Source organism: Trachypithecus francoisi, unplaced genomic scaffold, assembly GCF_009764315.1.
Source record: "Trachypithecus francoisi isolate TF-2019V2 unplaced genomic scaffold, Tfra_2.0 Lachesis_group9, whole genome shotgun sequence".
NCBI lineage: Eukaryota > Metazoa > Chordata > Mammalia > Primates > Cercopithecidae > Trachypithecus > Trachypithecus francoisi.
In genome coordinates, this window is record NW_022681474.1 from 32,104,562 (window position 1) to 32,176,650 (window position 72,089).

Below are 72,089 nucleotides of genomic sequence, written 5' to 3' on the forward strand. Positions count from 1 at the left end.
AATTTACTCGTTTCAAAATAATCAACACTTGACTTTTGCAGTGCTCATTCTAAGAGCTAGCCAGAGTCACAATGATCACCTAAATTTTGATAAATATATGCTAAAATAAACTTATTTTCATAATTTTAATTAATATTTTTCATGATAAAGTCCCAAAACTTTCTTTCATTGTGTTATTAAATGTTGGTCCCCATTTAAGTGGATTGACCTTAAATGGCCTTTTTTTCTGGTGCTCATTATCCTCGGAAAACAAGGACCTGCTGTTGAATCTTCAGAAAGAAGTTTTAGAAGTATAAATCAGTAATACGGAGGCTAGTTACATCATTTAGAACCAAGCATACATTTTAGAAGCAGAATTTCAGATGCAGAATATGCAATACTAGAAGGTGCTATGTTTTTCTTTCACCTCTGTCATCAGAAATAATGCATTTTATATTTTAATTTATACAAAATAAAAACAAAGATTACAAAATCACAAATGACTACATTTGTCTCAATTCTTTTAAAAAATGTGAAAGCATAATAATGTATTTTTCATCCTGAATTACATAAGTTTCTAGTTTTAATATCCTATTTCATTTGAACACAACCATGAGAAAACCTGCATATGGTTGTTAATTATTGCTGATTTGCATATTGTGATTAGTTCCATCATCTGCAATTATCTGTGGTTCTGTATAATTCATGGTCTCAACTTTACCTGAGAACAATCAAGTTGGCTGATTTTTCTTACGCTCAAATGTTTTTTATATGAAAATAGTTAATATTCAGGGCTAACATTCATTCATTCAGATAATGAAAGCTATTCTAGTATCATAAAATGCAAAGCTTCATTTCAGAAGCATCAATTATTCAGTGGAACATTTTCTTCTAGAAGAGTAAAAAGAATAAAAGAATATTTTCTCCATTAAATAAAATTGCAATGTTCTATAGTAGAAAGATATTTTTTCTTTTACTTTTCAATCTGTAACAGTATTCGGAGTCTAAATGACCAATAATGAACAATTTAAAGGGTGTGGGATAATAAATAATTTTTAAAGATTCCTTTATTGACGATGTTCCAGTTTCTCTGACCAAAATAATAAATAATTTATGATTTAGTTTGTCCACTAATCCTGTCTCAGAGATCAAGACAAAGATTTTTGACTCAGTCTTTCTGCCAAATTTGCTTATCTCTCAAATGAGTGTAAATTTATGGCTCAGGATTAAGACATGACTAATAGTTCCTTCCAGGTTTCCAAGGACAACAAACCCCTCATCTACCCCTGGCCACCAGATGCTGGATAGAAAAGATTACGGAATCGCTGTCACACTCTGTTATAAGTAGACACTCGAATTATCTCACCACTGTTGTCTACAAACAAGAAGAAAAATAAGCTCAAAATCACCCTTTCAAAAAACTGAGGAGCATGCTAAGGAAAATAGATGAGCTGCTCAGCTCTGGTCCCCTTCCTGGAATGAAATTAGCACCCAGCCCCAAGTTGGATCAGCCAATAAGCAACTGGAAACACAAGAAATAGGGGAATCCCTGCCGCAGCTCACTTAGCTAAGACACTGTCAATCTCAGGGAAGAACCTCAGTTGCTTTACAGCTACAAAAAGAAGGTTCTCATGCCAGAAACCTTCATCAAATTGTAGAAAACAAAGAATCGAGAACTTGGTTTCTTGTTTTTGGCGTTCTGGCTTACAAGTAGAGGCAAGTAGAGGTTCGTCAACATGAAAACTGCTTTTTAAAGGAAATGCATTACTAGATTCACTAACAATCATAAGAGATGATGTGATTATCATGACAAAGCTGAAGAACTCTCTCCCTGGTTCTGCTCAGCAGAAGGATGGAGGCAGAACATTCCACCCCATATGAGCAGGTGAGCTCAGGAATCCCATTGCATTCAGCCACTTCCTAACTTGGGCAAGTTTAATCTCTCCAAACCTCTTTCCTCTTCTGTAAAACAAGTACAGGAATAAACTCATAAGAGCCTGAAATGAGATCATCAGTGTCAAGCACTCAGTATAGTGTTTGACATAAACCAAATGTTCAGGAGAGATCTGTGATGATTATTTTTCCTACTAGACACAGAATACAATAACATTCTACTTTCTCTGAACCTTGAGGGAGGCTGCTTTAGGTGTTTTCTTAAATTAGAGCTGATCCTTTTCACCCAAAATGGTGACTAGGACTTTGGGGTTTTTTTGTTATGTATATATATAACAATACATATAAATATTTATATTTATATATGATATATCTATAAATATTTTTTTAATATAAGGGCAGTATCTCCCTATGTTGCCCAGATTGGTTTCAAACTCCTGGGCTCAAGGAATCCTCCTGCCTCAGCCTCCCAAGGTGTTGGAATTACAGGCATGAGCTGCTGTGCCCAGCAGGGCCTTTGTTCCTATTACTGTAAAAATATGGAAACACTAGTATTCCAGAATGCTCCATTCTAAAATTCTTTTTCCTAACAATTACTCCCAAATAGCTATGACCCATATGGTTTTTGTCTCATGGTCAGTGACACTGACATAGTCCTTAACCACATATGCCTAGTGTTCCATTATTGGAACGCTAAGCTTGTGGGAGTTATTTATATCCCACTGCTCAAGGTCATCACCAAGGTCTGATTTTTCACACAAAAATATTGCAACTTCAGGCATAAATGGGTTAATGGCAGGCACTCCGAGTGTTTTCCATATGTTAACTCACCTAACCCTCATCAGAATCCTGCAAGGTAAGAACTCTCTTCATCCCCATTTTACAGATCAGGAAACTGAGACTCAGAACAGTTAACCAACTTGCCCAGGTGTTAGAGTCAAGTCAGGATTCAAACCAGGCAGGGTGGCCTGAATCCATATGCTCAAGCATGACACCAGAGGACCTCTGTTTTGTGTATTTATTTGGCGGTGGGGGGTGGGGGAGAGGAGCAAAGGTAAGGAGGGAAGAGAAAGGAAAAAAGAAAACAATCTAGAAGATTTATCCCTCCTACCCCTTAACAGGCACACATACATAGCAAAGATTTCAGCTGTGAAGACATCACCAAATACATTCTCATTGGCTGGTTCTTCAAATAAAAAATGTAAGCTTCGTGTTGAAAGGGCAGTAAGTTCCTAGAGATACCTGGAAAAGTGGGAGAGAAGAGACACGTGAGTGCCCAGCAGGACTAAGCTGCCCCTGGAGAGCCGGGGGGGTGCCAGACCTCACTGCGCTCCAGAGCCAAGCTGCTATGTGCATCACAACCGCACACACACAAGACACCTGCATGTGCCAGCCCTTTCTTTCTCCCGAAAAAAGGTCTTTCAAAGCACCTTCTTAAATAGGAATGCCTTATTCAAATGTGGGAAAAGCCAGCATACTAATAGTTACTACCAAAAGGGTGGAAAAATAATACGTGCTTGGCCTATGAAAGTTCCTTACCAACATCAACCAAATCTTCTTTCTTCACTAGATCATTATCCTCATTTTAGAGGCAAGCCTAAAAGATGGAGTGTTTTGGCCTAAGACATAGTTATTGAGATAGATAGATAGATAGATAGATAAAATTGCAATTCCAGCTTCTAGATCCTATGATGGGCTAAGGAGCCCAGTGTCCTCTCACATTCCATAGACAGCCCGCCCAACCAGAGTTGTGATGAACCAACCAAGTAAGAAGATGTAAACAAAGAGAGGAATAACAAAAATTAATATTGGTAGGGTAGTGCTTCGGGAAGCTGAGGCCGGAGGATTGCTTGAGGTTAGTTAGGACTTTGAAACAGCCTGGAAACAGAGCAAGACACTGTCTACCAAAAAAAAAAAAGTCTTTTCTCAAATTAGCCAGGCCTGGTGGCACATGCCTATAGTCCAAGCTGAAGCAGGAGGATGGCTTGAGCTCAGGTGCTGGAGGCTGCAATGAGCTAGGATCACACCACTGCATTCCAACCTGGATGACTGAGTGCAACTCTGTCTCTTAAAAAAATCAATTGATGCAGTTATTGTGAGCACAGTTACATTACAAGCATTTCCCAAAATACAATTTTTCTTTTTTTCTGAGATCGAATTTACTCTGTCACCCAGGCTGGAGTTCAGTGGCATGATCTCGGCTCACTGCAACCTCCACCTCCCGGGTTCAAGCGATTCTCCTGCCTCAGCCTCCCCAGTAGCTGGGATTACAGGTGTGTGCCATCATATCCCGCTAATTTTTGTATTTTTAGTAGAGATAGGGTGTTGCTATATTGGCCAGGCTGGTCCCCAACTCCTAACCTCAAGCAATCCTTCCACCTCGGCCTCCCAAAGTGTGTGAGCCACCATGCCTGGCCCCAAAATACAATTTAATGTTCTCTTAATATAACCAAAGTGGAAAAGGAAAACTAAGGAAGAACTTGGAATTTTTAGGAAAGCTCAAGGGAGAGATTCATACGCTTTAAGCCATTGGACCTAAATAGCCCGAGGGACAGAATTATAAGGAAACTGTGAATTCCAAAGGAAAGGCATCTAGAGGAAGGGAGGGGCCTGTGTTATCTCTCTCTGCAGTGTTGAGCACTCCTCTGTTCTGCATGCCTGGCAAAATGCACAGTACTCCTGAGGTTAGAAATTCGGCAATTCTAGTGAACTGGGGTTCCAGGGCCTTGGAGAACAATTTCTGCTAGAGGTCAAGAGAGACCCCTGGGTCCCAAAGCAATAACAACAAACTAGGAAGGAAGATGTGGCACTACTAACACTAGGGCTTCAGCAGCTGAAAGCAGCAGCCACTCCAGAAAGTATCAAATGTACCAGCTGCTTACTTAAAACACTAATTAGTAATTTTGAAAGCTGACTCACCTTGATGTCTCCTATGAGAAGGGGTAGTGGGAATGAGGGATGAAAAATTACCTATTGGGTACAATGTACACTATTCAGATGGCAGGTACACTAAAAGGGGTACACTAGGAGCCCGGACTTCACCACTATAAAATTCATCCATGTAACCAAAAACCATTTGTACCCCTAAAGCTGTTGAAATTTTACAAAATTTAAAAAATAGGTCGGGCGTGGTGGCTTACGCCTGTAATCCCAGCACTTTGGGAGGCTGAGGTGGGTGGATCACCTGAGGTCAGGAGTTTTGAGACCAGCCTGACCAACACGGTGAAATCCCGTCTCTACTAAAATACAAAAATTCGCCAGGCGTGGTGGCGGGTACCTGTAATCTCAGCTACTCAGGAGACTGAGGTGGGAGAATTGCTTGAACCCAGAAGGCAGAGGTTGTAGTGAGCTAAGATCACACCACTGCACTTCAGCCTGGGCAACAGAGCGAGACTCCCTCTCAAAAAAATAAATAAAATAAAAAATAAAACCCCGCTGCATGAGTCATATGACTCCAGGGGAAAAAAAAGAAGCAAATTTTTAAGGAAAATAAATCACACATTTTGTATATAAAAAGAAGTCTAGGCGCTAGGTATAGACCTTAGGAAGGAGACACATACAAAGAAAGTAACAATTGCTTAACACTGTTTTCAAGCTCTTTTCAGAATCAAGATGAATGGAAAAACTCTATACAACTGGTGAATCTCCCTCCAGCTGTGACTACACCTGTTTCCAGCAAAAAGGAGCCAGCCGGGCTGCATAAAGCACACTCATCGAATGACGCTATAAAGCTGTATTTCAGTGTGCTCAGAGACAAATCTGAACAACTGGTCCACAGGCTGGATCTAACTCGGTCCTTGTCTTTGTCTAATAGCTGAATACATGAATAGATTTTAATAACTGAACTGCTGTTTGGTTGCTCTATTTTATTTTTTATTTTTTTAGAGACAGGGTCTTGCTCTGTTGCCCAGGCTAGAGTGCAGCGTGTGATCATAGCTCACTGAAGCCTCCAACTCCTGGGCTCAAGCAGTCCTCTTGGCTCAGCCTCCCAAGTAGCTGGAACTACTGGTATGCATCACCATGAGCATCTCTTTTTGTCTGTTTGTATTTTGTTTTTTGAGACAGAGTCTCGCTCTGTCACTCAGGCTGGAATGCAGTGGCGCAGTCTTGGCTCACTGCAACCTCTGCCTCCCCGGGTTCAAGCAATTCTCCCCCTGAGTAGCTGGGATTACAGGTGCTGCCACCACACCTAGATAATTTTTGTATTTTTAGTAGAGACAGGGTTTCGCCATGTTGGCCAGGCTGGTCTTCAACTCCTGACCTCAGATGATCCACCTGCCTCAGCCTCCCAAAGTGCTGGGATTACAGGTGTGAGCCACCATGTCCGACCCAAGTTGCTCTACTTTTAAAGACAGCTCAGGACACGCTGAAGCCATAAAAACAAAGAGGTTTTGTTTTCTCAGTAAGTTTTGCTCAATTCTTTACTGAGTATTATTCATGGGTTAGGAGGCACTGAAGGTGAAGCCAGATGGAGCCACATCTCCAGCCAAGAGGGTAGAAGGCCAGTTCAGGCCCAGGCCTCAGAGCACCTGAAGGCACCGGTGGGAGAATGTCTGCCATGCAGTGCCCTCAGGGCATTGATGGGCTGGTAATATAGTTGGCTACTGAACAGTGATTTGTATTCTAAACTCTCCCTTTGTGGAAGGAACTGTAAAGTGATTTGAAAAGCTTACTATATGCACATGGGCCCTGGCTTATCAAGGAAAGGTTTCCAAACTCAGGACAGAATTGTTTTTTTTTTTTTTTTTTTGAGACAGAGTCTCGCTCTGCCGCCCAGGCTGGAGTGCTGTGGCCGGATCTCAGCTCACTGCAAGCTCCGCCTCCCAGGTTCACGCCATTCTCCTGCCTCAGCCTCCCAAGTAGCTGGGACTACAGGCGCCTGCCACCTCGCCCGGCTAATTTTTTTGTATTTTTTAGTAGAGACGGGGTTTCACCGTGTTAGCCAGGATGGTCTCGATCTCCTGACCTCGTGATCCGCCCGTCTCGGCCTCCCAAAGTGCTGGGATTACAGGCTTGAGCCACCGCGCCCGGCCAGAATTGGTTTTTATCTTCAAGAAGTGAAAAAGTAAGAGATGACACACTAGAGAGTAAAAACATAGATGAAATAAATGATTTCACCTAAAATAAGGATGGGCTCAAAGTGCAGGCTTCTACAGCGAACGCTTTGCCAAGACAGAAGCTTGAGAGTTGGAAGAATAAGGTGCTGGTGGGAATGTTGAGACCCTAACTTTGCTTACATATGATGGAAATGCATGTAAAATAAAGATCATCCTAAGTCACGTTCTTCATGGAGCAAGCCCTTCGATGAATATTTCCCTGCAAACACTCCAACCTACCAGCAGATACAGAGGACACCCTCTCACCAAGAAGACACATTCACAAAATCTTTCCACCCACTAGAGCCTGAAAATGTCACACAGGAAAAATTCTGGGCACACTGCTCAGTGCTCCCCTCCAAAAGATCATAACAGAGAGAAGAAATTCTTACTATTTCCTTTTTTTTTTTTTTTTTTGAGACAGAGACTCGCTCGGTCGCACAGGCTGGAGTGCAATGGCGCGATCTCGGTTCACTGCAAGCTCCGCCTCCTGGGTTCACACCATCCTCCTGCCTCAGCCTCCCGAGTAGCTGGGACTGCAGGTGCCTGCCACCACGCCCCGGTAATTTTTTGTATTTTTAGCAGAGACGGGGTTTCACCACTGTGTTAGCCAGGATGGTCTCGATCTCTTGACCTCATGATCCGCCCGCCTTGGCCTCCCAAAGTGCTGGGATTACAGGCGTGAATCACCATGCCTGGCCACTATTTCCATTCTTTACGTGAGCCAGGAGTTACCTGTGGCACCCCTATCTCCACCTGCAATCACGATTTCAGTCCTCTTGGTTATTTGGGTATTAACAAAAACAAGTTTGAGAAGCAGTGCACCTTAGCCCATCACTTCAAGGCTCACCTGACTGTTCTCAGGAGGAAGCAGACAAGCTGTAGACCCAGCTGGTCAGGCCACCTCCCTCTTCACGCTCCAGCCCTGCTGCCTGTGTTCCAGCTGATGCAGGGCTGAAGTGTGCGCACAGATGTTGATCATATTTGTGTGTTACAGTGGACATACATGGCTTTTGCCTGCATTATACTCCTCTGTTCATCTGGAAATTCTTCCTCTCTCCTTAAAACCATACCCTACCCACCCCTCACTGCAAAAACAGACCATGCACAGACCCACTCCTCTGTCCACAGCCAAAGAGATTCCTTCCACAAGACTTGATTTAGTACCACTAGAAGAAAGACGGTCTCTCTTGTTTCTTTTTGGGTTGAAGCTGGAAAAGCTTCCAGGGGCCACCTCTCAGGCCCCTGTACTCCAAGAGAGAATAAGACCAATACCCAAAAAACTCTTGAGTTCCATCTACAGCCAGCTTCATCCTTGGATTTTCCTATTATTCATGTCAACAAATTCCATGTTTTGCTTCAGCTAGTTTGAGTTTGGGAGAAGAGAGAGTTGTATAATGCCCAAGTTTCCTCAAGAGACTTAGAGTTGCTTATAATTGAATGATTTCATTCATTGAAATAGGGAAATAAAATAAGGAAATAACAGGGAAAATTAAAATTTTCCCTATTGAAACTGAAAATAGGGAAATAAAAAAATTGTATTTAATAATGTATCCAGTTACCATTTTCTATTAAAACAGATTTTTCATTTGTGTAGGAAATCATTCATCACAAATACATATTCATAAAATAGTTACTTACGTTTTGCAGAAAATTATTCCAACTTGACACTTGAAATCTTATAAGTAAATGGCTCAGTTATAAGGCCCTAAGCTATCTTTTGTGGCTGACATTCTAATGTATTTGGAAGATCAAATAAAATGTTTCTAAATGAATAATCTCAGGTCAGACAAGATACGGTGGCATGTTAAAAAGTAAAGAGGTGTAAGCTGGGTAGGGTGGCTCATGCCTGCAATCCCAGCACTGTGGGAGGCCGAGGTGGGTGGGACCAGCCTGGCCAACATGGTGAAACCCCGTTTCTATTAAAAAAAACAAAAATTAGCCAGGCGTGGTGGTGGGCGCCTGTAATCCCAGCTACTCGGGAGGCTGAGGCAGGAGAATCACTTGAACCCGGGAGGTGGAGATTGCAGTGAACTGAGGTCACACCACTGCACTCCAGCTTGGGTAATAGAGCAAGACTCCATCTCCAAAAAAAAAAAAAAAAGTAAAGAGCTTTAAAAGTGTGTCGTAATGACCTGTCCCATACTATAACTTCATAAAGGACAGAGGAGGTGCTACATTTTGAATAAATGTTCCATCAAAATAAGAAAAATTACTCAAAGAAAGAAAACCCACATTCAACAGTGCAACCAGAGCCTTCTTATAGCATTTACCTGTCTCACTGGATCTAAGACAAAAACCATCCACACCGACCTCCCCGCTGGGTTCTGCATGAGATTAACAACCGCATGGACCCACTAAGCAGCACGGGCTCTGTGTTTCTGAGCTCACTCAAATACTCCCTAGATACTGAGCAAAGCTGCAGCCAACATCAGGAAGTTAGCTCAGATCACACATTCATGAGGTTTATCAGATATGGTAGAAATTATCAATAAAATTATTACATTTCATAAAGAAGGTAAGGTTGTCTTTTGGCAACCCTAACAGCCATCAGTTCAAAACTTATTATAGACACACTGAAAATGAATCCCTAAACGAGCACAGACCTTTGACCTCTGATGACTCTGAATTACCTGTGGACAATCTGCTCACCCAGATAGGTCCTGTCCCCATGCAGCAGTTCTCTGAGCTGTCCCTGGTGCAAACTCTCAACACTCAGGCCATCACTGACACCTTCATTTATCTTGAAGTTGCCTCCTTTGACTTCAAACTTTAGGAGAAAAAGGGTAGTATCTTACTGATCTCACTACCTGGGCCAGATTCTAATGCAACTTGACAGGCTGCCTCACAAATATTTGTTAAATGAATGAGTCTTCTTTCCTTTCACTTTGCTGTAAAAAAAAGAACCCATCTTGGATCTTAGGCTGTCGTCCAAGACAGTCCAAAAATGTGAGGGGGGCTCCATGTAGGCAAAGGTGCAGTGTGAAAGGATCTAGGTGTTTGTTTTTAATACAGAAAAAAGAGAGAGCTTAGTTTTGGTAAAAACAAAAACAAAATTCTAACCTTGAAACAGATTCAGGATTATTCCTCCATTTTCATAGTTTTTCACTGCTATTTTTAAAGTTTCTCTGGGTTCATTATTTAACGTTCCCTCTTAACACTGGATTTGAGGGTAACCTGGATCACCGTGGGGGTCAAATGCCAGATGCTGAGCACTTCTGCGCTTCCCCTTCCCCGGACCAGCCCCTCCCTGCTCCAGAGATGTCTGGCCTTTCTCCTTCTCCACCACCTGGTGCCAGAAACCCTGCTCTTGACAATGGCATCTTCCACCCCAAATGCATGACTCTTTTCCACTCATGTTCTGTTCATTCATGGCAAGTGAAGCAGAGAAGGGGAGGGGAATAGAACACAGGCCCTCTGTCAGCTGGTTCTCCAAGTGCACGCCAGCAGCCCCTGTGGCTGGGGCTCCAACAAACAGCCTGGCCTGGGGCCAGCAGACTCGTGGAATCAGCAGGCAGACATCAGAAGGATCAGACACCAGTGTGCAGGGGGATTCCCAGGATGGCCTGCAGGTAGCCGTGCCCGCAATGTGGGGTGTTTCTTATCCCAAATGGGATTCCTCAGTGGCCCTGACAAACAGTCGGGGAAAGTTAATAGCAAAAGCCAAGTCTCTCCTCCGAAGTCACTGTCAGGTGGGCTCTTGTTTTTTGTGATCAGTCGCCCAGGCTGGAGTGCACTGGCATGATCACAGCTCACTGCAGCCTCAAACTCCTGGGCTCAAGCGATCCTCCCACTCCAGCCTCCTGAGTAGCTAGGACCACAGCCACATGACACCACCCCCAGCTAATTTTTTTTATTTTTTGTAGAGATGGGGTCTCCCCCTATGTTGGCCAAGCTGGTCTCGAATTCCTGGTATCAAATAATTCCCCCGCCTCGGCCTCTCAAAGTACTAGGATTACAGGCGTGAGCCACTGTGCCCAGCCTCAGGTAGGTTCTTGAACTGTTCATTAATATCCTAGTTCACTGGTACTTCCTGCTCCATTGAGCTGGGCGCCTCAGCCTACCATGCTCAAAACCGCAACCACTCCTCCCCCTCAGCCAAGTCTGTGCCTTCTCATAAGTTTTCCAAGCTTGTAGAGCTCATGCCACTCCCTAAACTTGCAGTGTGTCGTGTGTGTGTGTGTGTGTGTGTGTGTGTTCACCGAGGAACTGAGCATGCACCAAACTGTGCCACAAAATATGTTGCCTTACAAATAATTTTGAAACATTTATACCATGTCTCTCTCACTAGCAGAAATGACTTTCTCATGCTTTCTCTCTCTCTCTCCTTTTTTTTCTGTAGAGATAGGCTCTCACTGTGTTGCCCAGGCTGGTCTGGAACTCCCGGCCTCAAGTGGTCCTCCCACTTCAGCCTCCCAAAGTGCTGGTCTCTTCTTTTTTAATCCTCCAAAGCATCTAACATAGGTTCTCATGTAGAGTAGGTCTCAATAATTTCTTCACCAAATTCCACTTAAAATTTAATTTCTCAGTGTATTGATCATTATCCCCTCCCCGCCCCCGGCAATTGTTCTCATCATTCACAACCAAGATAATCATTTATTGGTGAAACTGAATTCTACACTTGACCCCTCACTGGCCATTCAGGTACCTGTTCAATGTCACTGCCCCCTCCATCCTAGAGGATAACCCAGAGTGACTCAAATCCTAATCACCCAAACCAAAAGACATGATCAGATACCTCTCAAGAGTCCTGGGGATTTTCAGGGGATTGGGGAAGGAAATGGGGAATTCCTTTAACTCTTACTACATTTAAAGAAGCAATTTAAAAAATTACTTCTCGCTTAGGTAACAACAGATTGAGATGTATGCAATGGATCTGTTTAAACCATGTACATTTGGTGCTGATTTCTAAAGTGGGGTGTTAATGCCTTTGAAATGTAAAGAGACTAGGAATGAGAGCCTCACAATTTTTTAAAATATAGTAATATAAACCTTGAAGTAGCATTGGAAGTTCTTTATCCCTGGATAATGGAAATTAAAAGAAAAATGTACGGGGTCATTTTCTCCTCCAATTTGCAACTTTCCCAAAGAGATTTTTGGTATGGCCAAAGCTAGTATAAATATTAACTTTATTCACAGACAAAAGGAAAAAAGGTATGTATGGTTGGCTGAATAATGGACCCCCAAAAGATATCCACATTCCACTTCCTGGAACCTGTGAATATTACCTGACATGGCAAAGATTTTGTAGATGTGATAAATTTAAGTATCTTGAGACGAGGAAATGATCCTAGATTTTCTGGAGGTACCCCAATGTAACCATCAGGGTTCATACAGAAAGGAGGTGGAGGGAGGATAGAGACTGTTCTTCCTACTTTTCTGTAGCTATCCTATCACATTTTCAAAATTTAAAAAGTTGTAAGAAAAATTCCAAGGAAGGAAAATTTAAATGTCTCCAAATCTTTTTTTTTTTTTTTTTTTACTTTAAGTTCGGGATACAAGTGCAGAAGGTGCAGGTTTGTTACATAGGTAAACGTGTGCCATGGTGGTTTGCTGCACCCATCAACCCATCACCTAGATTTTAAGCCCTGCATGCATTAGCTATTTGTCCTAATGCTCTCCCTCCCCTTGCCCTGCAACCCCCCAACAGGCCCCAGTGTGTGATGTTCCCCTCCCTATGTCCATGTGTTCTCATTGTTCAACTCCCACTTACGAGTGAGAACATGTGGTGTCTGGTTTTCTGTTCCTGTGTAAGTTTGCTGAGGACAATGGCTTCTGGCTTCATCCATGTCCCTGCAAAGGACATGATCTCATTCCTTTTTTTGGCTGCATAGTATTCCATAGTGTATATGTACTACATTTTCTTTATCCAGTCTATCATTGGTGGGCATTTAGGCTGATTTCATGACTTTGCTATTGTAAATAGTGCTGCAATGAAAAAATATGTGCATGTTTCTTTATAATAGAACGACTGATTTATATTCCTTTGGGTATACACTGAGCTACTTTTAATAAACGACTTGGCTAGGCATGGCGGCTCAATGAGCCTGTCTATCATTTATGGTCATTTGGGTGGTTCCATGTCTTTGCTATTGTAAATAGTGCTGCAATAAACATATGTGTGCATGTGTCTTTATAGTAGAATGATTTATATTCCTTGGGGTATATATTCAGTAATGGGATTGCTGGGTTAAATAGTATTTCTGGTTCTAGATCCTTGAGGAGTCACCACACTGTCTTCCACAATGGTTGAAGTAATTTACATTCCCACCAACAGTGTAAAAGCATTCCTATTTCTCCACATCCTCTCCAGCATCTGTTGTTTCTTGACTTTTTCATAATCGCCATTCTGACTGGTGTGAGATGGTATCTCATTGTGGTTTTAATTTGCATTTCTCAGATCAGTAATGTTGAGCTTTTTTTCACGTTTGTTGACTGTATAAATGTTTTCTTTTGAGAAGTGTCTGTTCATATCCTTTGCCCACATGTTGATGGGGTTGTTTTATTTCTTGTAAATTTGTGTACGTTCCTTGTCGATTTTGGATATTAGACCTTTGTCAGATGAGTAGATTGCAAAAATTCTCTCCCATTCTGTAGGTTGCCTGTTCACTCTGATGGTAGTTTCTTTTGCTGTGCAGAAGCTCTTTCGTTGAATTAGATCCCACTTGTCAATTTTCGTTTTTGTTGCAATTGCTTTTGGTGTTTTTGTCATAAAGTTCTTTGCCTATGCCTATGTCCTGCATGGTATTGCCTAGGTTTTCTTCTGGGGTTTTTATGGTTTTGGGTTTTATATTTAAGTCTTTAATCCATATTGAATTAATTTTTGTGTAAGGTGTGACAAAGAGGTCCAGCTTCTGTTTTCTGCATGTGGCTAGGCAGTTTTCCCAATACCATTTAATAAATAGGGAATCCTTCCCCATTGCTTTTTTGTTGCTTGGTTTGTCAAAGATCAGATGGTTGTAGATGTGTGGTGTTATTTCTGAGGTCTCTGTTCTGTTCCATTGGTCTATATGTCTGCTTTGGTACCAGTACCATGCTGTTTTGGTTACTGTTACACTGTAATATATTTTGATGTCAGGTAGGTGATGCCTCCAGCTTTATTCTTTTTGCTTAGGATTGTCTTGCCTATACAGGCTCTTTTTGGTTCCATGTGAAATTTAAAGTAGTTTTCTTCTAATTCTGTGAAGAATGTCAGTGGTAGTTTGATGGGAATAACATTAAATCTATAAATTACTTTGGGCAGTATGGCCATTTTCACGATATTGATTCTTCTTATCCATGAGGATGGAATGTTTTTCCATTTGTTTGTGTCCTCTCTTATTTCCTTGAGCAGTGGTTTGTAGTTCTCCTTGAAGAGGTCCTTCACATCCCTTGTTAGCTGTATTCCTAGGTATTTTATTGTTTTTGTAGCAATTGTGAATGGGATTTGGCTCTCTGCTTGTCAATTGTTGGTTTATAGGAATGCTTGTGTTTTTTGCATATTGATTTTGTATCCTGAGTAAATGTCTGCAAATCTTACGCCATTAATTTGCCCTTAAACCAAATTTCTATTAATTCCTACATCTGCTTGCTTGAAGATATCTGTGGAAGCAGTGGTAATGGTGATAGCAGTAGTAGTGGTAATTAATAAGACCAAAGAAATTATATTTTACAGACTAGAAGTACTTTTAAAATAATGATTAAATGGATTATAATCAGTATAATGTGGTATATTTACAAATAATCATAGCTAAAGCTATCTTTAAAGCAGTGAGTACATGCCAGGCACTGTGCTAAGGACTTTTCATGTATTAGTTCATTTATACTCTAATGATTTATAACCTAGGTCACTATTATTATCCCCATTTCCCACGAAATGAAGGCTTAGAACAGTCACATGGCTAGTAGATACCAGGGCTGTGATTTAAGCTCAGGCAGTCTGGCCCGCTAAAATGATGGTAAAAATAACTTTTTAAAAAATGTACAAACTTACATCAGCAATGAGAAAAGAATCAGTCATCAGAAAACAAAAGATTTTGGCCTCGTGCAGTAGCTCACGCCTGTAATCCCAACACTTTCGGAGGCTGAGGAGGGCGGATCACCTGAGGTCAGGAGTTCAAGAGCAACCTGGCCAACATGGTGAAACCCTATCTTTACTAAAAATACAAATTAGCCAGGTGTGGTGGTGGGGGCCTGTAATCCCAGCTACTCGGTGGGGTGGCTAAGGCAGGAGAATGGTGTGAACCCAGGAGGCGGAGCTTGCAGTGAGCTGAGATGGCACCGCTGCACTCCAGCCTGGGTGAGAGAGCAAGACTCTGTCTCAAAAAAAAAAAAAAAAAAAAAACGAAAAAAAAAGCCAGAGAGGGAACTGAAGAAGCCTAATGTTTGACTAATCAGAGTTCTAAAAACCACAAAATGTAGGGCGGGGGAAAGAGGAAGAAATTATCAAAGAAATAATGCAGTTTGAGTATCCCTTATCCAAAATGCTTGAGATCAGAAGTGTTTCGGATTTCCGACATTTTTGGATTCTGGAATATTTACATCGTACTTACCAGCCTAGCATCTCTAATCCAAAACTCTGACAGCCTACGTGCTCCAATGAACATAACCTTTGAGTGTCATGTCATGTTGGCACTAGAAAAGTTTCGGATTTCAGAGCATTTCAAATGTTTGAATTAGGGATGCTTAACCTGTACAAGCAAACTCCCCAGAGCTAAGGAGACAAGTAAGTTTTTAGACTTCAAGATGTTTGCTGTTTATCCGCATGTTACCTCTCAGCTGCAAAGACACCCTTCTTTGCCTTCTTTTGAATTATGGGAGCTTGGTGTGGTCAATGTCTTCCCTTTGCCAGCGGACATCAGCTTTGCTGGTTGAGGGTGCTGGAGGAGTCATGCAGGAGGAAGGGGCTTTTCTCCTATGGGGTATGCTCTCACCAGCTTGTGACTGCAGCAGCTAGCAGCCTGTGGAATACCCAGGGGTGTCACCCCAGTGAGTTTCGGCAGCACCCTGCAGGTGGTTCCCGGTAAGTCTGGCAGATACTCCAGTAGTGAGTACTCCCAGAACCCAGCAAGCTCCCAGCAAAGCTTGCAGGCACCCAGTGGGTGGGTGGTTTCCTAGCAGTGTTTTAAACACCTGAGCCAGCGGTATTCCACATGGGCTAGCATGCAGCATCTCCCCAAACTGTGCTGCCTCAATGGGCCATGAAGCCATGCCCTGAGATCTGAATTTCAGATTTGGGGGTGCACAAGAGGCAGACGCTTCTGAACTCGATCTTGTCTCAGCCCTAGAGGGAGGGGCTGCTCAATGTATGTGTCACTCTTATATTCTTTGTAACTTTTTTTTTTTTTTTTTTGAGGTAGGGTCTCACTCTGTTACCTAGGCTGGAGTGTGATCATGGCCTCAAACTCCTGAGCTCAAGCAATCCTTCCACCTCAGCTTCCCGAGTATGTGGGACTACAGGTGCATGCCACCATGCCCAGCTAATTTTTTAATTTTTGGTAGAGACAGGGTTTCACCATATTGCCCAGGCTGGTCTCAAATACCTGGGCTCAAGCAATCTGCCCGCCTTGGCCTCCTCCCAAAGTGTTGGGATTATAGGTGTGAGCCACCGCACCCAGCCAACCATTCCTGTATTCTTTACAGTTCTCTTTTCCTCTGAGTAGTTAATCCCCTGCTACAAATTAATGATTGTTTAGTGTCCCTGTTCAAATTTCTGTGTGATTTTTGTGTGACGAGAACCTGACTGATACACCCACTGACTACCAAAGTCAATAAATGAGCAAAGACTCACATTCAGACATTCACTGTCAAATTACTATATAATTGTATTAATAAATATTGCAGAATATTGAGGAATAAAGAGAAAGAAAGAAATCCTAGTAGCTTTCAAAAAGGAAAAAAGAGTCAGTTAATAACAAACAGACCAGCATGTGCCTTTTCAAATCCACAACAATATGGCAAGATTTTTGAAGGTTAAAGAAAAATGTATTTCAAGCCTATAAACTCATATCAATCAAAGATGTTTTCAAACACGTAAGACTCCGAAAGCGAGCCTCAATCGGAATAAGTCACTTGAGACTACTAAATATATTTCAAAAAAAATGAATGTAAAACACAGGCAAAGAGATATGTGGCATCCAACACATGGTGGAACAAAGCCTAGAATTTAAGGAAAGTCAACAACTGCAAGTCTAGGAAGCCATTAGGACATCAGTGAGTGGAATCCACAAAGAATGTGTTCAAAAAGAATGCATTTATTCAAGCAATAGACAAATTGGTTAGAAACTAGAGGATTTTAGGGAAATAGTCAAGGAGGCACAATTCTTCCCTCAACAAGGCACACACACCAAAAAAACAAACCAGTAAAAAACTCAAGGGGGCCAGACATGGTGGCTCACGCCTGTAATCCCAGCACTTCGGGAGGCCGAGGGGGGCAGATCACCTGAGGTCAAGAGCTCAAGACCATCCTGGCCAACATGGTGAAACCCTGTCTCTACTAAAAATACAAAAATTAGCTGGGCGTGGTGACACACGCCTGTGGTCCCAGTTACTGGGGAGACTGAGGCAGGAGAACCACTTGAACCTGGGAGGTGGAGACTGTAGTGTGGTGAGATTGTGCCACTGCACTCCAGCCTGGGTGACAGAGCAAGATTACATCTCAATAAATAAATAAATTAATTAATTAATTAATAATCTCAAGGGAAAACAAATGCCACCAACAAAATGCAGGAGAGACATGGTTCAAATGCACCATGATTGGACAGGCGCCACGACTCACGCCTGTAATCCCAGCACTTTGGGAGGCCGAGGCGGGCAGATCACCTGAGGTCAGGGGTTCCAGACCAGCCTGGCCAACATGGTGAAACTCCGTTTCTACTAAAAATACAAAAATTAGCCAGGTGTGGTGGTGCACCCTGTAATCCCAACTACTCAGGAGGCTGAGACACAAAAATCACTTGAACTCGGGAGGTGAAGGCTGCAGTGAGCTGAGATCACGCCATTACACTCCAGCCTGGGTGACACAAAGTAAGACTCCGTCTCAAAAAAAAAAAAAAAAGTGCCATGATTTAGAGCAACTGGTAAAAATTAGCAGAATGAACTCAATTGGAAAAGATATTAAAGCAGCTGGGCACAGTGGCACATGCCTGTAATCCCAGCACTTGGGGAGGTCAAGGTGGGTGGATTACAGCACATATGCTAAAATCGGAACGATACAGAGAAGATTAGCATGGCCCCTGCGCGAGGATGACATGCAAATTCATGAAGTATTCCAATTTTTAAATATATTTTAATAAAAATACAAAAGTTTAAAAAAATTTAAAGAAAAAGATATTAAGAACTATCTATTCTGAGTGATGCGGCAGTTGTGATATTAGAATTACAGAGAGGGAAGTATAATCACAGCAAGCACTACTTGGCTCTGCTACAGGCAGTATTTACATTAACACTGCTCATTGGCTTGTGCTGTGGTTTGGATATTCGACCCTTTACAACCTCGTTGAAATCTGATCCTCTATGTTGGAGGCGGTGCCTAACAGGAGGTGTTTGGGTCATGGGCGTGGATTTCTCATGAATAGATTAACGCTCTCTTTGAGGGGTGGGGAGACAGGGAGTGAATTTGTACTCTATTAGTTCTCAGGAGAGCTGGTTGTTAGAAAGAGCCTGGGACCTTCTTCCTCTCTCTCTTGCCTTCTCTCTCGCCATCTGATCTCTGCACACACCAACTCCTCTCTGCCTTTCAGTATGTGTGGAAGCAGCCTGAGGCTTTCCCCAGATGCCCAATCTTCCAGCAGCAGAATCGTGAGCCAAATAAACCTCTTTTCTTTATAAATTCCCCAACCTCAGGTATTCCTTTACAGCAACACTAAAGGGACTAAGACAGTTTGCAACCTTTAGACTCGCCCAATGGGCAATGCAAGGAAAATATTTCCAGATAGAGAAGGCAAATGTTATCAGACTCAACACTGTAAAAATAAAGACATAGCCAAGAAAAGCTGAAAGATGGACAAGAGGAAAAGAGAGGAATGCGGAAGGCTAGTGGTACTAGTCCCTTCATCTTATAAAATTTGGCACCTAAGATAAAAGGTAGGAAACAGATGCAACAGATACAGAGGTTTATGAACATTAAAACTGCAATGGTAGGGCTGGGTGCAGTGGCTCACACTTGTAATCCCAGCACTTTGGGAGGCTGAGGCAGGTGGATCACTTGAGGTCAGGAGTTCGAGACCAGCCTGGCCAACATGGTGAAACACCGTCTCTACTAAAAATACAAAAAAATTAGCTGGGTATGGTGGCAGGCGCCTGTAATCCCAGCTACTCAGGAGGCTGAGGTAGAAGAATTGCTTGAACTTGGGAGGCAGAGGTTGCAGTGAGCCAAGGGCACCACTGCACTCCAGCCTGAGAGACAGAGCAAGAGTTCATCTCAAAAAAGAAAAAAAACAAACTGCAGTGGTAATCAAGAGAGGAATTCATGTACTGATAAAACTAAGAGGTTGTGCATCCCTGTGTGTGTGTGTGTGGTGTGTGTGTGTGTGTATGCGAACGTGGTCTATCAAACAGAGGCAACCCAAAGCACATACATCAGAAATGGCTGAGTGAGGAGTTATACAACTATTAGTAATAACCACTAAAATAAGTTTAACTGGAACCTGTTTGGACGAACGGAGGCAAGATGGCGCACTTCCGGGTTCTTCATCCCCCCCCAACTTTTCCCGCGCGCGCGAAAATGCAGCCGACGCCCAGGAAGGTGCAGACCAACTGGGCATGCGCCAGGTGACGTCAATCTGAAGAGACCAAGATTTACCTGGTCGCACCTGCGGAACGCCCCCGGACACGCCCGTGCCCCACCTATCGCCCTCCCACTCCCAGAAAAGCCGCTCTGGACGAGTGCCAGGCGCGGCCTTCCTCAGTCCTTCACTCCTGTCGGGATGTCAGGACTCCAGGAACGCCGTCCGAGAGCCCCACGGGGGGACTCTGTCGGTTCTTTGCCGGAGGCCGACAGACTCTTCCCCACACCTTAGGGACCAAATAAACTTGCAGTTTTGCTCCTACCCTTGCCTAGTCGCTGGTTCCTTTGCGGCCGATCTGGTGGTCTTAGAAAAAACAAAACAGTTGGTGCCGAACCCGGGAGGAGACCCCTCCTCGGGGCCCCCAGGGTCTGGGGAGCCTCCTCTCCTCCTCGCTCCACGCCGCAGACGGACCAGGACCTGAGACCCGCTTCCCTCACTCTCACGGCCTCTCTGGGGTAAGTGCCCTTGTCTCCTCTTTACCTCCCTCGGCCAGAAATCCTGCGCAGGTCCGGGGTCCATTTGGAGCCACCACGTGGCTCGGGAGACCCGTTCAGGACGGAGACGTCCGCCTGAAGGTAATCTCCACTTAGGCTTCAAGAGCCTCTCGTCTGTCTCTGCTGGTTCCAAAGGACGCTTTGAAGCCAGGCAGGGATCCATTCCCATGTCCATTGGGTCCATTGTGTCGGTAAAGAGGAAACAAATGGGAAACCCCCAGTCCAAATTTCCAAAGAGCACCCCCTTGGGGTGCCTCCTAGCCAATTTAAAAACCTTACAGCTTGAACAAGACCTTAGGAGGAAGCGGTTAATTTTCCTTTCCACTGTGGCGAGATCGACCTCAGCAATTTCTGCCAGTGGCTAGGCAAGTGGTCCGAAATTAATACATACAAGGCTTTTGGGCCTTACGCTCTCGTCCCGACCTGTGTAGCCGGTGCTCTTTGGCCCAAGTTATGCTAGCCAGGGACGCCGGCTCACAGGAACCCGAAAAAGAGGAGTCTTCATTCCTTTCTGTTCAGCCGGAGGATCTAGGGTTTCCTCACTTCCGCCCTATACTTCTCCTCCCTCCGCCCGGACTCCTCCTTCCTTCCTTACCTACTAGTAATCCACTCAGTCCCGTGCTTCTTCGGGGCACACCCAACTGGCTGTCTTGAGTCTCCTGTCTCTGCACACACCCGCTCTAAGTGCCCTGCTGATGCCTCCACTCCTGCCCCACACCCTCCTACAGTGTTAGCGCCTTTGCGAGAGGTGGCTGGGGTGGAGGGGGGGTCAGAGTACATGGTCCCTTTTTCATTGGCCGATCTTTCCAAATGAAAAGCGTTTAGGGGATTCTCAGCTAATCCCACCGTTTACACAAAGGAATTTAGATATCTTTGTCAGGCCTATGACTTAACTTGCATGACCTCCAGGTTATCCTAACCTCCACCCTAAACCTGAGGAGCAAGAGCGCATCCTAGCGGCCGCCAGGCAGGACGCCAACCAACTACATTTAACTGATGCCACCATCCCACTAGGGGAGCAAGCAGTCCCTCGGCAGACCCAGACTGGAACTACCAAGCAAACCAGCCTGGGCGCCGTAGGCGAGACAAAATGGTTCAGTGTTTGTTGGCTGGTATGCAAACAGCCTCAAACAAAACTGTAAATTTTAACAAATTAAAAGAATTATACAAAATCCAGAAGAAAATCCAGCCGCATTCTTAAAAGGCTGACTGAGGTTCTAACCCAATATACCCGGTTAGATCCGCCTCCCCCACAGGGGCCACCATTTTGGCGTCTTATTTCATTTCTCAATCAGCTCCTGACATTCGTAAGAAACTTCAAAAGGTAGAGGATGGTCCTCAGGCACAATACAAGATCTGGTTAAATTAGCCTTTAAGGTCTATAACTCCAGAGAGGAGACGGCTGAGGCAGTGCGACAGGCACGCCTCAAACAGAAGGCCCAACTCTAGCAGCGGCTTTACAGCCCAATTGTAAACCCAGACCAGAGAGTACACACTCCGCAGACTCCAAGGCTAAAAGGAGCCTGCTATAAGTGCGGCAAGGCGGGACACTATGCCAATAGGTGTCCGCAAGGTCCCCGAGCCCCAACGCGCAGCCTTGCTATAAGTGTAAGGCATCAGGACATTGGGCCAGTGAATGTCCTAACCCTCGTCCACCAGCAACCTCCTGCCCTGCTTGCCAGCAGGGAGGACACTGGAAGTCTGATTGCCCCACCCTGAGAACAGGTGCTGCGTCTCCACGTGACCCCCTTTCCCAGGATCCTGGGAGCTCCTTCCAGCTCCTACATCTGGACGACAACGACAACTGAAGGTGCCGAGACTCGGGGACCCCCATCACCCTCGCAGAGCCGCGGGTAACTCTCCTGGTAGCGGGTAAGACAATTAATTTTTTAATAGATAGCAGGGCTACCTATTCTGTTTTGCCGTCCTTCTCTGGACCTAGCCTTCCATCCGATATCTCTATAGTAGGAGTAAGCAGAAAGCCATCCACCCCACTAAAAACTCCACTCCTCAGTTGCTGCCTGGCCAACAACTACTCTGCACACTCGTTCCTCATTCCCAGCTAAAGAGGGCCCCCACCGGGAACAATCAGTGGACATCAGTTCAACTTTCCCCCACTCGCCTCAAACTTACAAAACTTTCTTAACTAGTTCATGCTCCCTGACCCCTGGCGCTTAGCTCGCTTTCTCACCATCTTCTACTAGATAAACCTATCAGACTTTCAATACATAACCCCAGACCCATATCTACCTCCAGACAATAGTCCAGAGCAGTGGTTCTCCCATCTCCTAACCTTCATTGAACATCTCCAGTGGCAAGGGACACTCCGTGACTACACGGAAAATGAAGTCTCATTTTATACTTATATTGCTGTTTCATCATACACTCAGACCTTTGCTAGTCCGCCTACTGTATGGCAATTTTTTTCTCATCACTGAAACTTGGCCACAAGACAGCCGAACACACTCAGTAGTACATAGTTCTGCCAGTTGTCTTCCTTAAGGCTATCAAACTTCTCTCCACACAATAGAGACCCTTTCTCATGGCTCGCACTTATCTGCAAAGGCTAGACTTAACTACACTGTGAATATAACCAATCTCTCCCACTGCTTCCTCTGTGAGGCTTTAGAAGGCCCCCACCTAGTGGCAGCCCCCTGCCCATGGCCTTCAACACAACTGGTCAAACATCCCACAATCACTTACACTCCAGGCGCCACTATACCAGAAATCCAAACTGCCCAATCCTTCTTCCGTTATTCAACTCCAAATTCATCCTGAGGTAATCATACTCAGGCACCCAATGGAGGCCACACAGCCCCCATTGAAGGCTATTTCTCGTCCAAACTGCCCAATCGCCCTTTCCGTTATTCAACTCCAAATTCATCCTGAGGTAATCATTCAGGCACCCAATGGAGGCCACACAGCCCATTGAAGGCATAATGACCACCACACAGCCCCCATTGAAGGCTATTTCTCGTCCAAACTGCCCAATCCTTCCTTTCCTATTCAACTCCAAATTCATCCTGAGGTAATCATACTCAGGCACCCAATGGAGGCCACACAGCCCCCATTGAAGGCTATTTCTCGTGCAACTGATCTCTCTCTAAAACTCTTAACCATACAGCCATTAACTGATCCCTCTATGTCCCATGTCCTTGGTCCCCAGTCTAACTTTATACAGCCAGGCAGAAGTAGCAGAGCTTTTCCAGCAACTTTCCATGCCACTACGCCACCCCCGTAAAAAAACGGGCTGTTTTCCTCCCTCTAGTTATTGGAATCAGCTGAAAGCCTGGCCTCCCTGCAGCGCCGAACTACCTCAATGGCCTAAGTAGCTGCCCAAAACAGGCGAGCCCTAGACTTGCTTACAGCTGAAAAAGGAGGCACTTGTCTCTTCCTTGGAGAAGAGTGCTGCTATTATGTTAGCAAGTCAGGCCTAGTAGACACTAACATTCAAACCCTCAATAAAATAAAAAAACTGAGATACAAAACCTTAACACCCCAACCTTGCCGGGACCTTCCTTCTGGGTTTTGCCCATATTCCAACAAATGCTTCCATACCTCGTTCCTATACTAATACTGTGCCTTATTTTATTCTTCATCCGTACGTCCAAATGCCAACCATGGGCCCCGACCTTAACGACGCCCCTTAACAGCAGGAAGTAGCCAGACAGACCAGGGCGCCCCTTTATCACTATTACCAATAAAAGGTTGGACTGTTTGGACGAAGGGAGGCAAGATGGCGCACTTCCGGGTTCTTCATCCCCCCCCCAACTTTTCCCGCGCGCGCGAAAATGCAGCCGACGCCCAGGAAGGTGCAGACCAACTGGGCATGCGCCAGGTGACGTCAATCTGAAGAGACCAAGATTTACCTGGTCGCACCTGCGGAACGCCTCCGGACATGCCCGTGCCCCACCTATCGCCCTCCCACTCCCAGAAAAGCCGCTCTGGACGAGTGCCAGGCGCGGCCTTCCTCAGTCCTTCACTCCTGTCGGGATGTCAGGACTCCAGGAACGCCGTCCGAGAGCCCCACGGGGGGACTCTGTCGGCTTTCTTTGCCGGAGGCCGACAGACCTCTTCCCCACACCTTAGGTGACCAAAATAAACTTGCAGTTTTGCTCCTACCCTTGCCTAGTCGCTGGTTCCTTTGCGCCCGATCTGGTGGTCTTAGAAAAAACAAAACAGAACCATTAAAAATGTGTTGCTTCTGAAACAAAGCTATTGCTTTTCATTTACAACATTCCTCCACAATCTGATTTTTTCAGCCATGTTCATGAATCACTTTGAAAATAATCCTGTGTGTAGGAGTGAGCAGATTGTGTTTTTTCTGTAAATAACCAGATGGTACATATATTTTAGGCAGTATGGGCCATACAGGTCTCTCTCACAACTCTGCAACTTGGCTATTCTGGGGCAAACAGACAATTCATAAATGAATGAGTGTAGCTGTGTTCCAATAAAACTTTATTTACACAACAGGTGGCAAGAGGGATTTCGCCTGCAGGCTGCTATCTGCCGACCACTGATCTACTCCAGCATTTCCCAAACTATGTAAGACAAGATACTCCAATATACTTGAAGCTTTTCCTCCAAAAGAGGGAGAGTTTCCAGTTCAAAGAGTTTAGAAAATGCTAGGTTTAACAATGTTAAGCAGATTTCTTAACTTCAAGGCTTCTTGCAGTCTCTAATGTGCTTATGAGCTTTTGGAAGCCAAATATGGAATAGAATTCAGCACACAGCATTTCTCCAATTTCCATAGATATACTGGAGAAGCAGCCAATCAGTGATATCTCAAGGGCCACTAATGTTGGGTGGGAAGGCTTGGGAAGCAGTGTCATCATCTAATTCCTACCTTGTGTAGACAGAAAAATGAGGTTTAGAGAGTGGGAAGTTACTTGGCCGAGGCTACTCAGCTAGACGGTGTCAGAACTGGGACTGGAACCCAGGCAGCTTAGGGTGGTTGCTGCCATTTCAGAGGGCCATTCATTCATTTAGATGGCCCCATAACAAACCAGCGCAAGGCTATCCTGAGTCATCTCCATCCCGAGGGATTTTCCAGAAGGCACTTTGAAATTACATAATGACACAGATGAAACAATACTTAAACTTCAAAAAAGGCGAAGACTATGGGTTCAGATTTTATTATTTTATTTAGAAACATCATGAGGTGAGGTGAATTGATTGGATATATTCACCATGAGTCTTTCCTAATTTCTAATACAAGGTGGAGCAATAGAAAAAAACAAAATAAGGAGGACAAAATCTTTTTCTCAACTTTTTTAGGACTCTAGACTATACTACTCAGTGTTACTAAAGCACACTTTGTATTTTATGAATCAGCAGTGATGAGTAACTACAGATTAAGCTCTATCTGAACATACAGCAATGTACAAAGCACAGAGCAAGAGTTTGGGAGACAAAAGAAAGTTTAAGAGGATCAGGGACAAAAGGAAAAGGTTTGGCCGGGCATGGTGACTCATGCCTGTAATCCCAGCTCTTTGGGAGGCTGACGTGGGAGAATCGCTTGAGCTCAGGAGTTCAAGAGTAGCCTGGGGAACATGGTGTGAGCCCATCTCTACAAAATAATTAAAAATTAGCTGGGCATGGTGGCACACAGCTGTGGTCCCAGCTACTCAGGAGGCTGAGGCAGGAGGGTCACATGAGCCCAGGAGGTCAAGACTGCACCACTCTGCACTCCTGCCTGGGTGACAGAGAAACACCTTGTCTGAAATTAAGAAAGAAAGAAGGAAAGAAGGAAGGAAGGAAGGAAGGAAGGAAGAAGGAAGGAAGGAAGAAGGAAGGAAGGAAAGAAGGAAGGAAGGAAAGAAAAGGAAGGAAGGAAGGAAGGAAGGAAGGAAGGAAGGAAGGAAAAAGAAAAGAAAAGAAAAGAAAAGAAAAGAAAAGAAAAGAAAAGAAAAGAAAAGAAAGGAAAGGAAGGAAAGGAAGGAAGGAAGGAAGGAAGGAAAGAAGGAAGGAAGGAAGGAAAAAGAAAGGAAAGGAAAGGAAGGAAGGAAGGAAGGAAAGAAAAGATGGAAGAAAAAGACTTGAGAAACCTAAGATCTAAGTAAATACCCCTAATATTTTGTGAAGGTAGTACAAATATATGAACCAAAGCAATATATCTCTAAACAAAGAAATTGTCAGAATATAAATTGAACTTTAAACAAAAAAAGAGGAGTTTAATCAGGGTCCAGGCAAGGTAAGTATACCCACTCTGAAAATAACATCTTGGTTCATAAGTTGGTTTCTAAATTCTAGAATGCCTTATATCATTATTTTGTATTCAACACACTAATCACCCATTCCATTTTCTTCATATTTTTCAGGTGTAATTTCATAGCCTATGAATATTCATTGAGATGGATTTTTGAAAACCTTCCTAGCCAACTTAGCTAAGGGACAGCTTTCCCCTAACACTCTCATGATTGGTGTGACAATGAAACCTGCTCCTTCCAGAACCATGAGAATGCTACCTCTGCCCACAACATTCCTGTCCAACTAAGTTCAAGCCAGACTGCTCTTGAGTCATTGGTTAGTAACCCATGGGAAGAGGAAGAGTAGTTGCAGTTGACCTACAAACTCTGCCTTGGCCTTGTCTCAAGCTAACCCCTATTACAACCCACAGACTGTCCCTGGAGTCAGAAGTTGTCCCCAGACTTGTCCTAATGGCCTAGCACAGTGGGACGTTGTCCAAGAGTCATGGTCATCAAGAGACCTTCAGAGACCACTTAATTATACAAGACTTCATTTGCTAAACTCCTAAAATTCCTGAGTGCCGTGGGACAAGGCAAGGAAGATGTAGTTGCTGGGCAAGAAAAGTGAGCAACCATCTGGTTATTGATACAAGGTCCCTAGGTTCAAATGCAAGTAGCCCCTGGCCTGTGCTGTCCAATACAAGAACCAAAGAGCACACATGGCTACTTAAGTTGGCGAATGCAACTGAGGAACTGAGTGTCAACTTTTAATTAATTTCAAGTGATCTTATTTAAATGTAAAAACTGAAAAAATGTAAAATATGTTCCATTAAACATTAATGCATTGCTTTGGTAGAACTACATTTCACTTTAAATACTATATTGCTTAAAATATTATTTGGTGCATTGTGGCAGATGAGTCTACAAACGAAAGCATCACTGATCTACTTGGTGTGAATAAAGTGTTTCCATTTAAATGTTTTTTCTTTTTTTTTTTTTTCTTTTTTTTTTTGAGACGGAGTCTCGCTCTATCGCCCAGGCTGGAGTCCAGTGGCCGGATCTCAGCTCACTGCAAGCTCCGCCTCCCGGGTTTACACCATTCTCCTGCCTCAGCCTCCCGAGTAGCTGGGACTACAGGCGCCCGCCATCTCGCCCGGCTAGTTTTTTGTATTTTTTAATAGAGACGGGGTTTCACCGTGTTAGCCAGGATGGTCTCGATCTCCTGACCTCGTGATCCGCCCACCTCGGCCTCCCAAAGTGCTGGGATTACAGGCTTGAGCCACCGCGCCCGGCCCCATTTAAATGTTTTTTTCTAAACACTGATGTAACACTGTAATGTGTTCATCTGAATATTTTACACAGACAGTACAAGTTATGGTGATAACTATGTAAATCATGATTGGCAATTATATTAAAATACTTGTTTTAATCAAGATATAATTACATTGTTTCTCTAGTTTATAAAATAAATATGGTCAATTTTTCTAATCTACCACTTTGAAAATTTTGTAGCAGTCCTAACGCAGAGACACTTTCCAAAATCTTAGGACTGATACAAAATCCAGTGGAGATACAAAAATTAATAATATAATCAGAACAGTAAAGAAAAAAAGAGACAGGAGAGTAAGGTAAGCAGTAAGTGACATAATCAATGGCAATTATAATTTGCTATGGCAGAGCAAAAGGAAAAAGCTGTGTGTTACATAAAAAGTCAAAGACAATAAAGCAGAAAATATTAACAGACAATTTCAGCAAAAACATAGTGAATTTGATACCATCTCCCCTCAGCGGTCAAAAACAGATCAATGAAATTCGTCACTCAAAATCAGAGTTAAATGGCCAAAAAATTGTTTTAATAAGTTTTTACATCTCAGCTCATAACTCTGGCCAGTTATAAAACATCTTGGATTCTTGAACCAGTTTATGGAACTGCTGAAAGAAACAGAAAACCAGAAATGATTGATCATGTGTCCCTTGCCAGTGATCTCTGGTTGAATCACAAAGAATTTTTACAAACATTCACTGCACAGTTAGCTACGATGTAAGATTTTCTTTACAAAAAAAGAATGCTTGCCGAATACTCAGTGAAGGCAAAAATAGGCAGTGAGGGCTGGGCACGGTGGCTCAAGCCTGTAATCCCAGCACTTTGGGAGGCCGAGGCAGGCAGATCACGAGTTCAGGAGATCAAGACCATCCTGGCTAACACAGTGAAACCCCCATCTACTAAAAAAAAAAAAAAAAAAAAAAAATATTTAGGCGGGCGTGGTGGCAAGCCCCTGTAGTCCCAGCTACTCGGGAGGCTGAGGCAGGAGAATAGCTTGCAGTGAGCTGAGATCACACCACTGCACTCAAGCCCGGGCGACAGAGCGAGACTCCCTCCCCAAAAAAAATAGGCAGTGTAATTTATGTTTTTTTCACAGATATCACACTATATATGAAAGAGATAAATTTAAAGTTCCAAGGAAAGGAAAAACTTATTTGTGACCTAGCTAGACAGGCAGGAGAATTTATGTCAAAATTGACATTTTTCATAAGAGAAGTAAAAAATAATGGTTTCATGCATTTTTGTAACTTGAACCAATATGCGGATGATTTCACTGAAATCAAAAGCATTATATAAATTGCCTTCAAAATCCGTAAGAAAATGTTGAGGAATACTTTGTTGATATTGATAAATTTAGAGTTAGTTTTTCCATTTTTGCAATACTCCTTTGAATTTAATGTTAACAATTCTGAGCTGGCATAAGAGTTAGCGAATTTGCCTAAGTTGAACAGATGTAACTTTGAAACTGATATTTTTTGTTTCAAAAAATCATATTAATTTGTCTCAAAAAGATGAACCAGTTTTGTCAAGTTGAATGCAAATATCATGAGAATGATTTTTTGATGCTGAGTTCAGTTGCTGGAGAACCTGTATATTTGGGGTTTGGTTAACAAATATACTTTTTCGACTACAAATTTTATAAAAGCTAAATACCGACCAAGTATTTCAGATAAAAATGTAGTATCTGGTAGCTATAACATACATATCAAATTTCAAGACTTACTGTAAAATTTAAGAAAAAATGTCATATTAATATTTTTACATTGATGACATGTTGAAATAACATTTTTGGTAGACTGAGTTAAAGAAAATATATAATTAAATTAATATCACCTGTTTCTTGGCCAGGCGTGGTGACTCACGCCTGTAATCCCAGCACTTTGGGAGGCTGAGGCGAGTGGATCACGAGGTCAGGAAATGGAGACCATCCTGGCTAAAATGGTGAAACTCTGTCTCTACTAAAAATACAAAAATTAGCTGGGCGTGGTGGCACATCCTTGTAGTTCCAGCTACTCGGGAGACTGAGGCAAGAGAATCGCTTGAACCCAGGAGGTGGAGGTTGCAGTGAGCCAAGATCGCACCACTGCACTCCAGCCTGGGCAACAGAGCAAGACTCCGTCTCAAAAAAAAAAAAAATTCACCTGTTTCTTTTTAATTTTTTTAATGTGATTACTAGGAAATGTAAAATTACATATGTGGTTTACATTACACATCTGTTGAATATTTAGGGACCCTGGCTACTCGAAATAGTCTTTTTCCAGAGCATTGACAGCATCTAAAAGTTTCTTAGAAATCTCAGACCCTAGCAGAAACCTACTGACAGAATCTGGATTTTCAGATTTCAGGCAATACGACTGCCCTAGGCTATCACCCAGCAGACTCCCAGAGCTGAGAGTCTGGGGGAGACCCAGGCCATTAGAATTCGCAGGACCAAGTACCCAATAGGAGAGAACCACACAGAGAAGTCCAGAGATTTATCTTTGAGTAGTCAGTGCATCTTTTGAGCAAACTACGTGTGCCTGAGGGGGTGGGGGAACACTAGAAAAGATTGGAGATAACAGTGTCTGGTACTGATGCAAAATAGTGTCTGTTTCCACCTGATAGAATGGAAAAACTCCGCCGGCCATGGTGGCTCATGCTTGTAATCCCAGCACTTTGGGAGGCTGAGGCAGGTAGATTACCTGAGGTCAAGAGTTCAAGACCAGCCTGGCCAACATGGTGAAACCCTGTCTCTACTAAAAATACAAAAATTAGCCAGGCGTGGTAGAAGGTGCCTGTCATCCCAGCTACTTGGGAGGCTGGCAGGAGAATTGCTTAAACCCAGGAGGTGGAAGTTGCAATGAGCTGAGATCATGCCACTGCACTCCAGCCTGGATGAAACAGTGTGACTCTGTCTCAAAACAAACAAACAACAAGAATGGAAAAATTCATAATTCACGAGCACTGGGTACTCAGAAAGATGTTGCTTAACCCATTTATGCCGGAGGTTGCAAATTTTTTTGTGTGAGAAATCCGACCTTGGTGATGACCTTAAGCAATAGGATATAAATAACTCCCACAAGTTTAGTGTTCCAATAATGGAACACTCAGCATAAATGGCTTAAGGAATAATTAGCCCTGTCTAATTAGCACTGCTCCAGTCCTATCTAATAAACCTTGAAAGTAAGACAAAAGAATCAACTGTCTCCAAGTAATTTATCTACATCCCAAAACAAAGCTCAACAATATTTCCATAACCCCAAAATATAACATCGCAATGTCTAGCATCCTGTCAAAAATTACCAGGCATGCAAAGAAGCAGGAAAATATAACCCACAATGAGAAGCAATGTCAATCAACTGAAACTGATCAAGAATTAAGAAAGATATTAGAATTAGCAGACAAGGACAAATATTCAAGATTTTAGGCAGAGGTATGAATATATAAAAACACAAAATTTCTGGAAATAATATCTACAATGTATGAGATGAACAGTACACTGGATAGGATTAACGACAGGCAGACATTTCAGAAGAAAAGACTATTGAACTTGAAGACATAGCAATAGAAATGTCCAAAATGAAAAACAGGAAAGTAAAAAAAAAAAAAAAAAATGAACAAAGCACGAGTGAGCTGTGCAGACAACTTTAAGCAGCCTAATACACATATAGTTGGATTCCACATGGGGGGAACAGAGGGATAGAAAGTGATATTTAAAGAAATAATGGCTGAAAAAATATGTCAAACCTAATAAAAATATAAACCCAAAGATCCAAGGAGCTCATTTAACTCCAAGCACAAGAAATATAAACAAACATATATCAAAGCACATTGCAAATTGCTTAAAACCAGGAACAAACAAAACATCTTAAAAGGCAGCTGGGTATGGTGGCATGTGCCTGTAGTCCCAGCTACTCAGGAGGCTGAGGCAGGAAGACTATTTGAGCCAAGAGTTTGAGGCTACAGTGGACTATGACTGCACCACTGCACTCTAGCCTGGGTGACACAGTGAGACTTCACTTTTTCCAAAATAAAAATACTAAATGCAACTAGAAAAAAAGGACATATCACATAAACAAAAAAAGATAAGAATGATAGCAGATTTTATGTCAAAAACAATGCAAGTGTAAAATAGTGAAGCAAAATCTTTAATGAACTAGAAAGAAAAAATTGTCAATCTATAATTCTATACCCAGCAAAAATAGCTTCCAAAAATAAAGCTGTAGCTCCAATTGTACAATTAGTTAGCACATGTTACTTATAAAAATAAAGGCAAAATAAGGATTTATCAGACATAAAAAAAAATGGAATGAATTCATCACCAGAAGTCCTATATAACAGAAATGCTAAAGTAAATTCTTTTAAGTAAAAAAAAAAAATCAGGTAGAAATATGAATATAACAAAGGAATAAAGAACAGTGGAAATAGCTACTACCTGGGTAAATACATAAGAGTTTTCTCCTTATTATTTAAGCTTTTAAAAGAGCGGTGACTTCTCAAACAATAATAATTTATATGGAGTTAATCACATATGTAAAAGTAAACTGTACAACAATAACACAAATGTCAAGATGGAAGTATCCTATTGTAATGTTCTTATATTATATGTGAAGTGATATAATATCACTTAAAGGTAGACTGTGATAACTTAAAGATGTATACTGCAAATAGTTTGTTTTTTGAGACAGAGTCTCACTCTGTCACCCAGGCTGGAGTGCAGTAGTGTGATCTCGTCTCACTGCAACCTCTACCTCCTGGGTTCAGGTGATTCTCATGCCTCGGCCTCCTGAGTAGCTGGGACTACAGGCATGTGCTACTACATCCCACTAATTTTTGTATTTTTAGAAGAGATGGGGTTTTTGCCATGTTGGCCAGGTTGGTCTCGAACTCCTGGCCTCAAGCAATCTACCCGCCTCAGCTTCCCAAAGTGCTAAGATTACAGGCATGAGCCACTATGCCCAGACTATACTGTAAATCTTAAAGTAACCACAAAATAACAAACAAAGACATATAGCTAGTTAGCCAACAAAGGAACAAATGGAATCATTACAAAACAAAAAAAAAGAAAAAAAACTCAATCCAAAAGAAGGCAGAGAAACCAGGGAAAAGGGAATAAACAATAGACAAGATACATAGAGTACATATAGCAAGATGACAGATTTAAAATTAACTTTAAAATTAAAATTAAAAAAATAGTTACATTAAACGTCAGTAATCTAAATACACCAATTAAAAGACTAATTTTCATATTGGGGAAAAAAGATACAACTGTATACTGCCCACAAAAAAAAAAAAAATGCACTTGAAATAAAGCAAAAAAAAAAGGGGGGGGTTAAAAGTAAAAGGATGGAAAAAGTTATACCATGCTAACACCAATCCAAAAAAAAAAAAACCAGCTGAAGTGGCTTTATTAATAACAAGTAGAATTTATAGCAAAGAATATCAGCTGGTCTAAAGAATGTCATTTCATAACAATAAAGTAGCCAGTTCCTCAAGGGAACATAAGGATCCTAAGTATTTATTCACCTTAATAACAGCGATGAATCCAAATACAAAAACTGACAGAACTGCACAAGGAAACAGACAAATTTACAGTCACATATTTCAATACTGCTAGGGATGCCTGCTCTATACTAATGAGCAGTCCATATCTGGGTTGACTTGTGGCAAATTTTTATTTTGGCATCTTACTGGTATCATCATAACTAGTACTCTTTTGTCTGGCTTCCAGGCTAACCAGGAGTTACAGAAGAAGGCATTTTCAGGAAAGCTAACCTTAAAAAATAAATCAGGCTGGGCGCCAGTGGCTCATGCTTATAATCTCAGCACTTTGGGAAGCCAAAGCAGGCAGATCACCTTCAGTCAGGAGTTCGGGACCAGCTTGGCCAACATAGCAGAACCCTGTCTCTACTGAAAATACAAAAATTAGCCGGGTGTGGTGGTACGCATCTGTAATTCCAGCTACTCGGGAGGCTGAGGCGGGAGAATCGCTTGAGTCTTGCAGGCGGAGGTTGCAGAGATTGCACTCCATCCTGGGTGACAGAGTGAGACTCTATCTCAAACAAAAAAAAGAAAAAAAGAAAAAGAAACAGAAAAAAAAAACTGTATCAGCAATACGAGTTTTTAAAATGCAAAATTTCCCAAATTTCTACTGAAAAGATTTCTCTGGGAGTAATAAAGAAGTGGGAGAGTTTGAGTAACTTAAGCAAGACCATATCAAAAAGCCCTAAAAGTTAAGAAATTTTGGCTTAACATTGACCCAAACTTTCTTCCAAAAAGCTGAGTTAAGAAAACAGTGGTAATATTATATCTCAATAAAGCTGTTCAAAGAAAAAGAACGAAAGAAAGAAAACAGGAGTAATGGTCATTTTCCAGGTTCTGAGAACTAGAATTCTTTCCAATTCAGCACCAAACCGGCCTTTGGAAGATGTGCACATTCAAAAATAAAAACCTGGTGTTTTCAGGAGTTGGGTACAGACTTGTACAATAAATATTTTCAGCAAAAAGCAGGCAGATAATTGAATTCTAGCCTCTAAATCCAATTTGGGGGCACTAAAAGCTCCAACCCTAATTTAACAGTTTTGTTCTTAAAATTCTACTGCATGAGCATTCAAGCTGAGTTCCAGAATCCACTGTCATACACACATAGGACCTCCTTGGTAACATCACTGCTGTTTACTTATTGGCTGGGAAGCGAATGTGACCCTGGAATCAGAAGATCTTGATTTAAATCTCAATCCTGTCACTCCTAGATATGTGACTGTGACCAGTCATTTTTCCTCTCGAGGCTTGATGTTGCTCATTTGTGAAATGGGAATACTACTACCTACTTCACGTGGTATTTGTGATTAAATGACATTAGATAAGTGAAAATCCTGACAGCATGCCCTGTACATAAACGTCCTCTATAAATATTTATACATGTAGGCGTGGTGGCTCATGCCTGTAATCCCAACAGTTTGAAAGGCTGAGGCAGAAGGACTGGTTGAGCCCAGGAATTTGAGACCAGCCTGAGCAATATAGTGAGACCTTGTCTCTTCAAAAAATTAAAAAATTAGCCAGCCACTGGCCAAAAAGTTAAAAAACAAGAAATTATAAATGTGTCTTAGTTACTGGGGAGGCTAAGGTGAAAGGATTATTTGAGCCCGCGAGGCAGAGGTTGCAGTGAGCTGAGATTGTGTTATTGCACTCCAGCCTGGGTTGCAGAGTGAGATCCTGTCTCAAAAAAAATAAAAAGTAAATGTATAATTAAGCATCACTTAAATTTAAACTGTGATTATTTATTACAAGTCGCTTTCTAGTACTTGAACTGAAACTTTGGGTATTCACTGTTAAGAAGGCATTACTCTTAGCAACAACTGTTTGTCCCATCAGACTGTGAACAATACTTCAGGGAATAATAATATTATTATTATTATATAATAGAAGGAGGGAAAGGAGGAAGAAGAAAAAGAGGAACATCTTGAGAGAGGAAACTTCTCTTACTATGAAATCTATTCTTCTCATCTTTTAAATAGTTATTCTCCTGTTTACCTACACTTGGTGATGGTAACTAATTCAGTAAGCCTACATATAATCGAGGCAACTTTCCCTGTTTCTGCAACTCATTAACTCTCCCTAGTTGTCCCTAGAATCAAAACTAATGGGAAAACCATTGAGAACATATGAAAAAATGAAACAAAAGCCATTGTTGGGTAACTACAAGCAATGCGTGTGAATTTGGCAACCAAAGAAGATAAAAAGTTTGGAGAAAAAGGGTTGGGTGAAGATTATGCAAACACAGCACTTAACTTTTCAAAATCAACTTCTAGCTGAAATGGAAAATAATGGAGAAGGCATTGTGTGTAGGGAGACTTGGGTATGGGGCAAGGGAAGTATTAATGGGTTTATAAATTGTAGACCTACCAAGTTCTACAAACAGATAAAGGATACTACTATTTGAACCTAGAACTAGTATCTGTGCTCAAAATGAAAGTCAGAAGTTTTTCACAATAAGCTTGCAGTTTCTTCTGAGTTTTTTGTTTTCTCTCTCTCTTTGTATTGTTTTCAAGAAGCCTAAATAAAAGAGATGGAACCAATTTGTTCATGGAAAAAAATAAACTGCTTTCACTGCCTGCTATAACTAACTTGTGCCTTCTTCCAACACAATGAGAAGCAAGTGTATAGAAAAAAAATGCCATGCAATGAAAGCTTTTCATTCTTTTTAAATGAGGATTTAACACACACACACACACACACACACACACACACAGATGTTGGGTTTACATAAATAATCCTCCAAAATATCTTCCAACCATATAATTTTCTTGTAAAGCATACAATACAGTTTTTCTTTTTCCTGGAAACTCAATGTCAGGATATATCATGGTGACTATTTTTTTAAAAATAATTGGATAATTCTGGGGTCAGAATGAAAAAAACATATAAATCCTATTTCAAAGTCTAATATTGAATTCATTTTCAGGAAGTGGATGGACATCGTCTAACACTGGTTGAAGTAAGCTGTCTCTTCACTTGAGTCCATGGTCTATCAATTTTTTCCAGGAAGTTCTTAGCCTTATTTTTGGACTTAAAAACTGATGAGCAGCTGGGCAAGGTGGCTCATGCCTGTAATCCCAGCATTTTGGGAGGCTGAGGCAGGCGGGCTCACTTGAAGTCAGGGGTTCAAGATCAGCCTGGTCAACATGGCGAAACCCCATCTCTACCAAAAATACAAAAATTAGCTGGGTGTGGTGGCACATGTCTGTAATCCCAGCTACTCAGGAAGTTGAAGCATGAGAATGGTTTGAATCCAGGAGGCAGAGGTTGCAGTGAGCTGAGATCACACCACTGCACTCCAGCCTGGGTGACAGAGTGAGACCCTGTCTCAAAAAAAAAAAAAAAAAAAAGGCCAGGCGCGGTGGCTCAAGCCTGTAATCCCAGCACTTTGGGAGGCCGAGGCGGGTGGATCACGAGGTCAGGAGATCGAGACCATCCTGGCTAACATGGTGAAACCCCGTCTCTACTAAAAAATACAAAAAACTAGCCGGGCGAGGTGGCGGGCGCCTGTAGTCCCAGCTACTCAGGAGGCTGAGGCAGGAGAATGGTGTGAACCCGGGAGGCAGAGCTTGCAGTGAGCTGAGATCCGGCCACTGCACTCCAGCCCGGGCCACAAAGCGAGACTGCGTCTCAAAAAAAAAAAAAAAAAAGCATGCATGCTCACCTCTAAATTTCTAAGTTTTCAAGGTGGAATTTCCTCATTATGGCACACAGTTCAGGGTCAGAGGTCCCTCTTTCTACTTGCCTGCTATCAAGAGCAGGAAACAGGACAGGCACAGCCCTAAGGCAGAGCTTGCTTATCAAAGTTTATCCTAGAGCCTCAGGGCGATTCATCCTGCAGAGGACCGCTCTTGGGTCCTCAAGGGTTCCTTTTGGAAAAGGGCAGGATCTCATGTCCCCTTTGAGCCTCTCCTTCCCTTCAAGAGTGATAGGTTTCCTCCAACCTGTCCAGTCAGTATTCTTCAGGATCATAACTGGGTCTTACCAGAACCACAGAGCCTTGCAATCCTTAAAAGGCAGGAAAGGGGAGATAAGAGCAGTGTGACCAGCAGGCTGCTGAAAGTGAGGATGAGATTTCTGAGAGCCGTATTCATGCACACAGATGTGTCCTAGCAGGCACGCTTTCCCTCCACGAGAGGTTCATTTAAAGAACCGATCCTGAAGAGGAAGTGACTCTCCGCTTCCGCAGGCCTGAAATAGAGCCGCTTGCCTCACCAAGTACCACTAAGGGGATCAAGGCAGAAACCGGAGGCTGCTGGTTGCGATGCACAGCACTGAGAAAGGAGGCAGAGGGCTCTGGGGCTCAGTCAGGCTGATGGCCAGTTTCTGCAACGCTCAGCAGAGGGGAAAGAAAGCCTCTTTAGAAACAGAGTTGGCAAAACACTTAATATAAAGAATACTCAGAGAAAATGCATAATTACAGAGACTGAGGAACCGTCTAGACTAGATCCCCATGGTACATCCTTTATAGGAGAGAGTGAGGCTAGGGCTAACTCCCCACCTACATCCTTTTTTAAAAAATAAAAATATGTATATTTTAGAAACAAGGTCTTGCTCTGTGGCCCAGGCTGGAGTGCAGTGGTGCAATCATAGCTCACTACAGCCACCAGACCATGGGCTCATGTGATCCTCCCACTTCAACCACCCAAGTATCGAGGACTACAGGTGTGTGCCACCATGCATGGCTAATTTTTAAATTTTGTGTAGAGATGGGGTCTTACTAAGTTGCCCAGGCTGGTCTCAAACTCCTGAGCTCAAGCCATCCTCCTGCCTCAGCTTCCCAACGTGCTGGGATTACAGGCATACCCCACTGCACCTGGCCCCCACATATCTTTAATATCAAATGGCTCTCCAGGCTTCCTTATTCCTACTTTATGTGCGGAGATAGGGATAGTTAGAGGAGGAAAAGTAAACTTAGGAAGCTACTGATATATCCTGTCATTTATGGCAAAAGGTTTATGACCTTGGATCTGAATCCAAACCCAGACTCTACTATTCATTGTCATACCTCATTTGAGGTACTTAACCTATCAAGGCTTCCACTTAAAAAACTGTGCTAATTGTGGCCGGGCGCGGTGGCTCATGCCTGTAATCCCAGCACTTTGGGAGGCTGAGGCAGGTAGACCACTTGAGGTCAGGAGTTCAAGACCAGCCTGGCCAACATGATGAAACCCTGTCTCTACTGAAAATATAAAATTTAGCCAGGTGTGGTGGTACATGCCTGTAATCCCAGCTACTTGGGAGGCTGAGGCAGGAGAAAGGCTTGAACTCAGGAGGTGGAGGTTATGGTGAGCCAAGATCACACCGCTGCACTCCAGCCTGGGAGATAAAGTGAGAGTCCATCTCAAAAAAAAAAAAAAGTGCTAATTGAAGTACAGCATGTCAAGCCCTCAAAGCCCTCAGCACAGGGCCTGACAAGCAGTGGATAGTCAACAGATGATGCTACCAGTGGCAGCACCACTGTCATGGCATCCTCTCATGCTTCCATGACATCTAGAATGTGCTTCCATCACAACTCCTATGCTTGTTTATTTACAAATGTATCCCCCACTGCAAGCTCCGTGAAGGCCGGATTCACTCTATATTCTCAATAACAAGCATCAAATGGGTGCACACATCCACGTGCACAAGCATACACACACATACCATGTGGTTATCAAATGTTTGCTGAACAAAGGAATGACAGAATCAACAGTCTGTTTGATTACTTTTACTTCCTGTTTCTATATAATTCCAATTTCAAAGACCTTTCTTCAGATGCTAATAATAACATAATAATGTTAATATAGGTGGATAACTTGACTAGGTTAACTGAAGTTGATGGTTACATCAAGATTCTATGTCCAGCAACACCAATTAAAGAAGACTGCTGAAACAAAGATCCCTTGGTCTGTGTGTGCTCCAGTCTGTACTAACGGACTGGAGTATAGTGGTGTGATCATAGCTCACTGTGGCCTCCTACTCCTGGGCTCAAGGAATTCTGCCTCCTTGGCCTCCCAAGTAGCTGGGACTACAGGTGTGGACCTCCACACTAGCTAATTAAAAAAAAAAAAATTATAAATGTTGCCCAGGCTGGACTCAAACTCCCTGGGCACCGTAGACTCAACCATTATTCATCTTTATAAGTTCCCCAGGCCTGTCACACTGTAAACACTCAACAGAAATTTTGCTGAATTACATGCAATAGCCAAACCACCTGGGATAAGTAACATTGCCGTAAACAGAGTCCCAGATCTACTGGGGCAAGAAAATTGTGCTCCCTTTTAATTGGGAAATTAAAATACCAAACTATTTTGGCCTGGGTCAACAACTTTTCGCTTTTTGCAGAACTTAGAGAAAGGAGAAACGTGCATTAAGTCGTGAATACAAAAAAGAAAAGAAAAAGTCACAAAAAGAGCAATATTTTTTAATTTTTGCAGTGAACAATTGCCAGGTGGGAGGGCTCTGGGTGCACAGCAAACACTGCTGAGGCCCCCTGGCTGCTCAGGACCAACAGTAGCCTGCAGCTCTACCTCAAGGCAGGGAAAGAACGTCCAACTACCATCCAACTCTATTCCTGACCCTGAGTAAACCCTTATGTTCACAGCTTTGGGTGAAAAGTAAAGATTCCTTAATCAAGTCAATCTGTCAAGGATTTCCTAATACCTACTCTCTGGTATATTCTCATGGAAAGAAGATCATAAACAGAAAGCATCCCTAGCGAGCCTTTTGATCAAAAGGGTCTAGCACAGTCTTAATATGACCAATCATTCACGAGTTACACCCACCCTAGACTGGCCACAAAGCACAAACTCCCTTCTAAGATTCTCCAGAAATATGAGTTGAAAAAAAAAAAGGCAACGTGAATTCTGCTCTGTGTATGTACAATTTCCGCTTGCAAGGGAAAGGTTATCCAAAACAAGCTTATGTTTCAGTTACTTTCAAGGTACTGCCACAGGCAAGGACAGCCAAAACAAATTTCAAACAATTTTCCCCAAAGTTCAAACCTTCTAAAATGCCCTGACCTGACCAGTTTCAAAACTGGTATTTCCAAGTTACAGTTCCAAAGAATCCTTTTTAAAAGCAAAAATTTCCTGTACATAAAAACTTTGATAGCATATTCAATATCATTATTATACTAAACAAAGGTGACAGCCAAATGAGATTGACTCAGAACAAAGGCAGAAGGGTTTGCAAATTGTTAAGAAGAAAAAACTGAAAGGGAAAAGAATACAAGCCTCAAGAAGCACTGTCAAAAAGGGCGAGGAAGGAAAGGAAGGAAGGGAGAAAGAGTACAGCAGCCTTGGATAGAAACAAAGCCATGTATTGGAAACCCTGGGAAACTGCAGACACAAAGGGTGAGCTAGCAGCGTGGAAGAGCTGAACAGGCAGCTGAATTGGCCAGAGGAAAGCTGAAAGAAGTAATCAGAAAGGATTGCAAGGGGGAAACTTACCCCAAGTCAAAGAGCAGGCTGGAGAGTGGAGAGCAATTAAACACCAATGACAGATGGAGATAAGGCCATCCAAGGCAAATGTGTCCCTAAGACACTTGAAACCCAGGCCTGCCAGGAGGTGGCTGGGCGACAGCAACAGACCAGGAGCAGGAGGGGAAGAATGTCAAAGAGGGAAACAAACAAAGGGTCCTAGAAGGAGGAGAGAGTTGCCAAAGTCTGGGGGTGAGGGGCAGTACTGGGATGTTTGTGGGGAGTGGTACTATGGCCGTGTAAGGAATAATAGAGAAGTCCTGAGCGAAGAAGATCCCCCTCCCCCACTAAGCTCATCACCTTCTTCCTCCTACAGGCAAATGGCTCTTATTTCTAACCCCAAGAACCATGATGTTGGGGGGACAACACAGTCACCACTACCATGGGGAGCTGGATCGTTTTCCAACAGTAGCCCTGTGGAAAAAGAGGAACCAGGCTAACTTTGACTATCCACCTGTATCTGACATCCATCAAGAATTTTGTAGTATCCCAAGGCATCAAGCAGGAGGAAAAAGTTTGATGGTGTAAAGGTGAAGTCGTCTTCTGAAAGGAGCTGGGCTGGGTAAAAAAGGATAGTGGTGCAGTAGCCATGCTGGGCCTCTGTGTATATGGAGGGGTGTGTGTGTGTGGTGTGTGTGTGTGTGTGTAGCAGGACAGAGGGATGCATGTGTTTAAAAGTTGGCAATCGGCCGGGCGTGATGGCTCACACCTGTAATCCCAGCACTTTGGGAGGCCGAGGTGGGCAGATCACGAGGTCAGGAGTTCAAGACCAGCCTGGCCAACACAGTGAAACCCCATCTCTACTAAAAACACAAAAATTAGCTGGGTGTGATGGCATGCACCTGTAGTCCCAGCTACTTGGGAGCTGAGGCAGGAGAATCGCTTGAACCCAGGAGGCGGAGGATGCAGTGAGCTGAGACTGTGTCATTGCACCTGGGTGGCAGAGTGAGACTCCGTCTCAAAAAAAAAAAAAAAAAAAAAAACTTGGCAATTGCTCTTGAGAGACAAGACTTAGAAATGTAACATGATGGCTGGGTACTATTTCTCTTGCCTATAATCTCAGCATTTTGAGAGGCTGAGGCAGAAGGATCACTTGAGCCCAGGGAGCTAGAGACCAGCCTAGGCAACATTTCTCCACAATTTTTTTTAATTAGCTTGGCGTGGTGGTGCACACCTGTAGTCCCAGTTACTTGGGAGGCTGAGGAGGGAGGAATCCTTGAGCCCAGGAGTTAAAAGCCGCAGTGAGCAATGATCACACCACTGTACTCCAGCCCGGGCAACAGAGCAAGATCCTGTCTCTAACAAAGAAAAAAGTAAAAGAAGAATAAGATGCTAAGAGAACTGTAATGTGCAGAGAAATGTACTAAGGAAGGGAGATTTATCCCAGTGAAAGCCCTGGGTAGAAAACCCAGTGAGGATCACTGAAGTCAGGGCATGTACAATGAAGCTGCAGATGAAGATGAAACTCAACCTCCAGCTTTGTATAAGTTGACCCTTCCAGTCAGAGGGCAGTGCTGAACTTTCAATCAGATTTTACTTCTAATTCTAGCGCAGGCAAGTTTCTCAACCGTGAAGCCTCAGTTTCCTCTTCTACAAGATGGAAACCTTGGGTCATCAGCCCTAAGAACCCAATGGAGTTCTTGAGCGTCTCAAGTGAAAACGTCAGTAAAACCAAGTGAAAACTGAAAGACTGTAAAAATCTGTTATTACTGCACAAAAGGGATGAAGTAAGAGATACACAAATGTATAAATGGAGCCCAGAAGTGGATTAAGGGCTTAGAATGGTGGGCCCAACTCAGCAACTGTGAATCATCAGGGGATCTGAAGCAACAGCAGTTTCCAGTACAAGGAACCCCTAAGATTTAGAGGAGATTTGGAGTCAGAGGGTTTTATACATGCCCAAGCAATTCTGGCTTATTTTACAACCTCTTATAGAACAAAGGGGATTGAAACTGACTGAATATCACAAAAAGGATTGTGATTGATGCTGGAGCTACTAGAGGGCCATTTATTCACAATTCACAATAATTAGGAAGGCAAGATGTTTTGGGGTGCTGGCCAGGAACTGGAAGACAAGCAGGCCTAGGTGGAGACACAATACAAAACCTTCTTTTTTAGGGACATGTACTTAAAATTCAATAAACCACGTAATGCCTCCTCTTATCTTACTGTACCCAAGATTCTGCTCCTTGATTCTTACTGGCACATCAACTTGCTACTCTGGCTTTATTTGAGTTGACATGATTACAACACTGTTCTGAAAACAAAAAGGTGCTGCCTCTGCTCTAGCCCTCATACTTGAAGTATTTGTTTACGTCTGTTGTTTCTGAACTGCGAGTCCATCCAGGGCTGGGCCCAACCCTTATTCATCTTTATAGGTATCCCAGCCCTGTCACACTGTAAACACTCGACAGAAGCTTTGCTGAATTAAATCCACTAGCCAAACCACCTTGGATAAGCAACAACTCCTTGTAAACTGAAGTTTTCTGATTGATTAAACAAAGGGTGCAGGCAAGGTACCCTCCAGCTCCAACAAATGCAAAACCAACAGAATGTTCTGAAAACACAAAAGCACTGTCTGGAGACACACTGTAACTTTTATGTATTTCATGCAATAGAAAAATGTATAGAATTAAATCTGATTCATATGTCAATTTTTAAGTAAACACTTATTTTTAGGTATTAGATCCATTCCTTTGTTAGGCAACGAAATATAAAAGCAGCCTCAGGTTTTACATATGGAAAAACTATACATGCCGGTTACTCTAAAATAACATTTATTTGGATTAAAAAAATGTTAATTCTGACATTTCCTTTTAAACCTCCTCCCCTGACAGACTATATCTGGAATAACATTGACATAACAGAAACAAATAAGTCTCTTTACAATGACTACAGTTTAACAAAGGCGCCTGTCTTTTTACCTTCCTTGTTTACTGAACAAAGGCAGCAAATGTAAGTACAGTTGCCCCAGCAGCTGGCAAGTTCTCTCCCATATGCGAAGAAGTTGTGGAACAGCTGGGGAATGCAAGATGCTTTTGAACAAGCTGCTATGTGATCCAAAATAACGCCGCCTGTTCATCTTCCGTACAATGGAAGCGACAGCCCAGCGCAGGTCTGGCGCATGCCCTGCAGCGGCTTCTTTCTTCCCAGATGGAGTGCAACAAGTGGCTACAAATGGAGTGAGATGCACAAAAGCAGGGATCTTGCTCCTAACTCTTTACATGCCTCCGATTGGTTATGCACGCAGCTCATTTTCCAGTAAGAGAAGATGCATATCATATCCAGATGTAAAACCTACATAATAACAATCCTTCCCTGTCCTCCTGTCCATGAACTTTCTTGAAGATAATGTTCATGGTAACTACACATCGGGTGGTGTATAATGACATTATAACGTTTCTTTATGGTGCTTTAGTCCATATCAATTGTTTAAAAGAGCAAAACCCAAATCAAGAGGTATAAAATAGCAAAAAAGATCAGATGTATTATAAGAAATTATATATACAGTATACTTATAAGTATACTTATAGATACAATTTTATATTTCTTGCATGTATATACAATATAGAGTCTATTTGCTCATTTGAAAAACTTTCAAGTTTTTTTAACATACGAAACAGCTATACTGGTTGCTCGTTAATTGTTCAGCTTAACTGACCTATATTTCATGCTGTCATCTAGAAGTTAGTTTAGCAACTTTCAGATCATACATAGTTGACCATGTTTAAGGAAATATTTTTGAAATGTTATGTCTCAAACTCTCCTTCCTCTTCTATCAACTTGGTGGTTCACCTTTAAACAGACTGTCAGAAAACATTATATTGTCCAAGGAAATGGTCCCTCTTCCCAGGATTAGGCCAGCACAATTTTCACAGAAGCAGATACATTTCTTTAGTGCCATTTATGGCTAGTGAATGAGAAGAAAGAATACGTATTTCCTTTTCACCAGTTCATTTGGTTTGGGTTTTTGTTTTTTTAAATAAATTCCTACCATCTTGGCCATTAGAATACTGGGTTTTACATTTTAAAGAAAGGGAAATGGCTGAAAGGCCAGCCACAGAATTACACAGTGGCAAAACCAGGAGAAAAGCTCTATAGTTCGGGAGCTCCTTGTAAACTCCTTGGGCGACTGGACCAAGTTTTCCATCACTACCAACCTTTCCTGAGCCCCAACTTGCTGAGAGAAGGCGGAATTGCTAACTGTACTATATTGCCATATTCACTAAGAATAGGGTGTTCAGGGCAACTATGAACTACTTTACCTCTCTGGATGAGGGAAGAAAGGGAAGGATTCTGTTCTTAAACATGGTCATTATTTAACATTTGTTGAACAGCAACTATGTGCTAGGCACTGTGCCAAGTATCTCATGAATTATCTAATTTAGTCCTCATGGTTTGAAACCAGGAGGCACTTTTATTACTCATAGCTTGTTTTGTTTAGTTTTTTTACAGACAGCCATCTAGCTCTGTTGCCCAGGCTGGAGTGCAGTGATGCAATCATAGCTCACTGCAGGCTCAAACTCTTGGGCTCAAGTGATCCTCCCACCTCAGCATCCCAAGTAGCTAAGAGAACAGGTAATTTTTAAAATATTTTGTAGAAACAGGGTCTCACTATGTTGCCCAGGCTGGTCTCAAACTCCTGGCCCCAAGCCATCCTCCCACCTCAGCCTCCCAAAGCCCTGGTACTACAGGTGGGAGGCACGGCACCTGGCCTTTGATTTATGTTTTAAAAGAAGAAAGTGAAGCTCAGATGTTGGGTAAATTGTCCAAGGCTACAGACCTCTAAATGGTAAAGGCAGCAACTGAACCCAGCCATTCTGACTTCCCAGGCTTGCCCTCATCAGCGCGCCTCGCTGCTTCTACCTGGGACATTCCAAGTCCCTGACTGTCACACTAGAGTTGCAAACATCTTCCTTGAAGGCAATACATTTTAAGTACATTCAGGACAATGCCGAAGTCCTATTTTGTAAACTTGAGCTCAAATGTTGTATAAAAGTTGTGAATACAACCATATCCTTGGATCCCTCAAAGAAATTCTGAGGTTTTAACTTATCAGTCAGTAAGGTGGGCCATTATATCCAAAGCATGCTTCACTTAATTTTAAACGCACATTCAGCACAGTGGCAAAGTCACATACAGCTTAAACAAGGTGGAAACTGTAGCTCCTTGCAAAAGAAAAGGCAACCAGTGCTCCGTGCTGTGTAGAATTCCTGACTCCAGGCCCACCTGCCTGATGAAACACTGCAAAAAGCAAAGGACAACTATTTCCACCTCTCTTTGGAATTGTCATATAATTCTAAAGGTTTGGGGAGGAAACCTTAGTTCTCTTCATATACATTAAGTTTTAAATATGAGTTGCTTTAGTTATGGCACTGGCATTAACACAAGCCAGAGATAGGTGGAAAGTCCATCAAGCCCTAAAGCCTAACATAATCAAACCTGAACCCCGGGGTACAGCACACACCCAGCAGTCCATAAAGCACTCTTCAGTAACTGACTTTGCCAAAAATAATAATAATAATAATAAACCTGCAAGGAATAAACAGTCCTCTTTGGCACAGGGCAGACTCTTGGACCTGTTAACCTCTCTAAGCCTCATTTTCCTCATCTGTGAAACAGAAATCACCTCCTGGGAAGAGGTGGTAAGGTTTAAAGAGAAAATGAAGAGCCTTCCACATTGTGTAGGGGAGAGTCCCTCGTCCAACAGCACTTCATAAAAACCAGTGCTTGCTCTTTCCTTCCAACAGAAGAAGGGGGTGGAGGCCGATAAGACAAGACGCGAAAACGTGAATTCCATCGACTGACTGCGAGGGGCCAGGGTTCACACCAAGCAGAACGTCCTGGGTTTCTCTTCAACACCACCTCCTCCTCTCCTGTTCAGATGCTGAGAAACATCTGGCGCAGTACAGATGCTGCCTCTGACATGTCTATGACAAAACGTGTGCCTGTGCTAGGGTTTGCCCGGGCACAAGTTATCACAACCTCGGGATGGGGCTGGGAATGGCAGACAGGAGCTCCTTTAATTTCCCCAGCTGGCCTCTCCCCTTGTGAGGAACTTCTCATTGCAATAAACTGTCAGACTCCACAAGATCTCTCATGCCAACGCCTGAAGCGCTTAACCCCGCACCTGACCCAGATTGCGGCCTGGACTGCAGTCTCCCCGCCGCTCACTCACTGTAATGCAATTACCGCCTTCTGGAGCTCCACTCAGGGTGCAGGGGACCGATGCTAAACCACTCCCTTCGGGGAGCCAGCACGCGCGCAGAAACGTGGGCAGGCGGAGTGGCCTGGCGCACCATGCGTCGGATTCAAACCCGCGCGGGCCCTGCGGAGGCGCCGGCCTGGGACCCCGGGCTGGGGCGTGGGGGCCACCGCAGCTCCGGCCACTTGCGGCTGGTGTCGGGAAAGGAACCCGGCGATGTCGCAGTTCTGATCACTGGCGCGCCACTCGCCGGGCCACCCGCCTCCCCGCCCAGCTCTCCGCCTAATGGGCAGCCGCGCTAACTTCCCGAAACTCCGCGGAGAGAAACCCTGTCCCGGCCCGCTCCTCCCCGCGGCGCGCGCTGGGGACGGAAGTGGGTGGGAGCCGCGGCCGCGCCGCGCCTTTGTTACGGCTCGGGGACCCCGCGGGCTGAGCGCAGTGCCCCGTCGCAGCGGCCCAGGGACCCGCCGGCCTCCACCTCCGGGAAGCCCCCCACCCTCGTTCCCGCTTCCGTCCCCTACAGGGCCGCCCGCAGCCAGAGCGAGACTGACCCGCGCCTGCGGCCCCAGAGCGGAACGCAGCGGCGCGTACTGGCGTCTGCCGGCCCAGGCTGCGCGCGCCCCTCGGCCACCGGGCGGAGGGACTTTCCTCACCTTCCTGGCTCTTCCACACCTCCCGGTGGCAGGATCGCCGCTTCCCGCCGACAGAGGCTAGGCGGCCCAGACTTCTCAGCAGTGCCGCGGCCACGCCCCGCCTTGTTCCCACCGCGAGGGGAGCGGGTCTCCGTTCGGGATGATTCACTTCGCTCCTTACCTGGAGGATCGCGCGTCCCCTCCCCTTGCGACCCGCGCGGCGGCCGGGAGCTGGCGCCCTCTGCTGGGCCACCAGGCGGGAGCACCCTCGGACCGGGTGGAGAGGGTGGGGACACGGAAGGGGGCCGAGCGCAGGCACCCCCGCCTCTCCCAACACGGGCACCCCTTCCCAAAACAGGGGCCAGTGCGCGGGGACCATGCTGGGGCGACTCCTGAGGGAGGCACGAGAGCTGTCCCCACGCCCCAGGACACGAACACGCGCCCGAAGCCGACCCCCTCCACGGCCAGCGGGTCCAGCCCCGTCCTCGGAGGTGGCCCAAGGAAACCGCGATGAATCGGCATAAGCACGTCCTGTCTTAAAACACCAGAAAGGCAGATTTTACTTTGTTTGGAAACTAAGTTTGTGTCCTGTGTGTCAGTAGCTCTCAGGGTGGTGGCAGTCACGTCCCTGGGGTCCCAGGGCTGGGAAGAGGCTTGGGCGAGCCCCAGCTGCAGCCCCGGGGATGCGGGGCTTTAGGACCCCAGTCGGGCTGGAGGCCAGGGCAGCCCTGTCGCTCTCCCGGACGGGGGTGTGGCTGTCCAACTCGCTCTGTCCACTCGCTCCGAGTGAACTCTTCCAGCAAGTTAGCCTCTCAGGTTGTCCCCTGAGGACCTGAGCGAAACTCTGGAAGGGGACCAGGAAGAGGGGAGACAGGACATTTCTGAGACCTTCCCGGGGGTGCGCCCACACTCGCGCGTCCACACTTGTGTCCCCACTTTTTCCCCCGACTCACCTTCTCCGCGCGCTCCTGCCGAGCCCCGACCGGGCTCGCACACCTGCCGGGCCCGGGCCGGGGGCGCACCCTTGCGCGGGACCTCGGTGGTGCGGCACCGTCCCCTGCCCAAGCTGGCTCTCAAGGAGGTGGGGGCCCCTCGAGAGTCGGCCCGGGCCACTGTCGCCGTCGCCGCCGAAGCAGAGCCAGTGGCGAGCTCGTCAGGGCAGACCGGGCGCCTACGTCCCCGAGAGCCGGCGCGCGAGTCCCGGCCAGCGGGCAGGCGCCCGGTATTAATTGTAGGGCTCCCGGGTGTTGGCCGCCGGGCGCTCTGAGTGGCTCGGACCGCGCGCCAGGCCGGCAGGGCCGGCGCCACCCACCCCTTCGGCGCGCGCCCGGCCCAGGGACGCGCCCACGCGCACGCGCCCGGCGGCTCGGGGCTCCCTGTCTCTCACCGGCTCTGCTGCCCGGAGGCAGCTGCTTACCCTGGAGCCCTGAGAGGCCCCTCTAAGTCTCCAGACCTTCCAAGGATAAATAAAATCTGGCGACCCGTGCCAACGCTGTGGGCCAGTTGCAAAGGAGATCGTCCTTGCTGGCCACGCGCACCTGTGAAAAAGTCACGACATCCCCCAATCTCCTCCACCGGGACGGAGTCCTGCCTCCGTGGTTCTCGCACTTTAGCTACACCAGAGTCCTCCAGGACGTTTGTGAAAACACCATGACTGCCCGGCTTCGTGCCCCTTTCAATGTCTGATTCTGTAAGACTTCTGTGGGGCCCGAGAATTTGCACTTCAAACAGATTCTCAGGTGATGCTTAGGCAGCTGCGAAGATTGAGAGTTAGGGCTTGTGAAAATACTTGATCAACGGCAGAACAGTAGATAAGTAAATACATTTCAACCTGTTAAGTATGTTACTTGTCTGTTTCAGTAGGTAGTTGTGCTGTGAGTGTTAGACTATGTTTCCTCCTGAATATGCACCATCAGACAAAAAAGAAAAGCGAGTGTTCTTGTTTGCTCTAAAAGACCACAGATTGGGTGGCCTAAGCAACAGAAATTGATTTTCTCGCAGTCCTGGAGTCTGGAAGGCTGTTCTGGGGATCAAGATGTGGGCAGGGTTGGTTTCTTCTGAGGCCAGTCTCCTAGGCTTGTAAATGGCTTTTTGTGGTGCCTTCATTAACCTGTGAGCTGCTGGAAGACAAAGGCCTTATCCATTTTTGCAAGTTTGAAGTCTAGATTAAACTTGATGCTCCAAAAAAATTCAATGTGTGTGTGTGTTTGCTTTAATGAATGAATGAATTCTTAGAAAGTCAGAGGATTTGTTCAAACATAGCATTTGTTGCAAATACCTTATTTGAGACAATCTTTGCTTTCTTGATAATACTTTGTGAACATTCTCCCTAAGTCACCGCCTGGTGAAAATAAAGTTTCATCTTTTAGAATCCCTAATTAGCTTCTATGCCTTCTAAATATTCTGGGTTCCTTACACAGAGCTTTTCAAACTGTGGGTCCTGGAATCAATTTTGTGGATAAAGACCAGCTTTATTATTATTACTTTTTGATAAAACAGAATTAGAAGTAAAAACACTAAAGTACATCCTACATAGTAAGAAAAAGTATTGAACCCAGGTATGATGTCTCACGCCTATAGCCTTAGCTACTGAGGCCAAGGTGGGAGGCCAGGAGTTAGAGACCAGCCTGGGCAACATAGCGAGACCTTGTCTCAAAAAAAGTATTGTTTTCATGAAATCTTTTGTTTCAGTTCACTGTATTTATGAGTTGTATGTATTTATGTGTGTGCAGGGTTGTTGTGTTGTCAAATATATTTCTCCCTGTGGGTCACAGTTAAAAAGCTGAAGTGACAACTGCCTGAGGCAGTGCTGGAGCTGTGCTCACCAGAGAGCCCAGATTTAGGGAGCTCTTGGAGAGGGGTGCAGTTAAACAAAGCATGGAGAGGGAAACACAGTGCTGCCTCTGCAAAGAGTAGGTGCTCTGTAAAGGCTTGTATGGCCTGGAGGTGGGTAAAAATGTGCAAGTTGGGTGTGGGAAGTCCCCTGGGCTGGAGTCTGTTGGGGAGTAGGTAGAAATGATACTGGTGACACAGAGAAGGGAAGAGAGACTGGTTTGCTGCTAGATGCAGTCATTGTTCCCCAAGGTCCCCAGACAAGAGCAAGAGGTACAGGGACATGGGATTTCCTAATCCAGTTTTCAGCACGAATCTTCCAAGATTAAAAACCTGTTATGAAGCTAACCTTCACTGAAATAAAAGTACTGCTTTCTTTGTGTTGGAGTCGGAGATCTAAGAAGCCCAGAGAGGCCTGCAGCACTCAAAGCAATGTGTTCTGTTAATGGGCAGAGCTTTCTAATCTCTGATAGTCCGCTAGTCTGGAAGGCCTATTGAGAGGGGCAGAGATGAGATAGGGTTATATAACAAAGAAAAATAACAAGCAGTCCTTAGAAAACTATAACCTTGATAGTTATGCCAAGTATTTCCATCCATATTAAAAGCCTTTAACTGAGGAACCTAGATCCAGCCCACAAATATTTAGAAGGGAAGATTCTCACTCCCTAGTCTAAAGTTTAGAATCTGTAAAAGAAGGTTGCCATGTAAATAAAGAATACATATTATTGCTCCTCATTTGTTGTTGCTTTAGTTATTCTGATCTGGGCAGATTAGAAAAACTGAAACTTGGGCCAGGGGAATACGGATTTTTAAAAAATTTTTTTTGTAAAGGGAGACAAATAGGGTGGGCCAGAGACAGCCAAAATTATAATTTAAAAAAAATTCTTAAAGACAACCTCTCTATTCTCCTACTTCTAAATAGAAATACACTTAGCCATGAATATTATTATGGAATTATATTTTGAATTTGGAAGATGGACAAAATCTGAAAGAAATCACACTGTGACAAGCATGAATTTTAACAAAACTTTAAAATGGGTTCCAGATTATTCTACTTCTTTAGTTTTGGGGGCAGGAAATAAACAGGATGGGTTAGCAAAACAAACAAACAAAAAAAAACAGTGGTTTTGAAAAATTTCGGAGGCTGAAATATTCTTATTCTTTGATATTATTTATAATACTAGCCATGCTTCAGCCATTGAAACTAAACTAGATGGGTGTCAGTTGAATTTTTTTTTCTAAATACAGAGAAGACTTTTTAACTATTACTACACTTTAAATATAGTTTGTCCACACCAAAACTCCTTCTGAAATTTGATTTCCAACGTGGCGGTGTTGAGAGGTAGAGCCTAGTGGGAGATGTCTGGGTGATGGGGGCAGATCCCTCATGAATAATACACTCCCATGGGTTTGAGTTCTCACTCTCACTGGAATGCATTCATTCCCAAGAGAGTGGGTTGTTAAGAAAGAGTCCAGCTTCCTTGGTTTCTCTCTCTTGCTTCTTCTCTTACCATGTCATCTTTTTGCACACATCCACTCCCTTTCTACTTTCTGCCAGGTGTGGAAGCAGCCCGAAACCCTCACCAGATGCAGCTGCATAATCTTGGACTTTACAGCCATCAAAATCATGGGCCAAGTAAACCTCTTTTCTTTATAAATTAGCCAGTCTAAGGTATTCTGTTAAACTAACACAGAATGGACTAAACAGCTCTATTTCTTTTTTTATTCTTTTTTTGAGACAGAGTTTTGCTTTTGTTGCCCAGGCTGGAGTGCAATGGCATGATCTTGGCTCGCTGCAAACTCTGCCTCCCAGGTTCAAGTGATTCTCCTGCCTCAGCCTCCCAGGTAACTGGAATTACAGGTGCCTGCCATCTTGCCCAGCTAATTTTTGTATTTTTAGTAGGGATGGGATTTCACCATGTTGGCCAGGCTGGTCTTAAACTCCTGACCTCAGGTGATCCACCCACCTTGGCTTCCCAAAGTGCTGGGATTACAGGCGTGAGCCACTGTGCCCGGCCTGATTTCTAATTTTATAATTAATAAACCCTTCTTTAATATCTTAAAAATTCACAACAGTTTGGGTATTAAGAGGAATACATAAACAAAGGTTTTAATTAAAATTAACAATATAGGTGAGGCAGAACTAATTTAGCAGGAGTTGCTCCTCCTTTTCAAAGCAGCTGTCATAGCTAGAAGTCATGTAGTTATTTCCTTATACTGCTGCCTCATCAGGCACTACCAACTATCTTTTGGCTATTAAAATTAATAGCAAACCTTCATCCTCTGAGGGAAATGACTGAATGTGGATCACAGTCAGCTGCATTAGGGAACGATGCCATCTTTGGCCAAAGGGGTTGTAAAAAGTGTACCACAAGTCACAGAAGGCTCTTTTAGTCCCTCATGGTAAGAGATGACCAAAAGTCCATGAAAAAGGATTTGTCAGCTGAACCCAACAATATGTAGGAGTCATCAGGATGTGACATGTCCCTGCACCAGTACTTTGCTTTTCTTTTATAGATAGGGTCTTCCTCTGTCACCCAGGCTGGAGTGCAGTGATGCAATCATAGCTCACTGCAGCCTCCAACTCCTGGGGTTAAGCAGTCCTCCCACCTCAGCCTCCCAAGTAGCTGGGACCGCAGGCATACACCACCATGCTCAGCTAATTTCTTTAATTTTTGTAGTGACAAGGTCTCACTATATTTCCCAGGCTGGTCTTGAATTCCTGGCTTCAAGCAATTCTTCCACCTTAGTCTCCCAAAGTGCTGGGATTACAGGCTTGAGCCATCATGCCCAGCCCACTTGGCTTTTGCCTACTCTCTGCCTCACCTGCCATTCGCTCCTTCCAGCCTCCTGTTGGCTGTCGTTTCTTTTCTAGTTTAGCACCATAGTTTATCTGCTTCTCCATCCTCCGAGGGTTGCAGAACCAGCCAGCTTGGGTTCAAAGCTGTGTCACTTTGGGCCAGTTATTTAATCTGTAATATCTATTGATCAGCTATAAACTGGGGATTATAATAGTACCATGTTCTAAGGACAGTTGTGAAGAACTTCCGATAATATCTTAAACATAGCCAGTGGTCAATAAATACTGACTTTTCTTAGTTATTGTAAATTAAAATTCCAGCCACTGTTCCATCATGGAGTCACCTATTTGAATGAAAGTCACTTGAAGCTTTTTCAGTGTTGTCAGCAGTGTGTGGATGCTGGGACAGGACTTTCATGCATCGTCACATGCATTTCACTTGTTTGTTGCAGCAAACTCTTACTGAGATCTTTAGGCCTGTACAAGATGTATAACAGAAAGTTATAGACCAGCATCTTTGGATTTGAGATAACAAAGGAAATAGACATCATCACCACCAGATGAAGTCTCAGGAACTACGCATTATACTCATATATTGCCCTTCCCAATAGACTGTCAGTTCCTCAACAGCCAACTTCCAGTGTTCTGACTAGGAAGGAATTATTCACCCTTTGCCCTTGGTTTCCTTCCTTCCTTCCTTCCTTCCTTCCTTCCTTCCTTCTTCCTTCCTTCCTTTCTGTTTCTTTCTTTCTTTCTCTCTCTCTTTCTTCTTTCTTTCCGTCTTTCTTTCTTTCTTTCTTTCTTTCTTTCTTTCTTTCTTTCTTTCTTTCTTTCTTTCTTTCTTTCTCTCTCTTTCTCTCTTTCTTCCTTTCTTTCTTTCTCTCTCTCTTTCTCTCTTTCTCTCTTTTTCTTTCTTTCTTTCTTTCTTCTTTCTTTTTCTTTCTTTTGAGATGGAGTCAGGCTGGATTGCAATGGTATGATCTTGGCTCACTGCAAACCTCCACCTCCTGGGTTCAAGCGATTCTCCTGCCTCAGCCTCCCTAGTAGCTGGGATTACAGCTAATGTCCAGCTAGCGTATGTATTTTCAGTAGAGATGGGGTTTCACCATGTTGGTCAGGCTGGTCTAGAACTCCTGAGCTCAGGTGAACCGCCCGCCTCAGCTTCCCAAAGTGCTGGGATTACAGGCATGACCCACTGTGCCCGGTCCCTGGGTTTGTTTTCTAAGTAGTGTCCAAAATCCCCAGAGTTTCTTAACTAATATTCTGCCACCCACCATCAGTAGAATGCCTTGGGAGTGCTCCTCAAATGTGACCTTCAAGATCTTGTGCCAAGAGTTCAAACAGAGACATGTCTGGGGACACCTGCAAGGAGTTCTGTTGTGACAGCTGAGCAGAAGTGAGCTGGTGAAGAAAGGTGGAAAGGTAGAAAGAAAACTCCTGGCTGGGCACGGTGGATCACACCTGTAATCCGAGCACTTTAGGAGGCCCAGGCAGGCAGATCAACTGAGGTCAGGAGCTCAAGGCCAGCCTGGCCAATAAATACAAAAATTAGCTGGGTGTGGTGGCATGCGCATGTAGTCCCAGCTACGCAGGAGGCTAAGGCAGAAGAATCGCTTGAACCCGCGAGGCGGAGGCTGCAGTGAGCCGAGATCATGCTGATGCATTCAAGCCTGGGTGACAGAGTAAGACTCTGCCTCAAAAAAAAAAAAAAAAGAAAAAGAAAGAAAGAAAGAAAACTCCAGGAAGGGGTTCTCCCAGCATGTCAAGGGTCTTGTTCTATTCATTATTTGCTTCACATAGCAGATTTTCATTTTTATGCCAGCACTCAGCCACCTGAGTGACCTTGAAGGTACCACCCCTACCTGCTGCAGCATTGGTCCAGTGGGTTTATCCCTGTTTTCACAGGACAGATGAGAGCCAGCTTTATCCCTTTCTAGTGACCCCTCAAATAGCACACTCCCCCTCCTTGGTGCTCACTACAAACAGTGGTGAACATACTACTACCCGACAACAATCCACGCTGTTTTGAAAGTTTCCTGACATTCTTTAAAGACCCATGTAAGTGAAAGCCAGATGCAACAAGTGAAGCCCGTTTCCTTCTCTGTTCCTGGGTGAGACAGCAAACCATTGCTTTTTGATCACACCAAGGCTAATAATCCTGCACAGAGCTGAGGATGCCCCTGCTTTTCTTGTGTCCCTCAGCTACCGCAGAGAGAAGACTTCTCTTATCAGTTCACCCCTCTTTATTAAAAACAGCCCTTTTATCTTCCTTATAAAAACTTGCCTAACTATAAACCAGGATTTTATTTAATGTGGCAGGATAAAAAAAAAAAAAAAGTCATTCTCCCGTTCAGTAGAAACTAGAATAACACAGGAAATAAAAGGCCAGCAAACAGTCAGAGGTTGGCTGAGTTTTTTCCTGCTGCAGATACTGATCCAAGACATGCCTTCTGACTCTAACCTGATATGCTTTGGAGTGGATGACATAAGAAAAGGCTTAAAGAAAACTAACTCCAGAAAATTAAAGCCAAAGGACTTGCTTAGACGTGACATAAAGCTCAGCAGAATCCATCCAAGGGAATCCTATAAAAATCAACAGGGCTGGCACGTCATGCTTGGATGGAGTCTATCTGCAATAGCTCAGTTGATACAACCAGATTTGCAGACAAGTTACAGGAATATCTTATGACCTTGACCTAAAAGTTGCACTTAAACCCTACAGGCACATCCTTCAAGAGGGCTCAAAGAGAATCAGCAGGAAATCTGTGCCGAAGATCAAAATCTGGGGGTAATCATAGGTCTTAAGAATAGTGCTTTCCTCCAGACAGTGTAATCGATCTTTCCTAAGAGATTAAGACTACAGCTGCTGAGCCAGCCAGCAAAATGCCCATGTTGCCAGGGCTGCAGGCTCAGTTTTCCAGGGTGGTGGGCAGGTTTGGCAGTGAATCTTAGACATCATGTACACTTTCTGATCATTGCTACTGCTGTGTTCTTGCCACTCCCTGGTACTTGTTGTCCCCAACTCAGCCCCTCCTCCACTCCAGTCTGCTCTTCTTCCCAAAGTTAACAGCAAGAGAGTAGGATCAGTTAGGTTTCGTAGAGCTAATGGGAAGTACAGGACCTTTTAGGATAGTCTTAGTCCCGTGATGCTTGGTCTGTTTACCTGTGGGTTCTTTTTGTGAACTTCACCCCCAGGCTGGTGGCAGCTGGTCCTAGGCCTCCTGTCTGTGCTTGAGAATGTCCACAAGAAGAAGAAAAAGTCACCTCTGGAAGTCTCTTTTTTCTTTTTTAAACATAGTCTCACTCTGTTGCCCAGCCTGGAGTGCAGCAATGCAATCTCAGCTCACTGCAACCTCTGCCTCCCAGGTTCAAGCAATTCTCCTGCCTTGACCTCCAAGTAGTTAGGATTATGGGCTCCTGTCACCACACCCAGCTATTTTTTTTTTTTTTTTTTTTGTATTTTTAGTAGACGTGGTGGTTTCACCATGTTGGCCAGGCTGGTCTTGAAGTGATCTGCCCGCCTCAGCCTCCCAAAGTGTTGGGATTATAAGTGTGAGCCACTGTGCCCAGTCTGGAAGTTTTGTTTAAGGCAGACAGAAAAACAGCTTCCCCCTAAGTCCTCAGGAACTTAGAGCTTGTGTGTGTGTGTGTGTGTGTGTGTGTGTGTGTGTGTGTGCCATTAGCTTTAGTTACATGTGTCGCTCCCTAAATGAATCACTAGAAAGGGAGGGGGCAGTACCTCTTGGCCAGTCAGCCCCACGCTGGAGTTGAGGACGTTGATTGTGTTGTATTGAGGCCCATGAGGGGCTGGTGGTGGTGGGGAGTTGGGGGGAGTGGTGAGGGGGTGGAGGGGGAGACATGAGCAAAATTGGGGTTCTGTTACCAAAGAAAAAGAAGAAAGTTGGCAAAGGAGGCATTTGTGGTGTCCTCTTTTTTTTTTTTTTTTTTTTTTTGAGACGGAGTCTCGCTCTGTCACCCAGGCTGGAGTGCAGTGGCCAGATCTCAGCTCACTGCAAGCTCCGCCTCCCGGGTTCACGCCATTCTCCTGCCTCAGCCTCCCGAGTAGCTGGGACTACAGGCGCTGCCACCTCGCCCGGCTAGTTTTTTGTATTTTTAGTAGAGACGGGGTTTAACCGTGTTAGCCAGGATGGTCTCGATCTCCTGACCTCGTGATCCGCCCGTCTCGGCCTCCCAAAGTGCTGGGATTACAGGCTTGAGCCACCGCGCCCGGCCTGTGGTGTCCTCTTGATATGTCCACAGGACATGTTATATATATATATATTTTTTTTTTTTTTGAGAGAGAGAGAGACTCACTCCGTCACCCAGGCTGGAGTGCAATGACATGATTATGGCTCACTGCAGGTTTGACCTGTGGGGCTCAAGCCAGCCTCCCACCTTAGCCTCCCGAGTCTCTTGAACTACAGGGCACGTGCAACCACACCCAGGAAATTTTTGTATTTTTTGTAGAGATGGAGCTTCACCATTTTGCCCCGGCTGGTCTTAAACTCCTGAGCTCAAGCAATCCTCTTGCATCAGCCTCCCAAAATGCTAGGATACAGGTGTGAGCCTCTATTATAATTTTTAATGATAATCACCAGAGCTATGGCTGTCTTCATGCTGTTCCCCACATTTTCTGTCTCTCTGGGCACGTGGTGGCATGGTACTTCTTGGCTCCCTTGTGAGCCCTGTCATTGGATCTGGCCGGTGGGCTGGGAACAGAAGCAATGTATGTGACTTCTGAGCCAGAGCATTTAATAACTTGTGCTAGTTTCTTCAGAGAGAGCTTCTTTCCCCTATCACAGGGCCCAGCCATTCTCCCTGCCATCCTAGGCCCTGGAGGGGAGACAACGAAGAGTAATGAGCAAGTAGCTAGGTAAAGAAACAATACACTTTGATGGTTTGATAATTTGTTACTGTAGTGAAAGCCTAGTATCTTTTGACTGATACAATAGCTAATATCTGTTGAGTGTTTGCTGTGCTCCAGGCATGTGGTCACACACTGTCACTATTCCCTATAGATATGAGAAACCAAAAGTCATAGAGGCTCCTCTCATCTACCCACAGCCACAAAATGACTTTATTCCTGGTTATTTGTACCAATTAGTTTGCCTAAGGATATATCTAAGTGCAGATTGCCCGATGACACAACAGATAAATGTCCTAAGGATTTTGGAGCAGCAACCAAGTGAGTTTTGGGGCATGTGTCTGTGTGGGTGTGTATGTAGGGGATATCAGAAATAATATAGGAACAATCAAGTGTACACATGCAGTGTGACTTCAGTAAGAGGAGAAAGGGAAAAGTATGCTTTGGGAATGAAATTCCCCATGGTTCTCATATGTTTCTGCACATCCTGTGATCAGCACACCAACTGTCTTTTGTGCCAAACTATCTTTTCCAAGATGTTTATATAGCAGGTAGCCTTGTAGGACAGAGATAGTGTGTCTTCCAGAGCAAAGAGCAGGTATGCCCACCACTTTAGAAAGTGTACATAGTACCTGTCTCTGAAGCAAAGGCAGGCATACTAACTGTCCAGTGTAATAAAGATAGTGTCTGTCTCCAGAGCAAAGCAGGCATACTCAGTGCCCATTATAAAATATTTGGGTCCCTTGTTAAGCCATGGTAACTCTCCTGTAATGCAATCCACTGTGTGTGTGGCTGTCACTGCCCTGTAGGAATTGATGCTTGTGGTGCAAAAGTTCTGATACTCTCACTACTGCCATTACTGTGAGTAATAAACTGTTCTTTGACTCTGACCCAGGAGTTTTGTGTCTCCTGCCAGCTACATGAAACTGTGGCAGGCTACCTTGTTAGCTTACAAGAAGGATAAAATATCAGACCCTTCATAATTTGTAACACATGTGGTTGTTTATGGAGAGGTCACATTCCAAATACAGTTGAGAGAGAGGAGGTTGAGAAATTGTGCTTATGTCAGGACTTTTCCCAGAGAAAACCATCTTTTTCCAAGTCATCTATTCCTTATACTTCTTTCTTAACTCTGGCACACTCAGATGATTGAAAACCTGAAGATCAGGCATGGCCTTTGTCCTGGGTTGCAGACATGCTCGGCCGCTCTCACCCGGGAGGAGAATTTTTCTTTGAAATGTTCACATCCACCTGAGAATCCTAGTGACTAGTTTGAGAGCATAAATCAGAATGCTACCCAGGGGCATGATTTTCAAACTGCCTCAATGAAGGTCTACTGTCCTTGTGGTCCCTCCTTCTTGTCTTCAAATATCAGAAAATCTTGGCTCTCAAAGTTTCCAAATTGAAAATGAAATTTGCTCAGTGAGAATCTTATTCTAATGGAGTGTGGAATTGATCCTAGTGGTTTAGGATAAGCTTCAACATCTAACTTCTAAACATTTCACCTGCCAGGTTCTGAATGAAGAAAACATTGCGGACAATCAGAGATCGGAGAACAAGGGTGTTTGTAGAGCTCTTTGCAAGGAGTTACACATTTTCCCACATAGTTCAGTATCAAATGTTTAAATCATTTTGTATAAAACACTGTGGAGTTATAAGAAGTCATTCATGAGCTATGAGTGCAATTTTTTTCTCCTTTACAAGAAACAAAGGCAAATTAAAACAACCTTCATGGAATTGAGACCATCCAGGAAATAATCATTAGACCAGTCCAGGTCATTGAATGAGACATCAATGAATTTTTAAAAATGAGTTTTCACCATGTTCAACTGCCTGTCAACCATATATTATCTGAATTTAAGAGATGCATGGGGGAAAACTTTCTCTTGGAGAAAAAATGAATTGTCAGTATAGCATGATTCTGCAAAGATCTCAGTCCATCCACTTTTAAGTGTTATCTATTCATTAATTCAATTTGAAAAATGCATTGGATTCTTATTAATGTGCAAATCTAAAACAGATGTAATCCCTTCCCTTAAAAGTGAAGTGTTTAATTTCAAAATATCTTAAGTGGTATGAAGAAAAAGTAAATAATGCTGTGAAAGCTTATAATATAGGCCCTAAACCCTTCTGGGAGGCTCGGGGAAGGAATTCCTGAAAATTCGGCACTGGAGCTGAAATCTCAAAACCGTGAAGGGATTCACCGCACAAAGAAGTTGCGGGTAGAACAAGAGTGATGGGGGAAGTTAAATTATTTCAGGCTACAAGAACAGCATGTTCAAAGGCCATGCGGCGAATTGCTTTCAGGACAATAAAAAGGGACAAGTCCAAAATTTGGGATGGATTGAGGAACAAAATATATAATGATAGGAATAGATTACAAATCACAGACTAAAATAAATATCCATGAGTCCACAGTGATATTAGACACTTGAAAAAATGAATTAATGGAGAAGGAAGGCTATTCATTACAGTAGAATTCTAGTGAATAAATGTAGGATAAATGATGAAAATAGAAAATCACCATTTGGCAAGCACCAGTAATACTTATTTCATGCAAAAATCATCAGTTGATGCTAAAATTAGTAGGCAAAAGTATAATGAGAAACAGAATAATGACATAGATTCAAAATATCTGTCTCACTCCCCAACCCCAACACACACACAAAAGAGTTACTGGTACGGTGGAGAAATTTGCAGACACCATCCTAACCAAGGGCTCAAAGTTAATTTAACATCACCAGTAATGAGACACATTAATATCCTGTGCCTCCTGATATGATGCATGAGAAGAACACAACATTACTTTGGTGATATTCTTGCCCTAGATTGTGTAGCCTGAACTTAAATGTGAAAAAACATCAGACCAACCCAAATCAGACCAACTAGATAAATGGCGATGGTCAAGGAGACAGGAACTGCTTCAGGTTGGAGAAGACTTTAAAGAGACATGACACCCACATGCAATGAGAAGTCATAGACTGGATCCTGAGCCAACTGGAGAAATGCAAATAAGCCTGTAGATTAGTTAACAGTATTGCATATTACTATAAATTTCCTGGTTTTGGTCATGGTATTATGGTTATGTAAGATGTTCACGTTTAGGGAAGCTGGACAAAGGGTATATGAGAAATCTTTGTGCTATTTTTGCAACTGTTTTGTATGTCTAAAGTTATTTCAAAAGAAGTTAAAGAAAGAAGGAGGAAAAAGAAAAGGGACAATTACAGAGTATAGAGAGGAAAAGAGGCAGGTCGGGTGGGCAGCTGGTGACCATGCAGGGATTTATAAGGGATGTTGGAGCCTTGGGTCCTTATCCCAAGAGTAAAGGAAGACACTGAAGGGTTATAGATGGAGCAGCAACAGATCAGATTTGCATTTTCCAGAGATAATGTTGGCTGCAGTGGGGGAATGCATTGGAGGCAGGCTGGAATACATGTGGGGAGATCAGTGAGAGGACATTACAAGAGTACAGGAGAGAGGAAGTTGCAAGCATGGGATAGGGTGATGAAAGGGAGAATAGATGGGCATGGAGAGATTCTAGACATCTTGTATTTAGGAAGTACAGTTTTTTCTTTTTCTTTTTCTTTCTTTTTTTTTTTTTTTTGAGATGGAGTCTCACTCTGTCGCCCAGGCTGGAGTGCGGTGGCGCGATCTGGGCTCACTGCAAGCTCCACTTCCCGGGTTCAGGGTTCATACCATTCTCCTGCCTCAGCTTCCTGAGTAGCTGGAGTAGCTGGGACTACAGGCACGCACCACCACGCCCGGCTAATTTTTTTGTAATTTTTAAAATAGAGACGGGGTTTCACTGTGTTAGCCATGATGGTCTCGATCTCCTGAACTTGTGATCTACCCGCCTTGGCCTCCCAAAGTGCTGGGATTACAGGGGTGAGCCACAGCGCCCTGTGACATTCTGTATTTAGGAAGTAAAATTATTGAGTGATGTGGGCATGGAGAATGGTGGGGCATGGGTGCCGAGGATGACTGTACATTTCTGGCTTTCCTGACTAGAGAAACAGAAGCTATTCACCAAGACAGAACCAACACTGGGAAAGGGAGAGGTGTTTCAAATTCAGCCTTGGATACTTTGAGTTTGAGGTCCCTTTGATGGATTCAAATAGCAGTGGCAGAAAAGGCAGGTGGATTTTAGGAGAATGAAGCTCAGAGGGAAAGCTCAAAGTAGAAATGAAAATCGATTATTGTAGCAAATTGCCTCCAGAGAGAGGGGGAAAGAAAGACACGTAAACTAAATAGTTATGATTTATCCTGGAAAATACAAAATTTGAGTTACAAATAAAGTTCTGTGTCAGCAGGGAGGAGGAGTAGCTATGAATGCAGACAGCTGAGAATGGATTTCACAAAGGAAGTGCTATTTGAGATGAGCTTAGAAGGACGGGGAGAAGTTTGTTAGTGTCCATCTGAAGAAGGAAACTAAAGCAAAATTAATACAGAGAGTTTATTTGGGCCAAGATTGAGGACTGCAACCCTGAAAATACTGGGAAGTGCTCCAGAAAACAAAAGAGAGGCTTAATTTTTTAAAATCTTGCAAATGCAAATTTAACAATCAAAAATCAATCAATGTAATACATATGAATAGAATAAGGACAAAATGATGATTATTTCAATTGACATACAAAAGCATTTGACAAAATTGAACATTCATTCATGATAAATCTTCCAGAAATCTAGAAATAGAAACAACTTCCTCAATGTCTTAAAGGGCATCTATGAAAATTTCAAACATCCACTGAGGTATAATAATAGAGAACATATTGATATTTCCAACTTCATGGTATTAAAAATTAGCAAAAATAGGATAACTGATAAGGATAATCTATTCACCTAGAAAACATTAAACACTTTTCTAAAAATGAAGAGGCTTAATTTTTTTTTTTTTAAAGGACAAATCAGGGGACAAGGTGATTACAAAAGTTGTGAGGAATTCTCATTGGTTTAAGAAACAATATTGATAAGTGATAGGCTATACATCGTTTGACTATAAGGTATGAGCTATGGTGTCCACCATATAGCATTGTTAGGGTAATTTATAGCTAATTGGTGGCAAAACTTAGTCTACAGTCCATACAGCAGGTGGTTTTGAACTTAGCTTAAGGTGGGAAGTAAGATGTTACTGTTATCTCAAAACAAAGCAAAACAAAAAACAAAAAAAACTTTTTGTAGAGACAGGATCTTGCTATGTTGCTCATGTTGGTCTCAAATTCCTGGCCTCTAGTAATCTTTCCACCTGGGCCTTCCAAAGTGCTGGGATTACAGGCATGAGCCACTATCAAGGTAGCCACTAACAAGGTAGCCAGCTATCTTGTTTTAATGCCTGTCAGGTCCTGATTATTAAATGGGGTTCTCGTTCCTCAAATAAAAAAGTTTCTTTTTTTTCTCATTAGGCTAATGTGGAGGAATCTTCAGACAATCTTCATGAATATTCCTCAATCTCATTAATTGGTAGGCAGGTCCAGCCTCACAAGTCCAGCTAACAGGTGGTAGCTCTTAGCCAACTACATAAGTTCTGGGTCATCCAAGGTTGGAGTCAATGCCACCATGCATGGGAAGGAGGCAGTGTGTTTTCAGTTCTCCAACTGGTCTTTCTGTGCTTTGTTCCCTATTGGGAATATTCTCAGCCTTATCAGGGATGCAGGAATACTCTAGAGTTTACCTTCATCTCCCTCTTCTTACTTCCCCTCCTATCAACAGTCCCCAAACTGTATTCACAGAGCACTGTAAGCTGTTTCTAAGTTGATGGCTTTCTCAAAACTTGCTTGTTGTTTCATGAGTTAACTATTTCATAATGACTTACTTAGAGCACCACCTCTGGAGCATTTCCATTTAAATGAGGAAATGAAGTTGCCCACCGGAACCAGCTGCAAATTGTAGAATGATAGCTTTGGGGCAGGAATTACGGGTTCAGACTGACTTTTCTTCAAGGCTGCATACTAAGTACTCATCTACCAAATGAGCTCATGTCATTCAGAACTGTTTTCCACCTTCATATGCTGAGAAATACACTATTCTCCCATCAATAAGTTGGCTCTAGATCACAGTGGTCATCAGAGCAGAATGAGGAGGGAGGATAAATGCCTGAGGATTGAGTATCAGAATCTCTGGAGAGTCAAGAAATCACACAGGGGGTTCTCAGAAGCTTAAGGGTCAGACTTCTTTCTTTTTTTCTGTTTTTTCTTCTTTCTTTCTTTCCTCACTCTCCAGCTTTGGCAACCACTATTCCAAGATCCTTAATTCCTCTTCCAAAGAGCTAGACTAACTGACTTTGGGTCTCTTAACTCGACTACGTTACCAGGTAGGGCCTTCTCTGATTTTAGTTAAGATCTCTTTGAGGGCTCCCTCTTAGAGGAAGCCATTTATTAGGTAGCATTTCCATTGGCACCTACTTTTCTTGAATTTCTCCACATGGTTTCAAGAGAACTTCGGGATAGCATATGCCCTTTGCCCAGCACTTTTGCTAATGACTAAAAAATGAGACAAAGTCATATTAAAACATTTAATGAGCTCCCAAGGAGCTGTTGTAATTGAAATTACAATAAACAGTACCATTTACAGTAGCATTAAAATCCATGAAGTACTCTGGGCCAAATTAAACAAGATAAAGGTTTATGCAACACTCAAACAATGAAAACTACAAGATGTTGCTGAGAGAAACAATTTTGAAGTGGAAGAGCAAAGTTGAATGATTTATACTACCTAATTATAAGACTTACTATAAAACTATAGGGATTAAGATATCTGGTGTTGATGTATAACTACATATGCAGATCAAAGAAACAGATGAGAGAGCCCAGAAATAGACCCACACATATGAAGATAATTGAGTTTTTACAAAGATGCCAAGGTAATTGGGGAAACGATAGTCTTTTCATGGTGCTGGTCATATGGATGTATTTGTAATAGGAGTGACAAAAGTACTTGTATCTAGAATATTTAAGAACTTGTGGAATTTAATAATAGCAAACAATCCAATAAAAATCAGCAAAAGAGGCCAGGTGCAGTGGCTCACACCTGTAATCCCAGCACTTTGGCAGGCTGAGGCGGGTGGATCACGAGGTCAGGAGTTCGAGACCAGCCTGGCCAAGATGGTGAAACCCCATTTCTACTAAAAATACAAAAATTAGCTGGGCGTGTTGGCAGGTGCCTGTAATCCCAGGTATTCAGGAGGCTGAGGCAGGTGAATCGCTTGAACCTGGGAGGCGGAGACTGCAGTGAGCCAAAATTGTGCCACTGCACTCTAGCCTGGGTGACAGAACAAGACTCCATCTCAAAACAAAAAAAAAGAAAAAAGAAAAAGATTTGAACAGATATTCCATACAAGATGCTATGTGAATGACGAATCAGCACATGAGAAGACGCTCAATATTATCTTCAGGAAAATGCAAATTAAAAGTACAAGAGAAACCAGTACACATTACATCTGAAGACTAAGCTCTGATGTTTTTATCTTGCCCAAATTCCTACCTAAGGGGTCTGGAGAGTCATATCCCACAAGCCATAATTGTCATCAAATGGGTTTTATTTGACCCTGTGCATAGTGACTTACTTTCCAATCTGACTCTGGCATAACACTATAAGACAAGGAAAAAAAATCAAAATATTTAATCCCAAACCATGTTTTTCTGCCTTGTCTTGAAATGGCCCTGCAAAGCCGTTCTTTGTAGGGGGAAATCTGCATCTGTAAAGAATCTCTATCAACATAGCTAGATCTTTTTCTTCCAGGCCCTCCCAATCCTGAAGATATTAACTAAATGTCTAGCACCTGTTAAAGACCTGAATAGGAAACATTTGTCATCTATTGCCTCTAAGGGCAGCCACTATGAGACTTCAAAGGAACCTTGGTCTCCATAATCTTTTATCTTAACCTGAACATTTCTTTTCTATTGATGTCAAGTCTTTAGACAAACTCAACCAATTGTCAACCAGAAAATGTTTAAATTTACCTATAGCTTGGAAGCTGCCCCCTGCTTTGAGTTGTTCTGCCTTTCTGAACCGAACTAATGTATTTCTGAAATGTATTTGATTGATGTCTCATGCCTCCCTAAAATATATAAAACCAAGCTGTACCCTGACCACCTTGGGCACATGTTCTCAGGATCTCCTGAGGGCTGTGTCAGCGGCCATGGTCACTTATATTTGGCTCAGAATAAATCTCTTTAAATATTTTACAGAGTTTGACTCTTTTCATCGATACATCCCGTTAAAATGTTTAAAATTAAAAGGACATATCAAGTCCAAAGCCAGTGTTGGTAAGAATGTAGAGCAATGGACCTCGTGTACATTGGTGGTGGGAAACTCACATTGTGAAATACTATGGAAAAGTTAATGATACACTTCAGGAAATACATCCAGCAATTCTACTCCTGATATTTACCAAAGAGAAATGAAAACATGTCCACAGAGAGATGTGTAGACAAATGTTCATAGAAGCTTAATTCATAATAGCCAAAAAGTAGAAACAACCCTAATTTCATCAGCAGGTGAATAAACAAACTAAGCTATATTTATACAGCGAAATGTTAGCCTTGAAAAACAGAACGAACTCCTGATGTACACAACGACATGGGTGGATCTTGAAAACATTATGCTGAGTAAAAGAAGCCAAACTGACAAAAGACTATGTAAGGTATGATTTCATTTACGTGACATTCTCGAAAAGACAAATCTAATCTGCATGGACAGAAAGCAGATCAGGGGTTGCCTGGAGCTCGGAGTGGGAGGGGAATTGGCTGGGAAGCAACATAAGGGAATTTTCTGGGGTGAAGGAACTGTTCTGCATCTTGACTATAGCGGTGGCTTACTTGAGTGTATACACTTGTCAGAACTCATCAAATGTACATTTTTTTTTTTTTTGAGACAAAGTCTCACTTTGTTACGCATGGCTTACTGCAACCTTGAACTTTTTGGCTCAAGGGAGCCTCCTGAGTATATAAGACTACAGGTGTATACCACCATGCAGGGATAATTTAAAACAATTTTGTTTCTTTTCTTTTCTTTTAGAGATGGGGGTCTTGCTCTGTTGCCCAAGTTGGTCTCGAACTCCTGACTGCAAGCAGTCCTCCTACCTGAGTCTCCCGAAGTGCTGGGATTACAAGCATACATTTTATTTTATTTTATTTTATTTATTTTTTTTGAGACGGAGTCTTGCTCTGCCGCCCAGGCTGGAGTGCAGTGGCCGGATCTCAGCTCACTGCAAGCTCCGCCTCCCGGGTTCACGCCATTCTCCTGCCTCAGCCTCCTGAGTAGCTGGGACTACAGGCGCCCGCCACCTCGCCTGGCAAGTTTTTTGTATTTTTTAGTAGAGATGGGGTTTCACCGTGTTAGCCAGGATGGTCTCAATCTCCTGACCTTGTGATCCACCCGTCTCGGCCTCCCAAAGTGCTGGGATTACAGGCTTGAGCCACCGCGCCCGGCCCAAGCATACATTTTAAATAGGGGTATTTTATTGCATTAAATTTTTACTTTGATAAAGTTGATTAGTCAAATTGTGAATAAAATACATATAAAGACTAACAATTTATGGGAAATCTCAGTCTGCAAAACAGGCTCTCCTCTGCTGATGCCCTGCGGACTTGGTGGGAGACCTGGCCGGCGTCCACTCTCTCACCCATCTTGAGACCTCATTGTTAGTGCTAAGTCATGAGACAAGCTAGGAATTCTGTTTCAGCTCTTAGCTGAGAGACTTTCCCTCCTCTTCTCAGCCCTGGTTTGATTTCTCAGGCTGTCGTCTCTTATTCCCCCAACTTTCCAGAGCTCCTAGGGTTTGGAGCAGCTCATTCTTGCCTGGCCCACTTCTCACCGGAGGGCCAGGTCTTTTCCAAGTTCCCAGAGAGAGAAGTGAATTTTTACCTTAATTTGCCCTCTTTTTCTCTTCTCCTCACTACTTTTCCTGTCTAGGCCCCCACATCATGTCCTGTTTCTGCTGGGCTCTTCCAGAACCTTCCTGCCCACTCAGTTCTTCACTTCCACCCCTGATTCCTGTCCTAATGTCACCGTGGCACAACTCATGAGAAGTTTCAGGAGGTACCCTTTGATTTCAGAGTGACCCAAGGACTCAGCAAAGAGGGGATGACCCCAAACAAACCAGCAGCCAACCAGACAATGCCTGGCGTGTTGAGGCTTTTCAGTAAGCGCTTCCTTCAAGGAATGACAGTTGGCCTTGCCCCAAAAGAATCTATTTAAATGTGACTACACTTGTGGTTTCTTCTTATTTCTGCAGGACAGAGTTGAAACTCCTCAGTGGTGCCCACTGGGCCACACACTCTGGTCTTTGCACATGTCTGGAACCCCTGCGGTCTTTTGTTTCCCCACCAAGGGAACTCTGCTTGGAATACTTTAAGCCTCAGCTGAAAAGTGGCCTCCCGGGTGAAGCGTCTCCTGTGCACCCACGTGAGGGTGAGTCAGCTCTGCTCCCCTGGCTCTTACCCTGGCTGTTATAGCATTTACTGGAGTCCCACAGTGACTCACTTGTCCATCACCCTCTCCCCAAACCTTCCAGCTTCTGAAGGGCAGAGACAGCATCATAATCAGTTTTTATAACTCCCATGCCTAGCGCTACTCCAAATCCCTAGTAAGCACTCAAATATTTCTTACTGCAGTGCTTGGAGCTATCATAAATACAGAAACTGAATAAGGCTTCGTGTTTCCATCGCCTGGACCTTGCAGGCCAGAAGGAGAACTAAACACATAACTGTAATGCAAGGTAAAATGGGATGTAGCAGGCACTAGTTTGAATATTGGGTAGAACTAGAACTACAAGGGAAAAAGATTCAAGTTAGAATAACTGGTGCAGAAGTTTGCATTTACCTAACAAAATTGCTAATTATTAGTGAGTGTCTTCTCTGTGCCAAGGACAAGGTTAAACATTATTTTTTCTTTTAGGACCAGGTTAAATATTTACCTGCTGTATTCATTCCCTGTGACTGCTATAAGAAAGTGTCACAAATTAGGTGGCTTTAAACAACAGAAATTTGTTCTCTTGTAGTTCTGGAGGCTAGAATCTAAAGTTAAGGTGTCAGGCCGGGCACAGTGGCTCACACCTGTAATCCCAGCACTTTGGGAGGCCAATGTGGAACGATTGCTTGAGGCCGGGAGTTCAAGACCAGCCTGGTCAACAGAGAGAACCTGTCTCACACCCGTAATCCCAGCACTTTGGGAGGCCAAGGCAGGAGGATCATGAGGTCAAGAGATCGCAATCATCCTGGCCAACATGGTGAAAACCCATCTCTACTAAAAATACAAAAATTAGCTGGGCATGGTGGCATATGCCTGTAATCCCAGCTACTGGGGAGGCTGAGGCAGGAGAATCGCTTGAGTTTAGGAGGCAGAGGTTGCAGTGAGCCGAGATCATGCCACAGCACTCCAGCCTGGCGACAGAGTGAGACTCCATCTCAAAATAAATAAATAAATAAATAAAAATAAAGAATAAAAAATGAGCCAGGCATGATGGTATGCACCTGTAGTCCCAGCTACTTGGGAGGCTGAGATGGGAGGATTACCTGAACCCAAGTTCAAAGCTGCTGTGAGCTGTGATCATGTCACTGTACTCCAGCCTGGGTGACAGAGCAAGACCCTGTATCAATCAATTAATCAAAAATAAAAATCAATGAAAACCAAATGAAATCCAGGTGTCGGCAGAGCGATGGCCCCTCTGAGGGCTCTAGGGAAGAATCCTTCCTTATCTCTTCTGGCTCCTGGTGGTGGCCATCCTGCTTGGTATTCTTTAGCTTGTGGCTGCTTCACTCCAGTCTGCTGCCTCCTTCATCATATGACCTTCTTTTTTGTGTATGTGGACATCTCTGTGTGTGTCTTCCCCTCTTCTTATGAGGAAACCAGTCATTAGGTTTAGGGCCAACCCTAATCTGATAGTATCACATCTTAAATGATTATGTCTATCAAGACCTTATTTCCAAATAAGGTAATAGTTTGACTTTCTGGAAGGCCATAAATTTGGGGTGAACACTGACCCACTGATTTAATCTGATTTAATATACATCACAACTAGATGCAATAATCATCCTCATTTTATACATAAAGAAATAGAAATGCAGATAGCTTAATGTTTGCCCAGGGTAACATGCTAGGAAGTGCCAGAAATTCTGATGTTAGACAGTTTTATAAGGTTATCCACTGTGATCTACCACTCTTAAGAACTGTTACAAATGGTTGGGCGTGGTGGCTCACACTTGTAATCCTAGCTCGTTGGAGGCCAAGGCAGGCGGATTGCCTGAGCTCAGGAGTTTGAGACCACCCTGGGCAACATGGTGAAACCCTGTCTCCACTAAAATACAAAAAAAAAAAAAAAAAGAAAATTAGCCGAGTATGGTGGTAGGTGCTTATAGTCCCAGCTACTCAGGAGCTAAGGCATGAGAATTGCTTAAACCTAGAGGCAGAGGTTGCAGTGAGCTCAGATCAGGCCACTGCACTCCAGCCTGGTGAAAGAGCATAACTCTGTGTCAAAAAAAAAAAAAAAAAAAACTTTTACAAAGCTTTTAAAAATTGTGAACTATATCATTTATTTAAAATAGTATGTATAAAATAAGTATACAAATTAAAGAATATTAATAACATGAGCATCCATGTTAGTTTGTCAGTTCATTCATGAATTTGTTGTTAAAGTTTAAGTACCTCCTCTGTGCTGAGGTCAAATTTAAGTACCTTCTTTGTGCTGAGGTCAGCGTTTTCCTGAGTATACTCCTAAATACCCTGAAGTGCTTTTTTTAAATGTGGACTTCTGAACCCTTCACAATGTCAATGGAGTCAGCATCTCTGAGAAAAAAGCTCAGGGATTTACATTTTTCATAGTAAGACCTGGGGAGTTTCATGCAAAGTAAAATTGGAATATCATAAATGCATATCCAGCTTCGCAAAAGGAAAGGGAAAGGGCCACCTGGTTTCTCTTCCAGCTCTATGAAGTTAGAGACATTGCCTGGTCTCTCTGTGTCTGGGGAAAAGAACAGTCTTTGAGATATTTATGAGGAAGAAAGGGAAGCAGAGTTCCAAGCCCCACAGGGAATGGTTTTGTCAGTTGTTTTCACCTGCAGGCTCCGAGGAGGGGAACGAATACCAGGATGAGGCCCTCAAGAGCTTTATTTATTTATTTATTTACTTACTTACTTACTTATTCAGATGGAGTTTACCTCTTGTGGCCCAGATTGGAATGCAGTGGTGCGATCTCAGCTCACTGCAACCTCCGCCTCCCAGGTTCAAGTGATTCCCCTGCCTCAGCCTCCCAAGTGGCTAGGATTACAAGTGCCCGCCACCACGCTGGGCTAATATTTTTTGAGACCTAGTCTTGCTCTGTTGCACAGGCTGGAGTGCAGTGGCACAATCTCAGCTCACTGCAACCTCTGCCTCCCGAGTTCAAGCCATTCTCCTGCCCCAGCCTCCTGAATAGCTGAGATCACAGGTGTCTGCCACAATGCCAGGCTAATTTTTGTATTTTTGGTAGAGATAGGGTTTCACAATGTTGGCCAGGCTGGTCTTGGACTCCTGACCTCAACTGATCCACCTTCCTTGGCCTCTCAAAGTGCTGGGATTATAGGCCTGAGCGGCCATACCTGGCCTAGAGCTTTTAAAACTCACCTTCCCAACCCCACTTCAATTCTGATTCTCCCAATCTACCGTCCATGGGTGGGTGGCTGGGGGCTGGACAGGGGGAAGTAGGCAGGAAGGGTGTTGGACCTGGTGAAGGAGCTTTTCCCAGTAACAGAGGGTCTCCCTTCCCTGGCTGAAGATCTCTGGTCTCACTATCTTGTTTTCTCCAACTGGTCCTTTTCCCGAGTTGGAAAGTCATCTAGGTGACTTATCACTTCTATAAATACTATTATTGGCCAGGTATCATGCCTCATACCTGTAATCCCAGCACTTTGAGAGGCCGAGGTGGGTGGATCATTTGAATCAATGAGTTCGAGACCAGGCAGGACAACATGGTGAAACCCCATCTCAAATAAAAATGCAAAAAATCAGCTGTGCAGGGTGGCATGCACCTGTAATCCCAGTTACTCAGGAGGCTGAGGCA

At 43.6% G+C, this 72,089-nt stretch overlaps 1 protein-coding gene and 1 non-coding gene across 2 annotated transcripts; one reads left to right on the plus strand and one right to left on the minus strand.

The window, feature by feature from the left end:
* Positions 1-2,742: 2,742 nt before the first annotated feature.
* On the minus strand, positions 2,743-53,298 carry LOC117082234. Its single transcript, XM_033208873.1, has 3 exons — positions 53,220-53,298; positions 48,515-48,937; positions 2,743-3,114 (listed from the first exon to the last, which is right to left on the minus strand). The coding sequence occupies exons 1-3, from the start codon at positions 53,296-53,298 to the stop codon at positions 2,987-2,989; spliced, it is 630 nt and encodes a 209-aa protein (XP_033064764.1). The 3' UTR covers positions 2,743-2,986.
* Positions 18,125-18,226, plus strand: LOC117082949. Its single transcript, XR_004436862.1, has one exon. It is a non-coding gene; the product is annotated as a U6 spliceosomal RNA (small nuclear RNA).
* Positions 53,299-72,089: the final 18,791 nt, after the last annotated feature.

Bases quoted from the DNA above. Each gene is read 5' to 3' on its own strand.
- LOC117082234 (XM_033208873.1), bottom strand. From the start codon at position 53,298: ATGGAGAAGCAGATAAACTATGGTGCTAAACTAGAAAAGAAACGACAG. The intron at 48,938-53,219 runs GTGAGGCAGAGA...GGTGAGAGACAG, and splicing joins CTGGAAGGAGCGAATGGCAG to GGAGCCCCGAGCCGCCGGGC. The intron at 3,115-48,514 runs GTGAGTCGGGGG...CCACTTTTCCAG, and splicing joins GGCAGGAGCGCGCGGAGAAG to GTATCTCTAGGAACTTACTG.